This window comes from Trichomycterus rosablanca, chromosome 6 (genome assembly GCF_030014385.1).
Source record: "Trichomycterus rosablanca isolate fTriRos1 chromosome 6, fTriRos1.hap1, whole genome shotgun sequence".
Taxonomy (NCBI): domain Eukaryota; kingdom Metazoa; phylum Chordata; class Actinopteri; order Siluriformes; family Trichomycteridae; genus Trichomycterus; species Trichomycterus rosablanca.
Genome location: NC_085993.1, coordinates 23,371,760 through 23,439,477, shown reverse-complemented (window position 1 = coordinate 23,439,477; position 67,718 = coordinate 23,371,760). Strand labels below are relative to the sequence as shown.

The 67,718-nt window shown below is 39.0% G+C and overlaps 1 protein-coding gene across 1 annotated transcript; it reads right to left on the bottom strand.

Annotated features, from left to right (window-relative positions):
* Positions 1 to 10,882: 10,882 nt before the first annotated feature.
* LOC134316376 (ubiquinol-cytochrome-c reductase complex assembly factor 1) lies at positions 10,883 to 58,987 on the bottom strand. The gene is made up of 9 exons (XM_062996733.1): positions 58,817 to 58,987; positions 51,828 to 51,935; positions 41,215 to 41,322; positions 35,933 to 36,005; positions 35,416 to 35,473; positions 33,547 to 33,655; positions 26,240 to 26,317; positions 25,227 to 25,340; positions 10,883 to 11,453 (listed from the first exon to the last, which is right to left on the bottom strand). The coding sequence occupies exons 1-9, from the start codon at positions 58,892 to 58,894 to the stop codon at positions 11,319 to 11,321; spliced, it is 861 nt and encodes a 286-aa protein (XP_062852803.1). The 5' UTR covers positions 58,895 to 58,987; the 3' UTR covers positions 10,883 to 11,318.
* Positions 58,988 to 67,718: the final 8,731 nt, after the last annotated feature.

Genomic DNA, 67,718 nt, shown 5'->3' with positions numbered 1-67,718 from the left:
ATCAAAGGCTGATCTGCTGAACAAATCCAAACAATCAGCAACCACAGAAACTTGACCAAACATTATAAAAATGCATGACTTCAACTGCCATAATCGCATGCAAACATTGCTGTCCTCCTTATATCAACACATCCTCTTTGCCACGCTTCTTAGGTAAGGCATATTAAATATACAGTTCATGTAGAGCCAAATACAGAACAGACAGCCTTTCCACCTACATACTGTACATGTCCAATATGTTTGTGAAATTGGAGTGGAAATAATGACTGATTATTCCCTGTTTGTCATAATTTTGTTGGCAGTAATATTACCAGATTTAAATTGAATACATTTTCTCTGTTACTGGATAAACATTTAATTCAAACAATGTTTAGATTCACAATAACTATAAATCTTGATCAAATTATTTAAACTGTATTTAATAGATATATGATTTTTCTTAAAGATTTGTACATAAATTACCATTGAATTTTTTCCTTTTTTTTACTGTTACTCGCTCACTTTCTTAACCGCTTATCCAATTAGGGTCGGAGCCTATCCCAGCTTTTCAATGGGCACAAGGCACTCAGTAACACCCTGGACGGGGCGCCAGTCCATCGCAGGGAAGACACACATACACATATAAACACACTTATTCACCTATAGGGAAATTCAGTGTCTCCAATTAACCTGACTGCATGTTTTTGGACTGTGGAAGAAACCGGAGCTCCCAGAAGAAAACCCACGCAGACACGGGGAGAACATGCAAACTCTGCACAGACAGGACCCGGACCACCCTGCCTGGGGATCGAACCCAGGACCTTCTTGCTGTGAGGCGACAGTGCTACCCACCGAGCCACCCTGCCGCCCTGCCGCCCTGCCGCCCTGCCGCCCTTTTACTGGAAAAACATTAAAGCACCACTAAAAATTTATGTTTTATTTCTACTTTGACTACTTCTAGTAAATAATTTGAGATTTCACAGGTAAACAGAATTCATAATAAGTACAAAACTATAAAAAGTATTAATCTTCCTTAAACTATTTATTATTATTATTTATTTTCTTTTCTTGTTGTACCTCTGCTTTATTCTGGTCATTGTCCCAGTAGGCCAAATTTCCTCATAATCACTGGGCACAATGCAGTAACACACTTTGGACAGAACACCAATCCATTGTGGGTCTCCAACCCTTCCTCCACCCAAGACATAGCCATAATCATGTCATTTTACATTTACATTTTTGGCATTTAGCAGATGCGTTTTATCCAAAGCGACTTACAGTACTGTGACAGTACACTGTCTAAGCAATTGAAGGTTAAGGGCAACAGTTTGCAACCTAGCAGTGGAGGGGTGTGAACCGGCAACCTTTTTGATTTCTAGTCCAGTACCTTAACCGCTAGGCTACAACTGCCCTACAACTGTCCATATGTAGATGCCTGGAACCCAGTGATAGTGGGCTAGTGCAATTTACAGCTGTGCCAACCTTATAAGACTAGCTTTAATCAGGGTGCTTGGATAGCACAGCAGTATAACATGCCAGCGCACCACTCAGAGGCCAGAATTTCTTAACAGACATACTTGCTGGTGTTTGAGAGAAAGAACGCTGCAGTGTGAATCACCTTGTTGCTGATGTAGTGGCTCTGATCAAACTGATGTCACAAGTTATAATGGGTATAACACTCAATTTATGTTAAATCCCTCTGTATAAAGCAGTGGCTGTCAGTTTTACTCGTGTGAAAGGAAGTTAGTGCTAGGCTGTGTCTCTGCTTGGCCAGCAAGGGTGTAACTGCATAACCAGAGTACAAAGGGGAATTAAGTATATCCAAATTGACAATGCAAAACATTTCATGCAGCATATTAATAATTCACCTATGTTTTCCTATTAAATGTTTCATAATATTAAAAAATATAAATTACTGTATGTGTGAAGGCTGCCATTTATTCCTGGTGTGTGCTTGGAATTCCTCGGGTACTCGCAACTCCCAAAAACATGTCAGTTGGTGAACTTTAACTTGCAACAAACCAGCACTTAGCCCAAGGGCTTTCCCACATTGCACCCAGTGATTATGGAATAAGCTTTAATCCCAATATGATTTAACTAAATAACGCAGTTACTGAAGATGTTTGCATTATAGTCAAGAGATACAATCAAAAGGCTGTAGTTATTGTAATGTCTATTGCCAAGAAAAGAACAAACATAAGGGTTAAAGTACAGTGATAACAGTTATCTTTTATGTACCTTCCTATTTAGAACAGGGACAGTGTTTTACTTTTAGTACACGGAGTGCTCTTTGTCCAGTACATACTGTAAATTGTGCATTTGTTGTCATTAAAATACTTATTACACTTCTTAATCTATAAATCCCTTTGTCAGAATTTAATTAAAAATAAAACATTTGCTGCTCAGGTGGCACAGCGGTAAAAACACGATCTCGAATACATCGTATCGAATCTCAGCTCTGCCGGCCAGCCACATGAACAACGATTGGCCTGTTGTTCAGATATGGGCGGGATTAAGCCGGATGGGGTCTCTCTCTCATAACTAATTCAATTACACATTACTCTGCTGGCTGATTGATGGAGCCTGCACAGAGATGAGAAAAGAGTGCTTTCAGGGTGTGTCTCTCCATACACAGTGCTGATCCACATTGCACTGGTCAAAGTGTAGGTGATAAGATGCATACGGCATGCTGCCCATGTGTCGGAGAGGGCGTGGGTTAGCTTTGTTCTCCTTAATCAGAGCAGGGATCGGCATTGGTGGAGAGGAAGCGTGACGCAATCGGGCAATTAGACGAGCTAAAAAGGAGAAAAAGGGGAGAAAATGCATTAAAAAAATAAAAAAAAATAAAATATTTGACAAACTGTTATATTTTGTACATACAGTGCCTTGCAAAAGTATTCAGCCCCCTTGAACTTTTCAACCTTTTGCCACATTTCAGGCTTCAAACATAACGATATGAAATTGTAATTTTTTGTGAAGAATCAACAACAAGTGGGACACAATCGTGAAGTAGAACGAAATTTATTGGATATTTTAAACTTTTTTTAGAAATAAAAAACTAAAAAGTGGGGCGTGCAATATTATTCAGCCCCTTTACTTTCAGTGCAGCAAACTCACTCCAGAAGTTCAGTGAGGATCTCTGAATGATCCAATGTTGACCTAAATGACTGATGGTGATAAATAGAATCCACCTGTGTGTAATCAAGTCTCCGTATAAATGCACCTGCTCTGTGACAGTCTCAGAGTTCTGTTTAAAGCGCAGAGAGCATCATGAAGACCAAGGAACACACCAGGCAGGTCCGAGATACTGTTGTGGAGAAGTTTAAAGCCGGATTTGGATACAAAAAGATTTCCCAAGCTTTAAACATCTCAAGGAGCACTGTGCAAGCGATCATATTGAAATGGAAGGAGTATCAGACCACTGCAAATCTACCAAGACCCGGCCGTCCCTCTAAACTTTCAGCTCAAACAAGGAGAAGACTGATCAGAGATGCAGCCAAGAGGCCCATGATCACTCTGAATGAACTGCAGAGATCTACAGCTGAGGTGGGAGACTCTGTCCATAGGACACAATCAGTCGTACACTGCACAAATCTGGCCTTTATAGAAGAGTGGCAAGAAGAAAGCCATTTCTCAAAGATATCTATAAAAAGTCACCTGGGAGACACACCAAACATGTGGAAGAAGGTGCTCTGGTCAGATGAAACCAAAATCGAACTTTTTGGCCACAATGCAAAACGTTATGTTTGGCGTAAAAGCAACACAGCTCATCACCCTGAACACACCATCCCCACTGTCAAACATGGTGGTGGCAGCATCATGGTTTGGGCCTGCTTTTCTTCAGCAGGGACAGGGAAGATGGTTAAAATTGATGGGAAGATGGATGGAGCCAAATACAGGACCATTCTGGAAGAAAACCTGTTGCAGTCTGCAAAAGACCTGAGACTGGGACGGAGATTTATCTTCCAACAAGACAATGATCCAAAACATAAAGCAAAATCTACAATGGAATGGTTCACAAATAAACGTATCCAGGTGTTAGAATGGCCAAGTCAAAGTCCAGACCTGAATCCCATCGAGAATCTGTGGAAAGAGCTGAAAACTGCTGTTCACAAACGCTCTCCATCCAACCTCACTGAGCTCGAGCTGTTTTGCAAGGAAGAATGGGCAAAAATTTCTGTCTCTCGATGTGCAAAACTGATAGAGACATACCCCAAGCGACTTGCAGCTGTAATCGCAGCAAAAGGTGGCGCTACAAAGTATTAACGCAAGGGGGCTGAATAATATTGCACGCCCCACTTTTCAGTTTTTTATTTCTAAAAAAAGTTTAAAATATCCAATAAATTTCGTTCCACTTCACGATTGTGTCCCACTTGTTGTTGATTCTTCACAAAAAATTACAATTTCATATCGTTATGTTTGAAGCCTGAAATGTGGCAAAAGGTTGAAAAGTTCAAGGGGGCTGAATACTTTTGCAAGGCACTGTATTTGAATTTATAAAAATTTAATAGAAAAACGAAACTTTTTTTGACTAAATAATCAAAACATATATGTCTTTATATAAAAATACTTTCCTAAAAATATAAAAATATGTAAAAATCTATCAAAATCTACATTTATTAGCTTTTTGATTAGCAAAGATTCTGGCACAACTCCACTTCCAAAGAGTTTAACTTGATCCCAACACTTTTATTCAGCTAACACAATGTAGTAGTTGTAAATGTATGCTATTGTCTGCTCTGACCATGTTTACGATGCTTTCTTCCTGCTCTGGGGTGAACAGCCGTCTTCTTTCGTCAGCAAGAGTTCTGCAAAAATATGATGTCAATGGTTTTTCAGCATGAAAAGAAATGTCACTCTAAGTTACTGTAACTACTGGTATGGTACTATATTACAGTAGTACAGTGATATACACAATTCACTTCTGTGAACTCAGTAGCATGGTAAAGAGGATCTGCATACCTACTCTTATTTCAAAATGTCCGGACATTGCTTGCTACAGTGTAGCAGCTCAAATTAAAGGGCTTGACCCTTTGCCTATGAATGTGTTTGCCCTGTGATGGACTGGCGACCTGTCCAGGCTGTTTCATACCTTTCTGCAAGTGAACTGGACTCAGCACCGTGACCCTCAATAGAATAAAGTGGTGGTAAAACAGACAGTAAATAAATTAGTGATTTACTAAAGAAACACAGGGTTTTCATTTTTATGTCTAATGTAGAGAACTGTGTTTAGTGTTTTGCAGTGAAAGGCAAAGATTGCGCTTATGGTGTAGTGTACCAGGTCAACAGATAGGCTACATGAGTTAGTAGCAGGGCCGGCGCTAGGGGGGGGCTGAGGGGGGCATTGCCCCCCCAAATTGTGTCTTTGCCCCCCCAAGCACAATGCAAGCAACGGCTATTTTTAAAATTATCTCTGAACCAATCACAAAAATGCATTTTGTTTTACAGTGTGAAGATATTTCCTTGCTTATTCCTGATTGGCTCTTTGAGTCATATAAAAATCGGCAGACTGCCCCAAACAGTTCAGTTCGGCAGTATATGTTCTGTTAGTGTGAGCGAGAGGCAGGTATACTGGTAAACACTCTTCTGAGTTTAAACTGACTTCCACATGGTAATATTTGCTTAACTGTGGTTTTTCGTTGCTTTAATGTTACTTACCTCTTACATAGGTGTTGCTTAAATTATTTTATTAGCCGTTAGCGGTTAGGCTAATGAACTAATGGCAATTTAATTAAGGGGGCGTATTAAAATGAAATACAATTAGATAATCTTTTTTCTCCATTTACATAATCAACATGTATTTTTTAATCATTGGGTTTTAAGTTTAAGTTCGAAAACATGCATTTTTATTTCTTTACCTCATACATCACTTTAAGCCAGTATCAATAGCTTGGCTGTCATCATTCATGCACAAATCAAGCCTTGAATATATTTCTGGCTTCAAAAACATGACTATCAACATGCCCCCTCATTAGGTTTTACTGCCCCCCCAAGCAAAGCAGTCCAGAACCGGGGCTGGTTAGTAGTCTTCAAAATTTTACCAGTGTAGTGGGTCTTAGCGATTGAAAAAAACTCTGTAATCAAACCTACGTTTTGCATGTATTTAATTTATATGAGATCAGTGTACTTAACCCTTTGATGCACAACCTGGGTCAAAAGTGACCCGACTGAGTTTTTATTTTCTACATCTTTGCAATAAATTAATTTTGTCATTCAAGCTTCCATGAATTCCTCAATTAACTTGTTTTTGATCATCACAAATCCTTATTTCAGTTTTATATTTTTTAGTTTTTAATAAAAATCATTTTTGTATCACTACCCTTCTAATGCACAACATGGGTCAAAAATGACGCTTATGTATTTACTATGGAATTTGACAGGAACTACTGACATTTGTAAGTGTTTGTAGTCAAAAACATATTTACTGATCTTTTGAAAGACAACCAAAGATTAGGCTCTTGAATCTTGAATATGTCCAATACTATTTGCTTGCTAGCTGTTTACATATTCTAGTATAGATAGCTTTTATTAGCTAAGACAGCAAATACATGAATAACTGACTAATGTGCATATGAAAATATTCTTGAATGGATTTATATGGGTCATTTTCCACCCATGTTGTGCATTAGAAGGGGTTTGCTTAGCTTGTGCATCAAAAGCTCAAGCCCAAACTCCTAACACACACCAAATCATTCGTTGGAGCTGATTATTAGTTGGAGAACAGTGTGTGTCACCCCCTGGTGTTGGTAGAGAGCATGTGTGTGTTTTATTGATGAATACTGCAATGAGTGCTGCTGTTAGCCTAAAACTTTAGCCAGAATATCAATGCTGTGGCTGAGAGGAAGTGACACTGGGCTGTTCTTTCGACTCAATGCGGCTCTGTTCACTACAAAAGCATGTAAGCCTGCTTGTCCTGCAGTGCCTGGTAACTCAACACCTCATGTTTCTAGAGTAACCATTTCACCAAACACCGGCACTCACTGGACCTTACACTGACCTGCACTGTACAATGTTTCCTTTCATTCTTTTTGCTTTAAATAATCTGTGTCTTAAACCGTTAAATGAACCATAAATAAACCATCTTTAATTAAATAAACCATTTTAATCAAAGTTTATGGGTGGCCAAACAGAGCAGTGAAGTGTCCAGTGGGGGGGGGGGACTGGCAACCAGCTTGGCCCCCCCTACGGCTCCCCTAATGAGTGAGTCACCTCATTCTTGCAAACACACGGCGACAAAGCTGCACACAAAAGTAACCCACATTTTCCAGTCGGACCGTTTTAAGCGGTTTTTAGACTGAAAACTGCATAGATGAAATGTTGAATGGACGAACTGGTGTAAAACACACCAACGGAGGACTCTGGAGCAGCACAGACATGTTCTGTTGAGTGACAAAAACCATGCTTCTCTTCTTCGTCTGATGGATGAGTCCAGGTTTGGTGAATGCCAGGAGAGCGTTACTTGCCTGATTGAAAGTGACAACTGTAAAGTTTGCCTATGGATAGAATGTCATAAAAGCACCTGTAAGTGTAATGTGTAGGTGTCACAATTCTTTTATAAAATGCTTTTGATCAGACAGACAGATGATGTCCTGAGGTATCACTTTCCAGTTCTGGACAGTCTGTGGTGCTACTTGGCAGCAATGTTCAGAGGTTCATGGGGAATGTGAGAGCCAGTCAGTGGCATCAATGCCTTCATTATCTGGAAACTGCCTACACACTCTGGCCACATTAGGCCAGACATTGTTCTGCACCAGGACGAACCCAGGCCCACTGCACCAGGAGGAACCCAGTACCCCCAGCATATGGTCTGACAATGGCTCTAAGGATTACATCCTGATACCTAACAGCAGTCAGGATACCATTGTAGGTTTGCAGGACCTTCCAATTATATGCCTCTCCAGAACATCATTGGCCCACTAACAAACTGTTCATGGTGTTGCATGCAGCACAACATTCACCATGGCATCTCCAGACTCCTTCACGTCTGTCACATGTGCTCAGTATGAACCTGCTCTCATCAAAGGAATGGAAATACCAATTGAGATGCATTGTGCAGGGCTTTGAGCACAGGTCCTCAAGGTCACTTTGTAGGGCTCTGCTAGTGTTTCTCCTGTTACTCCTCGCACAAGGCATACTAGTTTTGTTGCTGGGATGATCCACTCCAGCTCGTCTTATGTAACCACCTGTGTCCTGGTATCTCCTTTATGCTATTAATTATGTGCTGGGAAACTGCAAACCTTCTTGCAACAACATGTACAGGTGTGCCATCCTGGAGGAGCTGGACTACCTGTGCAACTGGAATGGGTTGCAGGTACCGCCTCATGATACCTGTAGTGGCAGGAAGTATAAGGATAGAGTGACTGCCTGTGGCCATGACCTTCAAAACCACTCCCTTTCTAAGGGATTGTCCTGCAATGGCTTCTCCAGCTGCACCTGTTGTCACTTTTATTTGCACCAGAGCTGATGAAACTGATTTACAAACGCTTATGCTTTCTAACTGGGCAGATTGGTATTCCTAGAGTTTAACTGGCTGGTGTTATACTGTGATGATTAAGTGTTCCCTTAATATTTTAGTATATTTAGAGTTGAATAAGGAACAGAGCAAACTTTTAACTTTAAAGCAACTTTACAACTGCTGTCATACAAGTGTTGTGATTGTACTTGGGAGTTTCCTTCCACAAGCACATCTTTTTGTTCTGAGACAAATAAAGAAGGCTGCAAAGTCAGTGCACCCAAAGCTGCCATAAATGTTCAATGATGTTACCATAGATATTGTGTGTGGGAGATCATCATCATTATTTGATAAATTCATCCATAGGAAATATGGTGAAACTTGACCCATCAAATCATATTACCTTACATTTCTCAGGGTTAGAATAGGTTTCTGAATAGCAGCCCTGACAATTTTTTTTTGCTTTATAAAGATTGTTTGTTGTTTGTTTGTTTATTAGGATTTTAATGTCATGTTTTACACACTTTGGTTACATTCATGACAGGAACGGTAATTACTCGTTACACAAGATTCATCACTTCTCAAGGTTATATCGAACACAGTCATGGACAATTTAGTGTCTCCAATTCACATGACTTGCATGTCTTTGGACTGTGGGAGGAAACCGGAGCACCCGGATGAAACCCATGCGGACATGGGGAGAACATGCAAACTCCACACAGAAAGGCCCCAGACCACCCCACCTAGGGATAGAACCCAGGACCTTCTTGCTGTAAGGCGACAGTGCTACCCACTTAGCCACCGTGCCGCCCGCTTTATAAAGATCTCAAGGTACATTTTTGTGTTGGTTCATAGAGGTGCTTATTTAATTCTGTAATTTTTATATGGATGTACTGTACATTTATGCTTTAAAGTCAGTGAGCTTCGACGAACCATTTGTTTGTGGCTGTGGCACATCCTAAAGTAATCTTCATTATGCCCTTACTTCTCTGTAGAGTACAATGAAAAATCTACAGGGTTCTAAAGGTTAAATGACAATTACAGCTTCTTGGAAGACACTATAACGTCTTTACATCTAAAGGTTATAATAAGCATATTGGAATTTTTATCATATGAACTGCATTTATTAGAAAACCCATGGAACAATTTATTATTAACATTTAAACAAACCCCAACATAATAGTACTGGACCCTGAAATAAACTAATATTCCCTTTAAAATACTAAATGTGAGGCCCTATGAAGTAAACGTTTCTCATTACAGATTAGTGACTTAACAATGGATTGCTGTCCTCTACTGGTTGTACATTTCACATTGGACTACAGTGGTACCTTGTAACTCAACATCCCCTAAACTCGAAATCTTTGAGACGACTCGACTCTCGACTCCCCTTTGTTGATAAATTTTTTTCCCCCCTTAAACTTGTGTATGACTGCCATTTTGCTTTTTTTCCTGCCTGTTTTGTTCAGTGCTCGGCTTGAGTAAAACATCATCAAAGTCATCAAAGATTTTCCTCCTGTTTCACTTTTAAACTTGTGTTAAAGCTCAGGGTTCTGAGAAATTGTGAGAATCAGCTTTTCAGAGAAAGTCTAAAATGCTTATCATAAAAAAATGCTTAATATGACTCAATGTATTAAAAGAACAACAGAGGAACACTAAACTTCTCTTAATTATTACTGCTCATAAGTTCTCTTCATTATTGTAATTCCTTGCTTTAGTACAATAAGTCACGTTAAGCTTTGTGCACCGCCACGCTCCATAGGAAATAACGGCACAGCTGGCACAAAAGCTATTCCGCTTCTTATGTGAATGTGCCTTTACTGAACGGAATACAGTATTCCAACATCAAGCATCTCCACAATTAAGAAGCATAAAAAAAAGAAGTAAAGGTAAAGCACAGGTTTTATTGTATTTATTTGTTTTCAATTGTATTTCAGTATTTTTTTTATATTATATTTGTGTTGTATATTTGTGACTCAACGTCTTTTAAACGTCTTATAAAGCACTCTCAGAACCAAGTTTGGGACAGAGGCATACCACTGTTACTTTACCATTCTTATTAAATACATGTATTATTTGTTTAGGAACTGATGATCTAACTGCTGTAATTTTGCAAATGGAATTTGCTTGATACAAGACTTATCAGAAGCTGCTCAACAAGGTGTGGTCGTCATTGTCTGATTTATCACTTCATAATGTGTCAGACATTCTAATGGGAGACAGTTCTGGACATGCTGCTGTGGTGCATGTAGCATGAGGTCTGGCATGGTCTTGCTAAAATAACCTTGCACTTCCCAGGAATGATGGCAGCATATATGTCTCTAAAATCCTAATGCACATGTACACTCCTGGGCAAAAAATGGGCCAAACCCAAAGCTGTAAATACAGATCTGGTCAACATAATTGGAACCTTTAGTACTGTGGAACTGTTCAGTATAAAAAAACAATATCTTCAGAATACTGGGAAATATATATTTATTTTAGAACACTTAAAATAAGAGCCTGCATGATAAATACAGCGTAATGTCCCTAGCGAACAGGTAAACACATACACACCCACACACTCACCCTTTCATCTGACATAATAGGAGTAAAGAAACCATGACTGCTACAGTAGGTGCAAGGGAAAAATAGCACTGTAGCACTTCCTAGAAGAAGAAGTACCATACTTTCAATATGTGTTAGGTTTATAGGTAGTGTGTGTGTGTGTGTGTGTGCACAGTCCCATCACAGTATACTGGTTTATCAGGAGGTGACGAAGATACATAAATTACAGAAAGGAGAAACAGAAATTAACAAATCAGCAGCGGGTCTTACTGGCTGCTCTTGTTTTCGGAGCACTCAAACAATGACACTGGGTATTGTTCTCTAACAGGGTCAAATCATTCTAAAGGCCGGTATCATTGTAGGTTGGTGTGGCCGCCTTTAGGATGCTCTGTGCATTCTCCTCCACCAGAGGACGCCATTTGACCTCTCCAGTTAAAAGCAGATCATCCCCGTCCAGGGCATCAATATACTGCATCTGTGCGAGGAGGAAAAGAAAATACAAAGCAATGAATTGTCACACATTAATATTAAAGATATTAACATATTACAATTATAATACAATGTACTGCAATTAATTTAAACACCCTGCCTTTTAATTTCAAGAAATACAAACACCAGAAATGTTAGGACATGTTGTAAAGTGAAATAAACACAAGAGTCTTTTTACATTTTTTACAGTTTTTACATTTTCTTTCTATTTTCTTTATTAATTTTCTTCCTTTTTCTCCCAATTTAGCATAGTCAATTTGTCGTCTGCTGCTGTGGATCCCTGATCGCTTTCGAGGAGGGTATATTTGCTGCTCACATGCCCTCCAAACGGACCCCTTATGTACGCCCATGCTTCTGCACAGACGCCTCGGTCTGCTAATGCCAAGTTGACACTACACGACTTTCCAAGTCGTCGGGTCGCTATACAGTTCACACTACACAACTGGATCTCTTGTAATCGGGAGTCTTTCAAGGGTTAGTAGTGTATTTCACACTACACGACTGATCGGCGATAGGGGGTTTCACACCACACGATCTATCACCAACTGGAATCGCAGGCGAGCTTCTCTGGTCTCTCAAACTCTTTTGTCATGAAAACAAACGCAAGAAGTGACGAGGGGTTTAATGATACCACGTCCAAAAATGCACATCAACAAGTAGCGAGCGATCAAAGTTTATGCGCTGATGTGCAGCGTAAAATCAAGGAGAAAAAATAAATGCATCTGAGTGGATTTGGCAACGCGAACAGCAGGGATTGTTCTGTAGTGAGTTGGAGTTTTGTAGAGAACAATAAGGTCAGAAATACTGTGAAACTTGATTGTGTGCTGGTGTATTCTGATATAAACTATATTATGCCCCATCCCATCTTTTTACAACTCCTCCCCTGTGTTTCCACTTACACTGCATCTTGCGTTCTCATTGGCTGTTTGACATAACAATCATTGCCAGTCGGGCAACTTAGATTCAGATATCTGACATGCTAGAAATCTCACTTCGGGCAAACCGCTCGGATCGAGTAGTTACATAGCGATTGATAGCCGAGTTTCGATCGCTGAGCGAATGCCGAGTTGCTCCTGAGCCGGCAAATCTAGCGCCGACCAGTCGGTGAGCAAAAATCAGGGCAAAAGTCGTGTAGTGTGAACTAGGCATAACCAGGGTCCTTGCACAGCATTTGGTCTGGTCATGACCACCCACCTGGTCCGGTCATTTCCCCACCCAGCAGACTCGGCGGCCAATTTGTGTGTGATGCAGGCACTGCCAATTGTGCCTGCTAGATGGTGCCCTTGATTTAAACCGGGGTGTTCAGAATCTCAGCGCTGGTGTACTAGTGAAATATCTCGCTGCGCCACCTGGACGCTTTAAAAACTTCACATTTTTTATACACTGTTTAACAGAGGTGGAAAGAGTACTAAAATATTGTACTCAAGTAAAAGTACTATTACTTTAATGATTTTTTACTTAAGTACGAGTAAAATTACTAGTCTAAAAATCTACTCCAAGTAAAAAGTAACTAATTTAAAATGTACTCAGAGTAAACGTTACTTTGTTACTTTTTTAACAGAAGGAGGAATGTCATTTTCCAACAGAAGTTGATAGATGAATGATACAGCAGACTACACACAGCTCACCAGCCATGCAGTATATTAGCAGTTCATGTGTGGATTTAACCTCTACACACCTAACATACTGCAACTGCTGTTATCAATTCAAAACAGCATTATTTCTGTTTATCCTCAATAAAAGGGTTAGTCAGTTAGGGTTGCACCTATAAAAAATATAACGGGTCTTAAACTGTCATAGGAACATGATCAAAATCAAAAACAAACCAGCAGAATCTCACAATCACATTTATGCTGTCCGTTTTACTTAAATAAATACTCAAAAATAATGAACATAAAAAATCACAATATTTCATAATGCTTTGCTATCGTTGCAAAATGAAAGCCAACCGTAAACAGCAGAACCGCGACCCAGATCAGTCACACAGCAACAGAAAATCATAACCACTTATCTGCTTACCTGATCTATATCCATGTGTTGTTCCATTAGGGATATAATCCACTTTATATAAGACCATCTTGTATGTTTCCAGATTATATAAATCCATACCCAACTGTTTTATCCACCTAACTAACGAAAACTATATTTATTCTCTCGGCTTTCCCGGTAAAAAGCTTAAATTGGTGATTCGTTCACTAAACTGTCATTTATAGAACAACCAATGAAGAAAGAGATTGAAATTCCGCCCAGAATGTGAATTCTGAAGCTCTGATTGCTTTATACATCTGAATCTCTTCACCAAATGAACCGATTCATGGAGTTGTTTATGCACAACATCATAATGAAACAGAGTGAGTCGTTTCTGACTCGTTAATTCAGTGATTCAGTTCGCAAAACCTACTCTAAAGCACACAAATGCGTAAATGCTCAGCAGGCCGGATCAAACAGCCTAACGGGCCGGTTTAATGTCGAGTTTTTTTTTATTGTTTTTTTTTTTTTTTTACTCAGTAACGGATGTTATTTAAAATGTAGCGAATTACAATTCTTAATACAAAACATACTTAAGTAAAAGTAAAATTACAGGTTGTAAAATCTACTTTAAAAAGTACAAGTACACAAAGAAACTACTCAATTACAGTAACGCGAGTAAATGTAATTTGTTACTTTCCACCTCTGCTGTTTAATCACTTGGGAACTAGGCAAGAACCACGATGAGAAATGGGTTTGAAAAGTCACCAACTCATGAGATGAACTTGCTTTACATTTTACAATTATGGCTAATCTGCTCTGTTCTCCTCTCGATCAATCTTCTCCAGCTCTCTCTCCCTCCCTCGATTTTATATTCTAATCTTCTCTTCAATACTTGCTTCTTTTTTCACTCTCTCTCTCTCTCCTCTGAAAGCACCAGAGTGAACATGAAAGAAATATTAAAAGTAAACAACTGGTATTTCTTACCATCATATTTAAGAAGGGAGTGTTGACCATAAGTGATCTGACTCAGACTTATTATATCAAGCAACACTGACTCATCTCTTGTACTGCTGTATACTTTTATCTGACTAGTACTCATTTTCCTACTGCTTGCTCTTGCTGATAATGACTCAACGTGAATGAACACTGATTGTAAAACAAATAAAACTACTTGAACTTTAATCAAACACTAATACTGTTATTTATCATAAGCAAGTACATCTACACAGGATACTATACGAGTATGTAATAAGTGAAGGCTACTCTCATCCAATACGATACACATGCTACAATGATTGACCTTTTAAGACTTTATGTGGGTTTTCTAATTAGATACACCAATCAGCAATAACATTAATACCACCTACTTGTTTCTACACTTACTGTTACAATTTTACCAGCTCCACTTACCATATAGAAGCACTTTGTAGATCTACAATTACTGACTGTAGTCCATCTGTTTCTCTACATACTTTTTTAACCTCCCTTCACCCTGTTCTTCAGTGGTCAGGACCCCCACAGGACCACCACAGAGTAGGTATTATTTGGGTGATGGATCATTCTCAGCACTGCAGTGACACTGACATGGTGGTGGTGTGTTAGTGTGTGTTGTGCTGGTATGAGTGGATAAGACACAGCAGCATGGATGGAGTTTTTAAACACCTCACTGTCACTGCTGGACTGAGAATAGTCCACCAACCAAAAATATCCAGCCAACAGTGCCCTGTGGGCAGCGTCCTGTGACCACTGATGAAGGTCCGGAAGATGACCAACTCAAACAGCAGCAACAGATGAGCGATCGCCTCTGACTTTACATCTACAAGGTGGACTAACTAGGTAGGAGTGTCTTACAGAGTGGACAGTGAGTGGACACAGTATTTAAAAACTCCATCAACATTGCTGTGTCTGATCCACTCATACCAGCACAACACACTAACACACCACCACCATGTCAGTGTCACTGCAGTGCTGAGAATGATCCACCACCTAAATAATACCTGCTCTGTGGTGGTCCTGACCATTGAAGAACAGAGTAAAAGGAGGTTAAAAAAGTATGTAGAGCAACAGATGGACTACAGTCAGTAATTGTAGAACTACAAGGTGTTTCTATATGGTGGAGCTGATAAAATGGACAGTGAGTGTAGAAACAAGGAGGTGGTTTTAATGTTATGGCTGATCAGTGTAAATACATTAACGTTAGTTGAATGCGCCTGTGACTATTGTTGGTCACTGCATGAATGTGTTGTCAACTTTCTAGCTATGATAGCTAACATCAGGGATATTTCATTTATTTGCAGCAAATCCAACCTCTTATTTTCCTGCTAGTTTTGCATGAAAAATGCTACATAGTTAAAGACAACAATTACATAACAAAGCGCCTTGTTAGATGTTTTATGTGCTGCATCTATACCCTGAGTTTCTGCTTCTTTTGACTTTTACACTTTCCCTCTCACTTGCTTTTGAGCCTCTCCATGTTGCACTAATCAGACTTAGAAACTGAGGCTGTGCTTTGTGTTTATTTGTAAGATTATTTTTATTTTAAAAGGCCCCTCAGGAGTGTGTGCACTCACATACATAAGAACACTCACCTCATTTGTAATAAATTCCTGCCATCACTGGTAATGGCCAACACAGCTGCACAGAGTCAGTGGCTTTAACAGAGTGCAAGGGCATTCTCTTCCTTGCTTTTTTACTGTGTGTATTTAGTTGGCTTCCTGTTTCATACACTTGGTGCAGTGACTGGCACTCTAGAGAACTAGCCAGACTAGTATAATTATGTTAATAAATAGAACATTAGTTTGTTAAAAAATAATTTGTTTTTAAATGACCAGGAACTGATAGGTACAGGCCCACTTCAGATCAGTATTATTATTTTTTTTAACCTATTAGTCTGAGAGAAAATTAAATGTTAATTTACACTAAAAGTATTTATACATAATCAGAAATACTGCTACAGTGGAATGTTACTGGATGTGTACATGGTGTATTTGATAAGAAATGCGTCAATTGCATTTTATGTTTAGGCTTGTTTAGGCTTGTTTAGACCTGTTCCCATGCTCTAGCTAAGAAATCTCTGTTAACGGTGGAATCTTCCACTGTCCTACAAAGTCACCAACTAGAGTATATAAGGATGTTAATTTTTCCCAATGTTATCGCAGTCTCTGTGTGAGACTCTGTTGGTGTGAGACTCTGTCGGTGTGATCCTTTTCTGCAGACAAGATTAAAACTCTTTTCTCCAGAGAAATCCAGTCTCTGTGTTATTTCATTAAGGGTTTTTCCACCACAGTACTTAACAAACTAAATGAAATCAATGACCTTAAAATTATCTGACTGGATACCAACCTATCTTAACTCTGGATAAAAAAAAGTGTGATTTTTCTCACAATCATCCAACTGAACTAGCTTCAAATTCATCACCACTTTATCCTGGTCAGGGTCAGGTTGGATTTACTGTCACATGGAAACACCAGATGCAAGCCAAAAATACACCCAATCCATACAGGACGCCAATCCATTTCAGATCATCACACTGAATAAACATCATCTGCCAAATACTTAATTGTAAATGTAGTGTTTTTTATACAGTTTTTTAATGTTGACTAACAACACAGATCGATCATTTAATTAAACTTGCTCTAAATGTGTCAACCTACTTTAAAAACTGTATCGGATCAGTATCAAGTACTGAGTTGTTTTTACAATGGATTCAAATCAGAACAAATAATGTAAAATGCGATCAGAACAGCCATGAAGCTCTGAAATCTGCTGGTAGACAGCGGCATTGACTTTGGACTTAATAAAACACAGTGGACCAACATCTGCACATGACATGGCACCCCAAACCATCACAGACTGTGGAAACTTCACACTTGACCCCAGACACCCTTCCTCCAGACTCTTGGACCAAGATTTACAAATAAATTGCAAAAATGGACTTTGGACCACTGTGCAACAGTTCAGTTCTTTTTTCTTTTTAGCCCAGATAAGACGCTTCTGATGTTGTCTCTAGTCCATAATAAATATCTTGTACAGTCTGTGAATCTGATAAATGATTTTCCTGATGCCTCTCAAGCTACTGTTATTCGCTGCAGTAAACACAGTTAGTGGTGTTCATGCAGTATCATTTTACATAAGAGTTACATCTATTCTACATTTATTCATCATTTACTTGCACTAATTGCTTTATCATGGTCAAAATTAATTGCACGGCATCACATACTCATACTCACTTTTTACTCACTTATTTACATTTATTGTATTTAGCAGATTTAGCAACTAAATACAATTTAAGCCACTGAGAGTTAGGCCTGTCTAACATTGGTGAAGCTTGAGCCAGTGAGTTCTACCACTGCTACTGTCATCACCTATTTAGAACAGAACAGCTTTATTTGTTATATATACATATACATGTGTACAGTACAATAAAATTATTTCTTCTTACATCCCAGTTTGTTTTGGAAGCTGGGGTCAGAGCACAGGGCCAGCCATTGTATGGCGCTTCTAGAGCAGAGAAGGTTAAGGGCCTTGCTCAAGGGCCCAACAGTGGCTGCATGGCAGAGCTGGGATTCAAACTCTCAACCTTTCAGTTAATAGCCCAAAGCCCTACCCACTTGGCTATCACTGTTCCTGGGCAAATAATACAATAATAGTAAATATTCTCACTTACTTACTTAACCGCTTATCCAATAAGAGTCACAGGGAGGTGCTGAAGCCTATCCCAGCTTTTCAATGGGTGCAAGGCACACAGTAACACCCTGGATGGGGCGCCAATCCATCGCAGGGCACACACAACACAACACAACACAACACACACACACACACACATAGGGCAATTCAGTGTCCCCAATGAACCTGACTGCATGTTTTTGGACTGTGGGAGGAAACAGGAGCTCCTGAAGGAAACCCACGCAGACACGGGGAGAACATGCAAACTCCGCACAGAAAGGTCCAGGACTGCCCCACCTGGGGATCTAACCCAGGACCTCCTTGCTGTGAGGCAACAGTGCTACCCACTGAACCATCGTGCCGCCAATAGTAAATATTATGTAACAAAAAAATACACCACCAATCGTGTCTTTACACACATTATATAATACATCAACAATGTTCTGAACACAACAGTAAATCATTCCAAAGTAAGTCAACAGTGTCTAAGCAAATATAAGCCTATAATTAACACGTATAAGCTAGCATGGCTAAAAAAAATCCAAATAATAGGTATGTTAAAAGACAAGGATCTGTAAGTCGGACAGCAGTGCACTCAACACACTTCTGAGAGAACAGAACAGAATGATTGGACTACACTAATAGTAAAGATTTTGCTAGTTTACTTAGATTGAAATTGTTGTTTTGCTTGTGTTGTAGATTAAACTTATTTAGATAGCGACGGGTGAAATTGAGAAAACTGCTTTTTTTTTTGTCCATAATGCATTTTCAAGGACATTCGCCAGATTTCTTTTTCACTACATAATCATTATACACTTACACAAATCATTATACATTTCTTTCAATTTAAAACCAATTCACATGAATACAGTGCATAAAGTCCCTTTGAGAGAAACTCTAACAGGGTAAAGATGGGTTTTTCCATAATCAATTTTTAAGGACTTTCACCAGATGTTTTTTTTTTCACTACATAACCATGTATGACCCTGGAATGATTAGATTAGTAATGCTAAACTAAACCTTATTGGTTGTTTTTATTGATTTCACACAGTATTTCCTCTCAAGACTCCAATACAAATCATTACACACTTTTTTCAGTTTAAAACCAGTCCACATGAATAGTCCAGAATGTGTAAAATCTAAAATCTAGCAACTTGCTCTGGTGCACACAATAGAATGTGTAATATCTAATATCTGGGTCATTGACGTGACGCCTACATTTTTTGTCCGACTGCATTTTCTTCAGTTAAGAAAATGTTTAAATGCATAAAAAGATGCCATATGTATGTAGTATCTCTCCCATGTATGTAGTATCTCTCCCATATACAGTGTATCACAAAAGTGAGTACACCCCTCACATTTCTGCAAATATTTTATTATATCTTTTCATGGGACAACACTATAGACATGAAACTTGGATATAACTTAGAGTAGTCAGTGTACAGCTTGTATAGCAGTGTAGATTTACTGTCTTCTGAAAATAACTCAACACACAGCCATTAATGTCTAAATAGCTGGCAACATAAGTGAGTACACCCCACAGTGAACATGTCCAAATTGTGCCCAAAGTGTCAATATTTTGTGTGACCACCATTATTATCCAGCACTGCCTTAACCCTCCTGGGCATGGAATTCACCAGAGCTGCACAGGTTGCTACTGGAATCCTCTTCCACTCCTCCATGATGACATCACGGAGCTGGTGGATGTTAGACACCTTGAACTCCTCCACCTTCCACTTGAGGATGCGCCACAGGTGCTCAATTGAGTTTAGTCCATCACCTTTACCTTCAGCTTCCTCAGCAAGCCAGTTGTCATCTTGGAGGTTGTGTTTGGGGTCGTTATCCTGTTGGAAAACTGCCATGAGGCCCAGTTTTCGAAGGGAGGGAATCATGCTCTGTTTCAGAATGTCACAGTACATGTTGGAATTCATGTTTCCCTCAATGAACTGCAGCTCCCCAGTGCCAGCAACACTCATGCAGCCCAAGACCATGATGCTACCACCACCATGCTTGACTGTAGGCAAGATATAGTTGTCTTGGTACTTCTCACCAGGGCGCTGCCACACATGCTGGACACCATCTGAGCCAAACAAGTTTATCTTGGTCTCGTCAGACCACAGGGCATTCCAGTAATCCATGTTCTTGGACTGCTTGTCTTCAGCAAACTGTTTGCGGGCTTTCTTGTGCGTCAGCTTCCTTCTGGGATGACGACCATGCAGACTGAGTTGATGCAGTGTGCGGCGTATGGTCTGAGCACTGACAGGCTGACCTCCCACGTCTTCAACCTCTGCAGCAATGCTGGCAGCACTCATGTGTCTATTTTTTAAAGCCAACCTCTGGATATGACGCCGAACACGTGGACTCAACTTCTTTGGTCGACCCTGGTGAAGCCTGTTCCGAGTGGAACCTGTCCTGGAAAACCGCTGTATGACCTTGGCCACCATGCTGTAGCTCAGTTTCAGGGTGTTAGCAATCTTCTTATAGCCCAGGCCATCTTTGTGGAGAGCAACAATTCTATTTCTCACATCCTCAGAGAGTTCTTTGCCATGAGGTGCCATGTTGAATATCCAGTGGCCAGTATGAGAGAATTGTACCCAAAACACCAAATTTAACAGCCCTGCTCCCCATTTACACCTGGGACCTTGACACATGACCCCAGGGAGGGACAACGACACATTTGGGCACAATTTGGACATGTTCACTGTGGGGTGTACTCACTTATGTTGCCAGCTATTTAGACATTAATGGCTGTGTGTTGAGTTATTTTCAGAAGACAGTAAATCTACACTGCTATACAAGCTGTACACTGACTACTCTAAGTTATATCCAAGTTTCATGTCTATAGTGTTGTCCCATGAAAAGATATAATGAAATATTTGCAGAAATGTAAGGGGTGTACTCACTTTTGTGATACACTGTATGTACTCAATTTGACTTTTAACAAACATTAGTAAATTGTCATTTTTTGTTTTTTAAAGTGTCAAAATATCATATGGTGCGACCGTCCGGCCATGACTTCTGTTTAAAAAACTTCATTGAAATTCTCTACACCTATTCGTCTTCATTTTCTGTCTTATTCGGCATAATTTTCAAAGTGTTTTGCAGTACTGTACAAAAATGCAAAGTGTTTTTTATTTTAATTTCCATCATAATATACAAACAAACTTTGTCAGATGATGCCCATTTTATGAAATATCATGTGGTGCGACCATGAAGAAACGGCCACTTTGGGATTTTTATGTTGAAAACAAGTTAAAGACTAAAAGTTGTATAATACACCCATTTGTCAAGGGCCCTTGAAAGCAACAAGCAGGTTTGTAACTCACTCAATTTTCAAAAAAATAACCTTTTTAACAGCTGGTATGTACAGTAGTTGCCATTTTTAGATATCATGTGGTATGACCTCAAAAATATAATGAATATTAAGTTATTTCTACAAACATATATTTTGATTATAGATTTCAGATTTACATTATGTGGGAAGCTAGCTTATTTTGTTTAGGTGGCCAATTCTGTGCCTGTAAATTTGAACTAAACTTGAAAAAATCATGTGGTGCGACCAAATATCATGCAGTGCGACCATTGCAGAGTGATTTCCATGATGGATATATGTCCTAGATTGGCAGTATTTGTGCTTTTATATATATAACATGATTTATATACGTAAAGTACTTTATTATAGTATTTTTGGAATAGATTTTATTGCAATATGACTAATATTCTAATATTTCAGAAACAATGATTTATGTTTAAACTTTGAACAACTTGTGAAAAATGCTAAATTAAAATTAGTAAATGTAATTTCACTTTGGTAATTATGCATTTTTAGGCATTTATTCTTTTTTATTTATATATTTATATAAATATAAATGACTGGGTCAGAGCATCTCCAAAACTGCAGCTCTTGTGGGGTGTTCCCAGTCTGCAGTGGTCAGTATCTATCAAAAGTGGTTGAAGGAAGGAACAGTGGTAAACCGGCAACAGCATCATGGGCGGCCAAGGCTCATTGATGCACGTGGGAAGTGAAGGCTGGTCCGTGTGGTCCGATCCAACAGACGAGCTACTGTAGCTCAAACTGCTGAAGAAGTTCATGCTGGTTCTGATGGAAAGGTGTCAGAAAACACAGAGCAGCACAGTTTGTTGCACATGGGGCTACATAGCCGCAGACCAGTCAGGGTGCCCATGCTGACCCCTGTCCACCAACAATGGGCACACGAGCATTGGAACTAGTCCATGGAGCAATGGAAGAAGGTGGCCTTGTCTGAGGAAGCATGTTTTCTTTTACATCACGTAGATGGCCGGGTGCTGGTGCATGTGCATTGCTTACATGGGAAACACATGGCACCAGGATGCACTATGGGAAGTAGGCGAGCCGGCGGAGGCAGTGTGATGCTTTGGGCAACATTGTGCTGGGAAATCTTGGGTCCTCCCATCCATGTGGATGTTAATCTGACACATAGCTCCTACCTAAGCATTGTTACAGACCATGTTTCACCCTTTCATGGAAAGTTTGTGAAACATTTCTATTCATGTCAGTTCGATGAAATGTTAATAAAATCTGGTTTAAATCTATTGTTGTAGGGAATTTGTTTATTGATCTCTTCAAATAGATTTTTAACAATAGGAGGTCTTCGTGTCATTTGGGGCGACCACTTATCATGTGGTGCAACCAATAACAGACGTAACTGAATTAAATTATAAATAATAAATCTCACTTATGTTACTGAAATATTAATCACTGATGCAGTATGCCTAAGTTAATGGTAATTGTAAAACATTTTAATGTGTTTAATGTGATTTACAGAAAAAATAAGTCTGTTAAGTACATTTAAGGAAGTGAATTTGATGTTATACAACAAAAAATACAGTACATTATTTACAAAAACTCAAAGTAATAACATCATTTGTTTCTAAACACATTATATTATTAAGTACTTGCAAAAAAATGTTTAAGCATGTTGAGAAAATTAATTAATTTTAAAATAAATCACAGTCTCACCACATGACATTTTGTTAGGCCACAGCCAATAAAACTGAATGAAAAAACACTAAAATGACTTAATTTAAAATTTTAATAGGAATTTACATGTACACAACATTCTAAATGAGTGAACAATTGCAAGAAACACTCTTATTTGTAGTATTTTAAAATTGGCCTGTTGAAAATCCTTATACGTCATTGACCCATCTAACAACATTAAGTATCACCTAAAGCAGTAGAGAGATTGGTGGAACTGAACCTGTTACATGTAGGGTGTGTTCGAAAACCTAGTGAGCTGCCTTGCTGTCTACTGCCTACCTAGGTAGCTGCCTAAGTAGAGAGGATTGTAATAAGTCATCGTTATAAGGCAGGTTATTCAGACACACTACTTAGACAGTGATTACCGCAATTACGTCACCGCAGTTTTCGCTTACTAAGCTAACACAGTTAGCCTCAGGCCATTTAAACAAATGGGCTGAGGCGGCACAACCCGCTAGCTTTATATCTCCCTCTGTTACCAAAAACAGTTAAACTGTCACTGACAAGCCCAAATTCGGAAATAAATGACACTTGTGCACCTTTATACAAATTACAAATCAATGAAAATTTATTTATATTTGAAAAGAATCTCGTTCGTTGCTCTGCATTCGTCCATCATATTTGTCATTTTTTGTGAGAAAAGTTGTGCCGCACTGAATGCTGGGATTGCCTTTACTGGTAAAAAAAAAGCATTGGATGCTTCGTCGTTATTCAGGCAGTTTATCACTTTAAAATAAGGCACCTCATAACGCAGCATTTTAAGGTACCTAAGAATTTGAACAGCCTTCTTCTCTGTAGAAATCTCACAAAATTTTCGAACAGACCCGTAGTGTTGTCTGTCTGTATACAGTTATCCCTAATCTTACATTCTTATGGTTGCATTTACATGATGTGCAGCAATAAACTTTTATGCTGGCTGTGCCATTGTTCCTATAAATTGAGGTGGTGCTTCTTACCTTATCGCTGCGCTACCTTGACTTTCACGGTACATAATCTTTTTCTATTGAATTTTAACGGTCTTTGACCCTGTTTGACTGACCTTTTTAACGCACCCCCAGTGAGACAAATTGTTTATATGAAGTAGGCAGAAGCAAAGCACAGCCATGATGGAAAGAAACTGTTTCTCACCATTTGACAAAACCCTGAACTGTTGTATTTAACCTTAAATCTAGCATGACACACTAAGAAATACAGCACGGTGACCAGTGAGCTGTGAAATGTGAAAACCGGGTTTCCGTTTTCTATAGCACACTTTCTAATCCTTAAATTGCTTGTGGTGATCTCATAGCTCTTCAATATGATTTAATTCACTCTTAGATTAACCAAACAAAGTTTAATGAACCCACTTTATTCTTTTGCTGGGTTTTATCCTCTCACATCTCCAAATGATGACCACAATAAAATACATTTCAAAACTGGATGTAAATAAACCGCAATATTGTCAGTCAACATTGTCAATAGTGCTTATTATTTCAAGCCTTCTGCTCAATAGCACACCCAGTATAAAGCGAGTTTGCCATGGATCATGTGAAAGGCTTAAACCAAAGTGACAACAAGCACCCAGGCTTGCAGCAGATGAAGTACAAAACACTTATAATGTGACAGCGAGCTAAGGCCCCAGCCTAATACAAGGCTATCAAATCTTTTTTTCTGGTTTCAAGAATAGAGTGGGTTCATTATTGTTTGGTTAATCTAAGAGTGAATGAAATCATATTTTACGCATCAAAATTCCTTTAGATTTCTTTAATCATTTGATGATATTATGCACTGTAGAGGGAGGAATATGCAAAACCCTTCTAATCTTTCTTTGAGGAACCTTAAGTTTAAACAGTTCAATCATTTTCCCACGCATTTGTTGACAAACTAGAGATCCTAAACCCATCTTAGCTCCTCAGAGGCCTTTGGTGGCTACTGCTTTGTTATCAAATCATGATTAGTCACCTGTTGACATCAACTGATTGAAATTACATTATTATTATTATTATTATTATTATTATTTTTACCTTATTTCTAGCTCTAAATTTTCCCAGTTTCTACCTTTTTCAGAAATGTTTTTTTCTTTATAGCTCATTAAATTAAAATCAAAATTACTTCTTCACTCACCTGTTTGCGGACGTATTCAACCATAAGCTCAAGCTGTCTTGGGTCTTGACACTGCCTGTTGAAAAGATTCCTCCAGAGCGCAGCAGCAAGCACGCAGTCATCTGACAAGATACCCTACGGATAAAAAAAAACTCATTAAATAAAATTATTGATGACTATTGACAACTTCAACATGACATCCACTGTGCCAGCAATTTTTTAAAGCCTATCCAAGCAAAACTGAACACTTATTTAGCATTCGTTATTTATCCACAAAGTAGTCTGGCTTTAAAATCTAAAAAATATTGGTTTGATAAACACTAGGAGGAGGTCCCTTAAATTGCCTACCAATCATACCATCTACATTTAAATATTGGGTTCATGTTTTTTTCCAGAGTGACTAACAATTGACACTGGATACAATTCAAGCAACCCCTCAGTTAAAGATCTTGACCAGGAACACAACAGTAAATGCTCACTTCATTTATCCCTCAAAACATGACATTTTCTTTATTAAGAACAATCCAACATCCCTTTACAGACTACACAGCATGTGTACAGCATTCCAATAAGGATTTAGGTAGATATAGTGGCAAAAGACTTAGCTTATTAATATGAATATAGTTACATATTTCTGTTGTTAATCAGATGCTGATGTATACTGTGATCATTACAAGTGACTTTATAACATGTATTTGTAAATAGGTAACTACAACCTATTTAAGAATGAAGTATTGACTTTCAAACATACAGAGCCTTACCTCACCAGAAACAAACTACAATGCGAGATTAGCACTGCTACATGCACAAAATCCACCACATTAGATTCAGGGTTCATACACATTTTTACTAATACATTTCCATTACTTTTAATGACCATTCATTTTCTGAAATATCTGTGTAGACTTGAAAAATAACCCAAAATATCATAAAATTTATCCCACACACATACACACACATGTGCAATTTAGTATCTTCAGTTATCCAGACTGCATGTCTTTGGACTTTTGGTGTGTGGTGTACGAGAGACTTACCTCATCATATCCAAAAATAGCAGCATAAAATGTTTCTGTCATAGCCTTCATCCCTTGTTTCCTCTGAACAATGTCAATCTAGAAAAAAGATAAATCGTTTGAGAGTGGTACTGTACAAAGTATTACGTGGTTATTCACCAGGCACTTAGACTTTTTGGGCTACTTTTTTATGAGTTTGGCAAGTTATAAAAGTAATATTGATAACCTTCTCTACAATCAACTATAAAACTTTGGTTGCATGTTGAGAAGATGCTGTAGCCACACTCCTCTGAATCACTTTCAGCTTTAGTGATGCTTTATCCAAAAGACTAACCCATTTGGCTCCTAGTTGGCTGATTCTCATTACACCAGAGAAATTAAAAATACAAACAGGGGATGATTTTAAGGTGGACTATAGTAACAGGTCATGATAGGGCAAACATAAATCTTAGTACTTTGAGCAAGAAATGCGAACAATATCAATGACCAAAACTGCCATGAAGTCAGGACAGTAACATATGTTAAATACCACAAATCCATTAATAAATTCAGTGAATAAGTTTGCAATTACTTACTTAGTTTAAATCCTAGCTAGTTTTCAATAAGATTTAAATCTGATAAGGTCACTCTAGGATATTCCCAGACTGATTCCTTACCTAAGATTTGGTTGACTTGGAGATGAGCTTGGGATCATTGTCTTACTGGAAAGCCTAATTATTGCCAAGGTTTTATTTTACAGCAGAATTATTCATGACGACAGTAACATGGTCAAGCAGAAAAATCACCACATCACTGACCCATCTCCATGCTTGACCGTGAGGATAGTATTGTCCCGGCCATAAGCCTGGTCTTTCATGCAGCAGACAAGCCACTGATCCATACGGCCATCTCAGATTTGTATGCTTATCCAAACTCCTTCTGGCATACTCTAGACTACCCTTCCTGCGCTTCTTGGTAGAGAGTAGCGTGCGTTGTGGAGTCAGGCCATGAAGACCTGGGTTAAGTGGTCATCAATATGGTTGCCACTGAAACATTTGTCCCAGCCTTCAAAAGGTTATTTTGTAGGTCTTTTGCAGTAACACGGGGGTTTTTCTTCATTGTCCTGATGAGACTGCTATGGCCACTGGATAACATTTTGAGCATTCTTTGGCCATGGTTTGCTGCTACGTCACAAGTTTAAAACTTCCAGGCAATACTTCCAATGGTGTCTATGGGAGTGTTTAATGTATTGGAAATCTTTTATATGATTGCCCTTTTGGTGCAAAAAATCTCTCTCAGCTATTGTGACAGCTTTTTAGTTTCCACTATGGTTGCAACACATCTTGAAACACCGTAAGTTCTGAGTGGGGTTTATATAACACATCCTGGCTTAAGCAAATTCATTCATTCATTCATCTTTGAGTTCCTAATGGTTTAATCATGTAGTAACCCAACAGCAATATTATGTGGGAGCTAAATAGTTGTCACATGGCAGTACTAACAAAATATCCTGCTACTCTAAAATATAACATTTATTTATTAAAAGTTATAAATGCTTTTGGGGTTAAATATTTCTCTTTTAACTGTAACAACATATGTTAATACTTGATTTTTAATAAGATTGCGGCAAGTTACTGAAATGTGATACACATATGTACACTATGTAACCATAGCTTTGACTTTCAATGATGTTTCTCAAAGACACGGACAGATTAAGGTAGTTATCTAAAATTTTTAAAAGCAAGACATTATCAGTTTATTACTAAAGTCATATTGGTTTGAACACTATAGGTATTTAATATTTAATAATAATGTCCAGCAATATGCATTTTGGCAAATAGTAAACATGTTTTTGGCTTGAAACCAATGAAGCAGTCTGGTCACAGATACAAGCACCTGCAACCAGCAAGGGCTTACAGATGTTTAATCTCAGAAGCATTGTTTTGTCTTTAGGGCAGCATGTGGACTCGGTTGCCTCACAGCAAGAAGATCCTTGCTGTTGTAGCCTAGCGGTTAAGGTACTGGACTACTAATCAAAAGGTTGCTGGTTCAAGCCCCACCACTGCCAGGTTGCTGCTGTTGGGCCCTTCAGCAAGGCCCTTAACCCTCAATTGCTCAGACTGTAAACTGTAACTGTAATGTAAGTCACTTTGGATAAAGGCGTCTGCTAAATGCCGATAATGTAATGTAAATGTAATCCTGGGTTTGATTCCCAGGTGGAGCGATCTGGGTCCTTTCTGTGTGGAGTTTGCATGTTATCCCGGTGTCTGTGTGAGTTTCCTCTGGGTGCTCTGGTTTCTTCTCACACTCCAAAGACATGCAGTCAGGTTAACTGGAGGTACAAAATTGCCCTAGGTATGAGTGTGTTCGCATTGTGACTGGCAACCTGTCCAGAGTGTTTTCTACCTTCTGCCTGATTTGACCCACCGCGACGCTGAATAGGATAAAGCGGTGGTAAAACAGCCAATGAATTAATGCTTTTTATTTCATTTTTAGTCATGTGCAGTTCTTTATCCTAACCAAAGACTTAATTTCATAGCAGTTGCATAGCACTGACTGAAACACAGATTGTTTGTTAGGATTTTAATGTCATGTTTTACACTTTTGTTACATTAATGACTGAACACGTAGTATGTTTACCTATGATTCATCAATTTAAGTTCAATGTCAAACATTGTCACAAGCAATTTTGTACCTCCAGTTCACCTTACATCTGTTTTTGGACTGTGTAAGAAAACAGGAGCACCCGGAGGAAACCCACAAAGACACGGGGAGAACATGCAAACTGCTCCACCTGGGAATCAACCCCAGGACTTTCTTGCTGTAAAGCAACATGGCTACCCACCAAGCCATCATGCTGCCTAATTGCTTTAGTGTCCCAACACATTTGGATGGTGCACAATGGATGTATACTAACAAATGAAATGAAGCTGACCAGACAAAACACAAAATATCTTGGGTTGATGCTGTCTGCAATTAAATTAAACTAAATGTAAAAAAACACTGCATTTTATTATGATTATTACTGTCCCAACTTTTTCTGATTTAGGGTTGGTTGTAAATGATTTAAACTCTTGATTTGGACAGTTAAATTTTAACATATACAAGCCCTATGGCACTTGTGTCAGGATGTTATTTATACTAAGTGTATCTCATGGGCCTCCTATAGTGAAGTTCAGGAATGTGCATATGATTGGAGTGTGTGTACTAAATGTGAACAATACTGCTAAGCACCTGTACATGATTAGAGACCTTTCAATAATTACACACATCTGGTTGTGGTCTACCACCCTCACACACTTTTGCTCTCATCTGTATATCTTCATTTTCCTTTATAATCCTTTATTTCCTCATTTGTCTGTTCTCATTTCTCTTCTGTTTTGCTATTTTAGTTTTCCCCTCCTCTTTCTTTCTCATGCATCTTACCATGTTTTTATCTTTTTACTTTTTTCTCATGTTCGCATTTTACAAGGTCAGTATTTGACCTTAGATTGCCCCTTCAAATCAGTCTGACAGGTAAGAAAGTGCTGCTTATGCACAGTATTGCTTATTCACCAGTACATGAGTGTTCACTCTCAGTTTACTGTTATTCCTGCTGCTTAGAAAAACATACATGCACACACTCTTGAAAATGGCACGAAGACACCAGCCAGATGCTGGATCTGTATGTATGAGTGCTGGGACTGACGGAAAATTCAGCAGGGACTTGTGCTACATGGCACAAATGACAAGTGTTTTTCTTCTCTCAGCACAATTAGCGTGCGTAACCTAATCATGGCGAGGGTTCTAGCAAGAGGGGGTCGTTCACTTTCCACTGTTGTAACATTAGCCTGCTCCCACTGAGCTAGCCTGTTACAAACCTGTCAGAACCACTGATTACACACACTGCTTTTACAGTCCTTTTTCATGCTATCCCCCACCCCCTTTCCCAAAACCACACATACGCACACACACGCACACCTTGTGTAAATTTGGACGTAAATGGAAATTCCTCGGTTCCAGGCAGGAAACAGGCTTCCAGAAGGAATCAGGCTGTTCTGCACAAATGTAGTTTATGGTAACATTAGCTTTAAACCTGGATAACCCTCTCAAAGTACAGCTGCTACAGAGGATTATGTTGGAAATCGGAAGATAAGGACAGCATACTGTTGCCACTTTGACACTGTTGTTAGGGTTCAGAGGGGAAAAAGTGATTGGTTTGCTGGACCAAAATCCAACTTTCTACCTTGGCAGGTGCTTTAATCCACAGCAGCTTTTAGTTGGGTGCAGCAGTTAGGGGCTAAGGGCATAGTTAAGAAGCCCAATAGTGGCAGCTTAATGGAAAAGGGATTTGAAATCACAAGATTAGTTCAGAAATTTCTTATTTGAAATTTTTAAATAAAGCTATATAAGCATATCTTAGGATACATCTAGGATATGTTTTCTAATTAGGTTGCCAGTAGCCAGCCACCACAAGTCTTAACTAGGAATAAACTACTATTTCTATGTATGTTTCTGAAACCTATGCCACCCGCTCCCTCAAAGAATTATATTGGCTCACTTGACAAAAAATAAATAAAATAAAATAAAACAAAGGCGCATGAATGCCGCCAATGGTAAAACACAGTAGCCCACCACTAAGATGTCAAGCTCTTGAGTTCGAATCTCAACTCTGCTATCGGCTGGCACCTGCACCGACATCATTGATTATGACTGAGGGCATAATCAATCCCTGTGAGTCTAAGAGTTTTCTCACTGCCGCTGCAATTGCAGACTCTGCTGGCCGGTCAGTGGCACCTGCACAGAGATGGGGAAAATTGGAGATATTTATAGGCACCTTTGATCCCAGTGTGAACCCACCTTGGGCAGGTAAAAAGAAGCGGCAAACTACTACACGTGTCAGAGTGTTAAGTACGGCTCTTCAGGATCAGTGTAGGAGTCTGCTACAGTAAAGGAGCAACACAACTGGGTAACTGGATATGAAAATCTAAACTGCTATTTTTTTGTTAGAATTATAAAAAGGTAACCATGTTTGATTTTTTTGACAGAATAATCTCAGAGTAACCATGCATTAACCAATCAAAGTCTTTATCTGGCCGTTCCTGTTATAGACAGAGCCAATAGCGTCTGTTGAGCACATGACCAGACTGGTGGTATTGACAAGACTCAAACAAGACTGGTCTCAGCAGTGGTTGGCTAGTACATTAAGACTGTGTGCTACCTGAACAACCTGGCATTTTGCATATATGTTTATTAAAGGGTATCCCAAATTACCTATCCAGCTACTCTCTTAAACATTGATGTCATTGCATTTAGGTCTTGTGAGTTTTACTTATTTAAGCATGACCAATAACTGCAATACAAAGTATTACAAAATACAAAAGTATTAGGACATCTATTACTATGTTTTGTTGTGTTATGACGTGTTATAAAGAAGTCTGTCAGTTACCATTTAGCCAACACTAATATTCAATTTTGGTAAAAACAGAAACACAAACACAAAGTAAATAGGAGAGCGAAAATACAAAAATATATTCTAAACTCTTGTAACATTTTGTCAGAATTGGATGTTTCTGAAATAGAAACATCTGAAATAGGAAACAGTAGTCTGTCCTTTTTATTATTGAAATAAAAATCAAATGGTATTGTTTCTGTAACACAATGCCAATGCCCTTAACACTTAAACCCCAGCAACTACTGCCAATGTATAGACCCACTAAAATTATAACAAAATAATAACAACAGTAATAATGGCTGCAGAAAACATCACACCATTTGCCATACACAGCTTCATACAATCACCTGACAAGTATATTTTTTTCTAGGAGATATAGTATATATGTTGTCCAACTACAGCATCTAAAATAAAGCTCAGAGTACAGTAAGCCAACACTTAAATCTGAACTACCTTAAGAAAGTTTAAACAGGAACAAATAGTTCCAAGTCAATATTTGAGTTACTTTAATAAGTTGGAAACAGTACCCTCCGACATAATAAAACCCATAAAAACTCTATATTAAAAATGGTTAACTCCTGGGGGTGTAAAAGTGTGCATTAAATCTGACTGTTATTTCTTACAACCAAGTGGAAAATGGAGATTTTGATTTATGGGCCCATGGTGGGGTGGGGTGTAAAGCTGTGGCATTGAGCTGCAGAGTGGCTGATTTCATTAAATACACAAGCATGCCTGTGCATACACACATTTTACACACCTGAGTCTCACCACAACACAGATTTGATTTCTTACTCTTTCTTGTGCAGACATACATGAATACCTTATTACTTAAAATTAGCCTTAATGTGTAATGTAAAACCAATAAAAACTTTCTGCAATCTCCAAGTGAAGAGACTTTTGTTTAGATTACTTTAGTACTTAGAGCTGTTCAAGCAGTTTATTTCTTAGCTCTCAGACCTGATGATACATATTACACTTGTGAGTGTTTTTTTACAGACCAAACAGCTGACATTTTCTAGTTAGTTGCTTGGTCTAAAGCCATAGCTCTTTGTTTACCTTCATCATTAAAAGGTCAATATGTACAATTTCCAAACAATGCAATCATTTCCAAACACATTACATTCAGGGTTTTCTAATCCAAACACTTTTACTATTATCTTCAGCTATTGTCATGTACCAAGGCTACTTGTTCTGAAATAGTTTAACTAATTTTGTTTGTGTATATTTTATTTGTTTTTTATTTATTTATTTTTCTCTTTTTCTTTTTATTTATTTTTCTCTTTTTTTTTTTATTTATTCCCCCCCCCCCCCCCCCCCCCCAATTTTCTCCCCTAATCTGGTCGTATCCAATTACCCTGATTGCGTTACGCATCACAACCCTTCAGTGCTGACTGATGAGCTTTGCAACTGACACATGCCCCCTCTGACATGTGTGCAGTACCGACTGCCTCTTTTTACCTGTACGAGGAGAGTTCATATGCGGACCAGCCTTGTGCACGGAGAGCCACACCCTGATCAGCATTATTCCCCAAACTTTGCGCAGGCGCCATCAATCAGCCAGCAGAGGTCATAATTGCACCAGTTATGAGGAACCCTGGTCTGGCTCATCCCATCCCCTAACAACAGCCAATCGTTGTTCATGTAGCAGCCCAGCCCAGCCGGATGGCAGAGCTGAGATTCGATACGATGTAATTGAAATCCCAGCTCTAGTGTGCTAGCATATTTTACTGCTATGCCACCTGAGCGGCGTGTATATTTTATTTTGCATTTGCATGATGAAGTGGTGTTTTGCATGCCAGAGTTTTTTTTTTATTTCACATGACTTACTCTGGTTTTGTTTATGGCTATTTCCATGGGAAACACCAGTGAAAGTGGTGGAAGACTAAAAAAGGTTAGTGAGAAGGTTAAAACTTACTCCCATGATCTTGCTCCTCTGTTCCACATCCTCCCACATGGAATGGACAACGTAACGACAAATGAACTTTCCTTCTCTGCCCTCCTTTCTCATCCGCACCAAACACATCCTGCACAAAAGGACAAAGCTTAATTAAAATTATAACTGGACAGTGGTAGCCTAATGGGTGCTTATTACTTATTTCCTACACCATTTTCCCCTAGACAATCAGATAAGTCAGATGTTTTCAATCAAATGTCCATAGATTTTATCCTTTCTATTGAAGCACATGCTCAGACGACACTTAGGTGGAATTGTTCTGCTAATCAGAAGCTTGTTTAAATTGATATATTTGCATTCATTGTGTACTATTATAAATAGGCTAAAACTCATGCTAATTTTTCAGAGATTCAACTTTTTAATTAAATTATGATGCTGATTATATTACTAGTACAAAAAATGAAATATATTCAAGATGCAAAATAGAAGCCTTTTTACCAGTAGTCTCAAACTTTTGGACCCCAGTATATCAGTATCAGCAGGTACATACAAAAGAGAAAACGTAGCAATGACTTTGAATGTTTTGAGAATGTAACGGTCTGTAAATTGTATAATATCTGAACAGTTCAGAAAGCAGGTACTGCATTGAATTAGTGTGTGCCAACATTTTTATATATGTAGTGCTGTATATAAAACAGTATGACTTAGTACACACTGAGCTTTTCACTCAGTGTCACTCTGCACAGTATTAGTCATAGTTCTCTCTTACTCTTACACACACACATTTTTCAACAGTCTTATTTTAATGACATCACACATTTTGTAAGTTTCTGTTCATAAGCACTAGCTTTGCCAGTCACACATGCCCTAACACAAGACATGTAAACACCATCAGTGAAAAATGATTAAAGATTAAAAAGGGGGGGGAAAACTGCATGACGACAAAGAGCCATGACATCAGCTGGTTTGTCAACAGTAAGCATTTAAATTCTCACAGATCGAAAGTTTAAACACAGTACAGTAATTTTTCATCCCAAGGGCATAATAAGTTCCATGATGTTGAGAATATAGTCACAGATTTTAGATATAAACAAAAAATTTGTAGATTTGCGCACACACCTGAAGAAGAGGAAAGAATCAAGGAGCCATAATTAAACTGACAGTGCTTTTAAATAATTTTCTTGAAAATCACACATTAAGATTTACAAACCAACAATAGGTTCAATTGTTTTGTGAAGTTTGATTCATAATTCAACATATTAGAACAACAACCATAAAGAGCATAAATTTGAGCTAGTTGTTCTTTTTAATGAAAACATGGTAATTCTCAGAACTGTTTATAATTTGCCAGTATTTACTGTAGATTACAGAACTTTGAAAGGGCTTTTCAGATCACCGAAACTCTAAAATTGACAGCAATTCTAACAAACAGAGTGATGGACTTTTAACGAATCATTTTTAACAGATACTTTTTATCCAAAGCAACCTTGTTGTGACTAAATTACAATCCAAGCAATTGAGGGTTAAGGGCCTTGCTGTGGGGTCCAACAGTAACAAACTTGGCAGTGTTGGAAAGTTGAACCACCAGACCCACCTGGGGACCGAACCCAGGACATTCTTGAAGTGAGTGCTACCCACTTAGCCACTGTGCCGCCCCCCCAAAAAATTAAGTAAACTCAAAAAGCCTTTGCAGCTGATGGCCTGATTGAGTTTTTTATTGTCTGAAAATGAAAATTTTATGAGAATTTAATTGCAATTAAATCACATCAAAATGATAAATTAAGTCAACAGAAAATACAACTAGTTGCCATTTTAATATAAACATTTCATCACATGTAAGGTACGTATAGCAATGCCAACAAAAATAGGCACCAGTGCCCATTCACTTACCAGACATGCAGCTGTGCCACCAAAAACCAGGAGTTGAGTGTGTCAGGGAGGGAGCACTCTATATGAGAGAAAGAACGAATTAAGATATTAATGTCGAGGGAGGGTAGATGAAAAGTTTGAAATAGAACAAAGGAATTAAAGTCATAGAGTGTAAGTAAATGTGGGGAGGACATATATAGAGAATGTGTATATGAGAGAAAGAGAAAGAGAGAGAGAAAGAGAGAGAGAGAGAGAGAGAGAGAGAGAGAGAGAGAGAGATACAATAATTAAAACAAAGTAAACAGTTTCATAACCTTTACAGGTTTTTACACCTGCTTCGTTTCCTTTGGTAAAGAAAACAACACAGTGCAGCTAAGTGCCAGAATAAATCATTTAGATGGGGATAAAGAACTCCCTTTATACTTTTTGCAGTTGATTTGTTTTTGCTGCAAAAAACATTCTGTACTTCTTGGCCCGGAAAACGTCTGTCTTTCAGACAAAGTAAAATAATAATAATAATTTAATAAACTATACTTACTGTCAAAAAACTCATCATAATTGACTCTCTCAACGCAGCAAGTGTACATACGCAAAGCAGCTATCTTGATTTTCTGCAAGACAATTATTTATTATTTGCAATTAATAGATATTTGGCAAAATATATTAGACTAATCAGCCAGAATGGTGCAGTGACAGGCAGCATCGTGGCATAGCAGTTAGTGTGATAGCAGCTTAATTTTGGGGGCCAGGGGTCCTATTTTTTAGCCTTGTCTCAGTCACTCTTCGTGGGTTAGATATTTTGAATAGCATCTGGGTGAGAGTAAGTTAATAGCTGAGTGTGTAAAGCCCTGAAATGGACCAACACTGTGTCCAGAGTATATTCCTGTCTTAAATTTAATGTTTCAGAGTAAGCTTTGGACCCACCCCAAACCTGCTCAGGATAAACCTCATACTGAAATGAATAAACTGACAAGCATTAAATGACTGACATTGCTTACTTGATTCTGGTGAATGACTTTATGGCCAAAGGTATATGAACACAACACATTAGTTCAGGTGTTTCAGGCAGGCCTATTGCTAACAGGTATATAAAATCAATGATATAACAATTTGTTCACAAAAATTCTATTGACATTTTGCATCATGTATAATGGTAAAACAGTACTTATTACATTTTAATAATACACTAATGACTAATGAGTAAGTGCTTTTATATACTGGCTATGCCTTTAAATTTTAGTTACCATGTTTCTTTAGCACTGAACTTATTGCTACCAACTAGTTCTTCATTACTGCCACTGTCACTGCATTACTCATTTCTTTATTAAGTTCTGATAAGTTGCAGCTTTTCTCTGGTGTAGTCAGTTTAGCAACCCCTCGACTGGTTGTATTTACTGCTTCAGCAAAGGATTTGTCTTGTTTCTTGGCCGCAACATGGCTGATCTTCTTTGGTACATTTAATTCTTAGAATTTCCTTCTTCTATATTCATTTTAGGTGGGCATTGTCTGAGACTGTGTGTGGTCTACCACAATGCATGTCATGGCCCTCCTCTCCACAATTACAGCAGGCTGGGGTACTTCTGCACATAGCTGATCCATGCCCACACTTTATGCATTTATAGCATCTTGCTGGGTATGAACATATACAGGGGTTGGACAATGAAACTGAAACACCTGGTTTTAGACCACAATAATTTATTAGTATGGTGTAGGGCCTCCTTTTGCGGCCAATACAGCGTCAATTCGTCTTGGAAATGACATATACAAGTCCTGCACAGTGGTCAGAGGGATTTTAAGCCATTCTTCTTGCAGGATAGTGGCCAGGTCACTACGTGATGCTGGTGGAGGAAAACGTTTCCTGACTCGCTTCTCCAAAACACCCCAAAGTGGCTCAATAATATTTAGATCTGGTGACTGTGCAGGCCATGGGAGATGTTCAACTTCACTTTCATGTTCATTAAACCAATCTTTCACCAGTCTTGCTGTGTGTATTGGTGCATTGTCATCCTGATACACGGCACCGCCTTCAGGATACAATGTTTGAACCATTGGATGCACATGGTCCTCCAGAATGGTTCGGTAGTCCTTGGCAGTGACGCGCCCATCTAGCACAAGTATTGGGCCAAGGGAATGCCATGATATGGCAGCCCAAACCATCACTGATCCACCCCCATGCTTCACTCTGGGCATGCAACAGTCTGGGTGGTACGCTTCTTTGGGGCTTCTCCACACCGTAACTCTCCTGGATTAACAGTAAAGGTGGACTCATCAGAGAACAATACATGTTTCACATTGTCCACAGCCCAAGATTTGCGCTCCTTGCACCATTGAAACCGACGTTTGGCATTGGCACGAGTGACCAAAGGTTTGGCTATAGCAGCCCGGCCGTGAATATTGACCCTGTGGAGCTCCCGACGGACAGTTCTGGTGGAAACAGGAGAGTTGAGGTGCACATTTAATTCTGCCGTGATTTGGGCAGCCGTGGTTTTATGTTTTTTGGATACAATCCGGGTTAGCACCCAAACATCCCTTTCAGACAGCTTCCTCTTGCGTCCACAGTTAATCCTGTTGGATGTGGTTTGTCCTTCTTGGTGGTATGCTGACATTACCCTGGATACCGTGGCTCTTGATACATCACAAAGACTTGCTGTCTTGGTCACAGATGCGCCAGCAAGACGTGCACCAACAATTTGTCCTCTTTTGAACTCTGGTATGTCACCCATAATGTTGTGTGCATTGCAATATTTTGAGCAAAACTGTGCTCTTACCCTGCTAATTGAACCTTCACACTCTGCTCTTACTGGTGCAATGTGCAATTAATGAAGATAGGCCACCAGACTGGTCCAATTTAGCCATGAAACCTCCCACACTAAAATGACAGGTGTTTCAGTTTCATTGTCCAACCCCTGTAGATCTACAACCACTCTTGGATATCCAATCATAACTTTGCTGGGGAGAAGAGGTCTGCTCTGTTGAATGTTATATAGATATTGTTTTTATGGTTTTGTCTTGTCTCTTGATCATGATTCACTTTATATTGTTTACTTTTTGGAACATCCATTGCTTTGTTATTTCCTGTTTATCCATGCTTTCCACGTTACAGCAGCAAATGACTCCATACATCTGTTTAGAGTAGGGTAAAGGAAAGTCTTTGCTTTGATACAGTGGTACCATGTAACTCGACATTCCCTAAACTTGAAATCTTTAAAACACGACACCCTTTGTCAAAAAATGTGTACACCTAAATTCGACATGTGTGTGACTGCCACTTTGCTCAGCAAATCCACTCTGAAAGTGTCCACATACATTTATGTTTAGCTGGATTTTCCTCACTGTTTTACTTTTAAACCTGTGTTTAAACTCGCTAAGGAATACGGTATTTCAAGATAAAGAAACAATAAAGAAGTAAAGGTAAAGTGCAGGTTTTATTGTACTTTTTATTGATTTTAACTGTTTTCAATTGTATTTCAGTGTTTTAATATTATATTTGTGTTATTTTCAGTGTATAAGTGTCAAAAACAACCCCATTATTTTACATTAGCCAAAATATATGCAGTTCCATGGGACCATGAAACGCATTAACAGGTTTCCTATACATCCTTATGGAAAAATACCTTGAAACTCAACGCCTTTTAAACTTGACACCACTCCCAGAACCAAATGACGTCGAGTTTCAAGGTACCACTGTATCTGTGAAAGTTATTGAGCTCAGTAGGTTAACAGCTTGAACTTACATAAGGCATTCTATCAAGATTTGTCTCAAGCATACCTTTCTGGCATCTTTAATGATACCCACTATGCCCATAATGCCTTTCTAAATAGCAACGGGTGATAGTTTGGTTAGAACATGACAGCTTGCATGGATTCCATAATCACAAGTCTAGGCCAGCTTTAGAATAATCCAAAGGAGTTTGATTTGGTTTTGGGATCTGGGTCATTATAACAGTCCAGGAGTTTGCATTTGAAATTGTGTTGGGTGCAGTGTTAATTTCGTTGACGAATGATTTTCGTCATAGTTTTCGTTAACGAACCTTTTTTTCATGACGAAAACGAGACGATGACTAAATAAAAACTACATAAAAGGATAAAAACGAATAAAAACGAGACGAAAATGTTTGGCAGGGACGACATCCAATAACAATATAAAAAACAATCTAATAAAAATATCCAATCATAACTACTTTAGCGTATGTGGAGGGGCGGGACAAGCCGATTAGCCATCCAATCAATACTAATCTTTTGCAGTACCGCGGTAAGACCACACTCGCACAGATTTGATCTAAACCCGGGAAGACCAGACTAGCTTGTGAACTTTCTTTACTCATGGAACTAGGTTAACTCCACAATGTCAACAGGGAGAAAGAGGAGAGTCGATATATGGACACATTTCTCATTTGATGTCGTGAAAAACAAGACGATGTGTAAACCATGTGGGGCGACGATCTCGGGTAAAAACATCAAATCTGAAACATCTGGCACCACTGGCAGTATAATGGCAAAATAATGGCACTGCTGCTTTTACAGTACCCAGTTTTATAAAGAATGTAATATGCAATTTGTTATAAACAATGCATATATGTTTCAGGCAGAGCAGGCCTACTGGTCATTAATATTTTGTTATTGTTATGCTCAATAAGCAGGGTCAGGTAAATAAAGATGTTGTTTGAAATAAGTTAAATCTGGTTTTGTGTGTATTGCACATTCAAACAATAATAATATTCCATAACTGGTTAAAAATGTTTCATTTTGTGTAAGTGTATATAATGACTTAAATAATTTAAGGGAAGTGATAAAAAAGCATTTACATTTTACACCCTTTATATTTATTTTAGGGCGGCACGGTGGCTAAGTGGGTAGCACTGTCGCCTCACAGCAAGAATGTCCTGGGTTCGAACCCCAGGTGGGGCGGTCCGGGTCCTTTCTGTGTGGTTTGCATGTTCTCCTCGTGTCTGTGTGAGTTTCCTTCGGGTGCTCCGGTTTCCTCCCACAGTCCAAAGACGTGCAAGTGAGGTGAATTGAAGATACTAAATTTGTCCATGACTGTGTTCGATATAACCTTGTGAATCAAATAAACTTGTGTGAAGATAAACTACCGTTCGTCATGAATGTAACCAATGTGTAAAAACATGACGTTAAAATCCTAATAAACAAACAAACAAACATGTATTTTAGTCGACTGAATTGACTGTAGATTTAGTCAACTAAAGTCTTATGATAATTAGTCGACTAAAACTAGACTAAAACTAAAACAATTCAGATGACTAAATTACGACTAAAACTAAATTACATTTTAGTGAAAAGACTATGACTAAAACTAAATCAAAATTTGCTGTCAAAATTAACACTGGTTGGGTGTTCATATTTGTAAGGTTTCATCTTCATCATCTCTACTCCCCACCTTAAAAAGGAGCTCAACTAGAGGACAAACAGAGCCGCAGACCTCCAGTGCTTGCGTACCACGGCTGAAAGGATGATATACTCAGCACACCTTCTATGGATCTCATTGGAAATACAACCTACAGCACGTCCTGACCATACGATTAATTGGAGTGGGTCTCTCCAACTTTGTATCTATTCAAAGTTGTGCTGTTAAGGATATGAAAGTCACAGTCTCCACTCCCCTCAAACACCAGAATCCCTTTTTCTGTAGACACAGGTCACACCTCACGGCAAACAAGGCATCTCATTTTTATGAGCAGCATGAGGAAATTAAGGACCCATTCTAAGCTGGGGTCCTCATAGAAACGAAATATAATGTATCATCCTAACATGTCTGGATTAAACACTGCTTTGAATAAAAGTGTCTTAAATAAATCATACCCATTTGTTGTATTTGAGTGGCCCAGTAAATCCCATGGCTTCAATGAGTCTGGTAAAGGAGCCCACTTCCTCTTCTGTAGCCTGTGGTGTCTGTTTCACACTCCATGACTAAACACAAGGGTGAAAAATATATGCATGGCATCATATTTGTATTTACTTGTAATATGGCAAACAAGAAAAAAAGTAAGGCAAAGTACAATGTAAGGGCCATTCCGCCGAATTGGTGCCATTTCCATCCCCAGGACATTATATGTACAAATGCATATGAAAATGCATTGAGCAAACTATCCTGCACATGGACCTAATTGCAAATTTAGAATATATAATTTAAAACATTAATAAAAACTCCCTATGACACTGAAAAATTGTATTTTTTTTATGTCCCCACTCTCTAATACTACACTTTATAATGAAATGAGTAAAATTATTTGGAAATCCTTTGTTGACTCCATATACCATCAATGTTTTTAATATTTATTTTACATAATTCTACAAGTCACATTTTCAACAAAAAATTTACACCGATGAGGAATAACATTATAATATATAATAATACATAATATAACATCCTAATATTGTAACTCCACTAGACCCCTGAAGGTGTACTGTGGTATCTGGCACCAACATGTTAGAAGCAGATCCTTTAACTACTGTAAGTTGCGAGGTGGGGCCTCCATGGTTTGGACTTGTTTGTCCAGCACATCCCACAGATGCTCGATTGGATTGAGATCTGGGGAATTTGGAGGCCAAGTCAACACCTCAAACGCGTTGTTGTGCTCCTCAAACCATCCCCTAAACCATTTGTGGCAGAATGCTTTATCCTGCTGAAAAAGGCAACAGCCATCAGGGAATACCGTTTCCATGAAAGGATGTACATGGTCTGCAACAATGCTTAGGTAGGTGATACATGTCAAAGTAACATCCACATGGATGGCAGGACCCAAAGTTTCCCAGCAGAACATTGCCCAAAACATCACACTGCCTCCTTCTTCCCATAGTGCATCCTGGTGTTATGTGTTCCCCAGGTAAGCGACGCACACGCACCCGACCATACACGTGATGTAAAAGAAAACGTGATTCAGCAAACAAGGCCACCTTCTTCCATTGCTCCGTGGTCCAGTTCCGATGCTCACGTGCCCATTGTTGGTGCTTTCGGTGGTGGACAGGGGTCAGCATGGGCACCCTGACTGGTCTGCGGCTATGCAGCCCCATACGCAACAAACTGAAATGCACTGTGTATTCTGACACATTTCTATCAGAACCAGTATTAACTTCTTCAGCAATTTGAGCTACAGTAGCTCGTCTGTTGGATCGGACCACACAGGCCAGCATTCAATCCTCACGTGCATCAATGAGTCTTGGTCGCCCATGACCCTATCGCTGGTTTACCACTGTTTCTTCCTTGGACCAATTTTGATAGATACTGACCGCTACAGACTGGGAACTAGGGCTGGGTATCGCCACTAATTTCCTGGATCGATTCCGATTCACAAGGTCCTGATTCGATTCGATCTTTGATTAAATTTCGATTCAACACATTTAGGTATATTTTAGTTACATTAACAGGTTTTGTTTAAATATGTACAGATGTTCAGAGAACGAATGTACGGAGCCCCTTAGGGGTCACTAAGGAAAAAAAATATATGAACAGCAAAATCCGTACCCTCGGTTTAGTAAACCGTACCCTCAGTTAAGTAATCCGTACCCTCGGTTTAGTAAACCGTACGCACGGTTTAGTAATCCGTACCCTCGGTTTAGTAAACCGTACCCTCGGTTTAGTAAACCGTACCCTCGGTTTAGTAATCCGTACGCATGGTTTAGTAATCCGTACCCTCGGTTTAGTAAACCGTACCCTCGGTTTAGTAATCCGTACCCTCGGTTTAGTAAACCGTACCCTCGGTTTAGTAAACCGTACCCTCGGTTTAGTAAACCGTACCCTCGGTTTAGTAATCCGTACGCACGGTTTAGTAATCCGTACCCTCGGTTTAGTAAACCGTACCCTCGGTTTAGTAATCCGTACCCTCGGTTTAGTAATCCGTACCCTCGGTTTAGTAATCCGTACCCTCGGTTTAGTAAACCGTACCCTCGGTTTAGTAAACCGTACCCTCGGTTTAGTAAACCGTACCCTCGGTTTAGTAATCCGTACGCACGGTTTAGTAAACCGTACCCTCGGTTTAGTAAACCGTACCCTCGGTTTAGTAATCCGTACCCTCGGTTTAGTAAACCGTACCCTCGGTTTAGTAATCCGTACCCTCGGTTTAGTAATCCGTACCCTCGGTTTAGTAAACCGTACCCTCGGTTTAGTAATCCGTACCCTCGGTTTAGTAATCCGTACCCTCGGTTTAGTAAACCGTACGCACGGATTGTCTGCGCTACAAGTTTTACTGTGCGCCCACACCCCGTTTTACGGTTATACAGTTGCGAAGCATTGAAGAGAATAAAGCATCTTTTTACAGCTGGGGTGATGGGATAGCAAACTTATTAACAAGTCAAATCAAAATCTTATCAAATGCCACCCCACAATCATAAATAACACGAGTACTCAGCTTGTGATTTGAGAGTATTTTACCTTAGGAATTTAGAATAATAGGATTGCAAACCAACGTAAAGTAAAATGCAAATCAAATTATTATCAAATCACCCCATCAGACTCTTAAAGAATACTTCTACTTACTGACTTTATGAGTCTCAGACATTTATACATTTCACTTTACGTTGGTTTGCAATCCTATTATTCTAAATTCCTAAGGTAAAATACTCTCAAATCACAAGCTGAGTACTCGTGTTATTTATGATTGTGGGGTGGCATTTGATAAGATTTTGATTTGACTTTTTAATAAGTTTGCTATCCCATCACCCCAGCTGTAAAAAGATGCTTTATTCTCTTCAATGCTTCGCAACTGTATAACCGTAAAACGGGGTGTGGGCGCACAGTAAAACTTGTAGCGCAGACAATCCGTGCGTACGGTTTACTAAACCGAGGGTACGGATTACTAAACCGAGGGTACGGATTACTAAACCGAGGGTACGGATTACTAAACCGAGGGTACGGTTTACTAAACCGAGGGTACGGTTTACTAAACCGAGGGTACGGATTACTAAACCGAGGGTACGGTTTACTAAACCGAGGGTACGGATTACTAAACCGAGGGTACGGTTTACTAAACCGAGGGTACGGTTTACTAAACCGAGGGTACGGATTTTGCTGTTCATATATTTTTTTTCCTTAGTGACCCCTAAGGGGCTCCGTACGAATGTGATAATTGTACAAAGAACACTCATTATTAAAAATATTTGTGTATTTTGTTTACATAAATAATTAATCCAAAACAGTAACATTCATTTTTTATTATTATTTTATATGTCTGACACGCTACAACATTGTAAATGTAATGTAAACATACACCTGGCTGTTGAACAGCTTATGCCAAGTTTACACTACACGACACTGATTAACACCTGGTCGCTGTAATGTTCACACTACACGACTGATCATCGATGGGGGGTTTTACACTACACCATCTATCACCAGGGGGAATCACAGGCGAGCTTCTCTGGTCTCCAAAACTACATTTTGTCACGAAAACACACGTGAGAAGTGATGAAAGGTTTAATGATACCACGTCCAAACATGCACATCAACAAGTAGCGAGTAGGGCTGGGTATCGCCACTAATTTCCTGGATCGATTTGATTCCGATTCACAAGGTCCCGATTCGATTCGATCTTCGATTCGATCAACACATTTAGGCATATTTGAGTTACATTAACAGGTTTTGTTTAAATATGTACAGATGTACAGAGAATGAATGTGATAATTGTACAAAGAACACTCATTATTAAAAATATTTGTTTTTACATAAATAAGTAATCCACAACAAAAAACAGTAACATTAATTTTTTTTTTTTATTATTATTTTCTATGTCTGACACGCTACAACAGTGTACATGTAATGTAAACATACACCTGGCTGTTGCACAGCTTATGCCAAGTTCACACTACACAACTTTCTGATTTGCCGGGTCGCTGTACAGTTCACACTGCACGACTGATGGGTGATGGGGGGGTTTCACATCTACACCATCTATCACCAGGAGGAATCTCAGATGAGTCTGTCTGGTCTCCCAAACTACGTTTTGTCACAAAAACACACGTGAGAAGTGACGAGGGGTTTAATGAAACCACGTCCTAAAATACACTCCAACAAGTAGCGAGCGATCAAAGTTTGTGCGCTGATGAGCAGCGTAATATCAAAGAGAAAAAAATAAAGGAATCTGAGTCGATTTGGCAACACGACCAACAGGGATTGTTCTGAAGTTGGAGGTTAATAAATATTTTGTTTTGTAGAGAACAATAACTATATTACGCCCCTGCTCCACTTGTTTACAACCTCTCCCGTGTGTTTCCCCTCGCTGTTTCCAATCGCTGTTTCACATTGATTACTGGAGCTTCTGCCATGCTGAACTGATGTGCAGGTCAGATCTCGAAAAAACACTGGCTGGTCACGCGAGATTAAAGGGGGTAACAGATTTCCGTGTACACCGTAAAAAGGGGCGTATTTAAAAGATCGATCTCGCGTTTATATGAATCGATATCGGATCATTCAAATAAAGATCGATTCGAATCGAAAAATCGATTTTATAAACCCACCCCTACCGGGAACACCCCACAAGAGCAGTTTTGGAGATGCTCTGACCCAGTCGTCTAGCCATCACAATTTGGCTCTTGTCAAACTTGCTCATTTTTCCTGCTAACACATCAAGTTTGAGGATAAAATGTTCAGTTGCTGCCTAATATATCCCACCCACTAACAGGTGCCGTGATGAAGAGATAATCAGTGTTATTCACTTCACCTGTCAGTGGTCATAATCACTGATGGTCTGTAACGCGTTACTTAGTAACGCACTACTCTAATCTGACAAAATTTTTCAGTAACGAGTAATCTAACGCGTTACTATTTCCAATCCAGTAATCAGATTAAAGTTACTTATCCAAGTTACTGTGCGTTACTATTTATGTCATTTTCCTTAGTGAAAATATATTTTTGCTTTTTTCTTGGCAGGGCGGAGCCAGGGGGTGGCCAGTGGTTGCCATGGCCACAATAAAGTAATCTTCGGCCACCCCTCTGGCCCCCCCACCACCGCTTTGCTGGCAATTTTTTTTGCGGAAGCATTTCTGCACGCAGGAGCAGCGCACCTCAGATGAGTAGTTCTTCACCAAAACAGTGCAGTAATACACTCAACATAAATGTCGACCACCAACACAATTACAGAAGTAGTACTATTTAGTAGTATTCGTGGAGCGATACGAGTAAAGCGCCAGCTGGCTCTGCGCATTCCAGTGTTGCCAGATTGGGCGATTATCCGCCAAATTGGGCGGATTTTGTTGGAAAACAATTTAATAGCAGGTAAATAACACTTCTATTTAAAAGAAAATCTTCCGTTTTAAGAAGCTCCAGCATTGTAGAAGGCTATTAAAAGTAAAGTCAATTTTCAATGCTGATTTACCGTAATAGTGTTGGTCAGTCTGTATCATATTATTGAAAGAAAATTAAAATTTGTTTTCCATGCATTCACACTAGCATGTTCTGGGATTCAATTGAGTCTCATCAGTACACACAAGTTGGCAGCCAAATGATAAAGCATTGCAAAGGAATATCTTTGAAATATTCCGCATTATATAACTAATAAAGTACCTTGTAATCTAACTTAGTTACTTTTAAAATCAAGTAACCCATAAAGTAACTAAGTTACTTTTTAAAGGAGTAATCAGTAATCAGATTACTTTTTCAAGGTAACTATGCCATCACTGGTCATAATGTTATGACTAGTTGGTGTACATTATTTGTATCTACTGAAGGCCACAAGAAGACCAAATGTAAGTTCTCCCTTCCCCCCGTATGTTTAATAACATTGTAACTCTGACAGAAGATTAATCTCAGTCACTAATTGTACATTCCTGTTACCTAAAGTTGTTATTTGCTTATTGTAAAAATAATTTTTTTTGATAAGTCACTAGACTGTGCTTATGTTTTAGTATGAACTACATACTGTCCTGTTACTTATATACAACCATCTTCCACTTAGAAATAGGGATGTCCCGATCACTTTTATCGTTCCCGACCATTAATTTTGATCCCGATCCGATACCGAGTCTCAAACCGATACTTGTATTTTCTAGATATTGTCTAGATAAGAACTAGATAATACTGTTCACACAGTGCACACTTCAAGTACATTACAGTTATTCAGATTAATCCAATGTATATGTTTAACAACTGAATAGCTCTGCAGTGCTGTAGGAAAAAAACTGCCTGCATCCAAAGCTATTGCCTTATGTTCTTATATTTTTACAAAATAAAAGTAAACAAACTTAGTGCAGCATTGTAGTAGTAAAACTAGAACACTCAAAATGAAGTGAAGGTTCTTTTTAAGGAAAATCAGCATCTCTGCCGTGTTAGCGGACAGCCGGTTCCTCTTCTCATCATATAATAATAAACTCACTGTATTTAATTAGGTGCCGTATCCAATTGGTAGTAATTGTAGATCGTTTGGTTAAATGATATCTGGTTTGTTTCTTATGAGCCACCGTACCTGTATGTGTGTTGTAACTGTAACAAACTTTTCTGTGGTTGTATTGTGACAATGGTTTGATAGACGTTTCTACGCAAAGTGAGTGTGTTTTGACCATTTGGGGCTTCCATAGTGCATGGAATAGTGTGTTTGGCTAACGCGATGACTCTAGCTGTCCGCTATTCGGTAACGTAACAGAAGAAGTTAATAAAGTGTTCTGCTCCCGACAATTTGTGAATATACCGTGTATTTATTTCTTTATTAAGCAAGTGCATCACTACGACGCTCGGTTACATAACTAAGCCAATCAGAGTGCTTGATACTGAGATGTCGTTCAGTCTTGTAACACGTAAACTCGTAAAAGCTGTATGTTATGGTCCTGAAGTTTTCATACTCGGATTAAAAGTTATTGTTTCGTAAACCGGTGTGATCCTTGACTCACACACCATATAAATAATAAAATTCTACAGTAATGAACGCAGCTCTGCTCCTACCGACTCATGAAACGCTCGCATTGCAGACATTACACTTCACTGTTGGACTTGTTTCACTTTCCAATTTAAAGTATTTCCACACAGCGGACATTCTGACGTAAAACAAAGGATCGGGCTTTAGGATCGGCCTTAGTAAAGCCAATACCGATCAGTTAAAAAATGCCTTGATCGGCCCCGATTCTGATCTTTGAAATCGGATCGGGACATCCATACTTAGAAACCTAGTAAAAATTAAACAAGTTGCCTGAGATTGACCAATACACATTCTGAGTAGTTAAGTATGTGTGTTACTACAACCCCTGGTAAAAATTATGGAATCACCACTCTTGGAAGATGTTCTTTCAATTGTTTAATTTTGTAGAAAAAAAAGAAATCACAGACATGCCACAAAACTATCATTTCTCAAACTGTCAACCCTCTGGCATTAAGAAACAATAAAAAAAAGAAACAAATATAATAGTTGTGGTCAGTCACAATTGCTTTTTTTTAGATCAAGTAGAGGAAAAAAATATGGAATCACTCAAATCTGAGGAAAAAATTATGGAATCATTAGAAAACACTGCACCATTATTACTTTGTTGCACCACCTCTGGCTTTTATAATGGTTTAAACTCTATGAGGCATGGAGTTAACTAATGACAAACAGTATTCTTCATCAATCTGCCTTCAACTGTCTCTTGCTGTTGCCAGATCAGCTTTGCAGGTTGGAACCTTGTCATTGACCATTTTCTTCAATTTCCACCAGAGATTTTCAAATGGATTGAGATCCGGACTATTTGCAGGCCATGCCATTGACATTATATGTTTTCTTGAAGGAAAGTTTTCACGTCCTTTGCCCTATGGCAAGATGCATTATCATCTTGAAAAATGAAGTCATCATCACCAAACATCCTTTCAACTGATGGAATAAGAAAAGCGTCCAAAATTTAAATGTGGACTTTGGCATTTATTGAAGACCATCTCCCCTGTGCCTTTACCCGACATGCAGGCCCATATCATCAACAACTGTGGAAATTAACATGTTTTCTTTAGGCAGTTATCTTCATACATTTCATTGGACAGACACCAAACAAAAGTTCCAGCATCATCACCTCGCCCAATGCAGATTCGCGATTCATCACTGAAGATCACTTTTATCCAGTCACCCACAGTCCACGATTGCTTTTCTTTAGCCTACTTTAACCTTGTTCTTTTCTTTTTAGGTGTTAATGATGGCTTTCGTTTGGCTTTTCTGTATGTAAATCCCATTTCTTTTAGGTGATTTCTTACAGTTCAGTCACAGACGTTGACTCCACTTTCCGGCCACTTGTTTCTCATTTGTTTTGTTGTACATTTTCTGTTTTCAAGACATATTGCTTTGTTTTCTATCTTGATGCTTTGATGTCTTACTTGGTCTACCAGTATGCTTCCCTTTTACAACCTTCCCATTTTGTTTGTACTTGGTCCAGATTTTAAACACAGCTTACTGGGAACAACCAACATCTTTTGCGACATTCCACAATGATTTATCTTCTTGAAGGAGTTTTATAATCCTCTCATTTGTTTCAACTGACATATCTTGTGTTGGAACCATGATTCATGACAATCTGCTTTGTGCAACAGCTCTCCGAGGTGTGAGCACTCTTTTTAAACTGAAGAATAATTAGCAAATCTAATCTGCTGCAGATGTTTTGTTTTTAAACTGCAAATTACAGAGTGATTCCATAATTTTTTCCTCAGATTTGAGTGATTGCATATTTTTTTTCCTCTACTTGATCTAAAAAAAGCAATTGTGACTGACCACAACTATTATATTTGTATCTTTTTTTTATTGTTTCTTAATGCCAGAAGGTTGACATTTTGAAAAATGATAGTTTTGTGGCATGTCTGTGATTTATTTTTTTTCTACAAAATTAAACAATTGACAGAACATCTTCCAAGAGTGGTGATTCCATAATTTTTGCCAGGGGTTATAGATTCAGTGTTGAACAAAGATGATAAATAAAGTTTAATTTCATCGAGTTACTACACACAAATTGCACCCATTCAGTTGAATGGCCCTTACCATACACATTGTAAAGGAGGTAAAAAGCAGTGTCAAACTTTTCCAATGCTATTTGCAACAAGCTGAATCTACAGTCATTTAAATGTTCAGATCAAAATTGTTCAGAAAATCATGCATGTTGCTGTTGGCATTACAGGCTGTAAAATATTAAACAGGCACTACATTTACTTTCAGTTTGAAAAAGTTCAATAATTGGCATGTCCCTACAATATGACATAATGTCTTGGCATGTAAAAATGCTCTTACTATATGTTAAAAAGTTTGGCATGGTTTTAATATATGACTACATTTATTATGCATGCCAGATTGATAGCAATAAAAAATAAATTAACAGATTTATTAAAATCATGCCATTTAATCTAAAACCATGTTTGCTAATAGCTCTTAAAGTAATTTTATTATGGAGAAAAAGTGAAAATGGAAAACATAACCCTTTTTTAATAAATGAAAAAATAAATGAATCTGAGTGGATTTGGCTACCCGAACAGCATGGATTGTTCTGTAGTGAGTTGGAGGTTAATAAATATTTTTGCAATGCAACGATGGTGTTATGTTTTGTAGAGAACAATAAGGTCAGAAATACTGTAAAACTTGTGTGTGCTGTTTGACATAGCACTGATTGCTAGTTGGGCAACTCATCTCCAGATATTTGACATGCTACATATATAGCTTCAGTCGCCGAGCACTCGGATCGAGTTGTTGAGTAGTTCACACAGCGATTGAGAGCTGAGTTTGATCGCCGAGTGAAAATCAGGGCAAAAATTGTGTAGTGTGAACTAGGCATAAGCATTGCTTTCATGTTTCTGCTGTGTCCCATAATTGCGAGTAGAAACTCCTGAAAATCATAGGAGGACTGTACAGGATTAAATTTCATTTATTTAATTTACTCTCATCACCCATTCTAGTTGCTTCCAATTGAAACTTTGTTCCCGCTGCTGGCACCCCTCACCTCATACCTGAGGACTGTCATGTGCTCTCTCAAAAACATGTGCTGCCACTGACCGCTGCTTTTTATCTGCTAGAAGCTGAAGTATTGCCATGGCGCACTGTCATTCAAAATCAATCAACCCTTTGTGCACCGCAACAGGCCAGCAAAGGCCATAATTGCAGCTGAGATTTGTCAAACAATTTACCTGAACAAATACAACGAGATAATAATAATGACAATTATAATAACAATTCTAAACAAAGACAATAAGAGAATTAACAATCAGCATATATAAGAATATTTCCTCATGTTAGAGTAAATTAGGATCATAATATAGCATTTAAAAGTAAAAAGTAAAACTGGCTGTTTATTCATTCTCATTCTGTTCAACGGCAGGATCTACAGTGTCAGTGTTTTCAATTCTACATTGTATGGTATGCTGACGCCTGTCCCCGTCCCTGCTAATGCAGCCTCTGCTGGCTGGTCCACAAATTACCCACAAAAGAGCAGAAAGTGACAGAACGTGACATAAAATAAGAGATACAGCCCTGTCAGTGTTAAATGATGATACATACCTTCGGTGTGGTGTGAAAAGCTCTGTATTGTGTCTGAGTGCGCAATTCTGCTCCTGCACAACCACATGACACTAAAGGTTTGGCTAGAAAAGCATCCTCCACAATGGCCTGATAGAGAAAAATACACAAACATCTCTAAGATTTCAGCGTATAGAATAAATAAGACTTTTGTTAAAAAAGGTGAATTGATAAAAGGAAAAGATGTCATGAATGAAAGGACCTACCAGAGGCTCAATATACAAGGAGTCTATCAATCACTGACTCATTTATAATGATAATATAATATAATATTTTTTAAAAATGTTGTGCAAGGCTGAAAACCACTGTTAAATGTGTGACCTACAAAGCCCCTACATTGAATAAAAAAATTTTTTTTGATAGTACTCTTAATAAATATATATATAATATAATAAATACGTAATATATATATATATACAGTGTATCACAAAAGTGAGTACACCCCTCACATTTCTGCAAATATTTTATTATATCTTTTCATGGGACAACACTATAGAACTAAAACTTGGATATAACTTAGAATAGTCAGTGTACAACTTGTATAGCAGTGTAGATTTACTGTCTTCTGAAAATAACTCAACACACAGCCATTAATGTCTAAATGGCTGGCAACATAAGTGAGTACACCCCACAGTGAACATGTCCAAATTGTGCCCAAAGTGTCAATATTTTGTGTGACCACCATTATTATCCAGCACTGCCTTAACCCTCCTGGGCATGGAATTCACCAGAGCTGCACAGGTTGCTACTGGAATCCTCTTCCACTCCTCCATGATGACATCACGGAGCTGGTGGATGTTAGACACCTTGAACTCCTCCACCTTCCACTTGAGGATGCGCCACAGGTGCTCAATTGGGTTTAGTCCATCACCTTTACCTTCAGCTTCCTTAGCAAGGCAGTTGTCATCTTGGAGGTTGTGTTTGGGGTCGTTATCCTGTTGGAAAACTGCCATGAGGCCCAGTTTTCGAAGGAAGGGGATCATGCTCTGTTTCAGAATGTCACAGTACATGTTGGAATTCATGTTTCCCTCAATGAACTGCAGCTCCCCAGTGCCAGCAACACTCATGCAGCCCAAGACCATGATGCTACCACCACCATGCTTGACTGTAGGCAAGATGCAGTTGTCTTGGTACTTCTCACCAGGGCGCCGCCACACATGCTGGACACCATCTGAGCCAAACAAGTTTATCTTGGTCTCGTCAGACCACAGGGCATTCCAGTAATCCATGTTCTTGGACTGCTTGTCTTCAGCAAACTGTTTGCTGGCTTTCTTGTGCGTCAGCTTCCTTCTGGGATGACGACCATGCAGACCGAGTTGATGCAGTGTGCGGCGTATGGTCTGAGCACTGACAGGCTGACCTCCCACGTCTTCAACCTCTGCAGCAATGCTGGCAGCACTCATGTGTCTATTTTTTAAAGCCAACCTCTGGATATGACGCCGAACACGTGGACTCAACTTCTTTGGTCGACCCTGGCGAAGCCTGTTCCGAGTGGAACCTGTCCTGGAAAACCGCTGTATGACCTTGGCCACCATGCTGTAGCTCAGTTTCAGGGTGTTAGCAATCTTCTTATAGCCCAGGCCATCTTTGTGGAGAGCAACAATTCTATTTCTCACATCCTCAGAGAGTTCTTTGCCATGAGGTGCCATGTTGAATATCCAGTGGTCAGTATGAGAGAATTGTACCCAAAACACCAAATTTAACAGCCCTGCTCCCCATTTACACCTGGGACCTTGACACATGACACCAGGGAGGGACAACGACACATTTGGGCACAATTTGGACATGTTCACTGTGGGGTGTACTCACTTATGTTGCCAGCTATTTAGACATTAATGGCTGTGTGTTGAGTTATTTTCAGAAGACAGTAAATTTACACTGCTATACAAGCTGTACACTGACTACTCTAAGTTATATCCAAGTTTCATGTCTATAGTGTTGTCCCATGAAAAGATATAATGAAATATTTGCAGAAATGTGAGGGGTGTACTCACTTTTGTGATACACTGTATATATATATAGCCACGAAGGCTCAGAAATACTTCAGAAAACCATTGCAACTTCAAGAAATACAACCTTAAATGCACAGAAAAATGTATTTATTATTTATTAATTAGGATTTTAATGTCATGTTTTACGCACTTTGGTTACATTCATGACAGAACAGGTAGTTACTGGGTACACAGGATTCACAAGGTTACAAAAGTTTACTGTCAAACACAGTCATAGACAATTTTGTATCTCCAATTCACCTTACTTGCATGTCTTTGAACTGGGGGAGGAAACCGGAGCTCCCGGAGAAAACCCACACAGACACGGGGAGAACATGCAAACACCACACAGAAAGGACCTGGACCGCTCCACCTGGGAATTGAACCCAAGACCTTGCTGTGAGGCGACAGTGCTACCCACCAAGCCACCGTGCCGAGAAATAGTCACCAAGGCCCGGGCTCCTCTAAGAAGGACCCAAAGACAGTGGATACACATGCTGTGGTCAGATAAGTCCACATTTTGCTTGTTTTTGGGAAAAGAAAAAAAATCATCCAGACTGAAAGGTGCAAAGGCAAAAATTTGTCATGGAATGAGTATGCATCATTGTGAAAACACCATTGATGCAGAGGCATATATTAAGATTCTGGAGAGTCTTTGGGTCCTTATAAGGACCCAAAGGAGAGTCGTATGGTACCATCCAGGTGGAGTAATTTCACTATGGTTATTTCAGCAAGCTGATGCTAGGCCTTATTCTGCATGTTACAACAGTGGGGTTTCATAGACATGGAGTGCATGTGCTTGACTGGCCTGCCTGCAGCCAAAATCAGTCTCATAACTGAAGTGACCTTCTACAACCAAGAAATGTAAATTATAATATACATTACAGGAAATATTCTAATAATGCATTATGAAAATAAGGACCCTATTTCTATAGCCTTGTAAAAATAGCGTTGGAGTTTTATGCACTTAGGTGTGTGTTGAAATGGTAATAAAGGGTTGGGTTTATAGAAATACATTGTGTTTGTAGGTGTGGTAAGGTGTGTGGCTGTTATGTCAAATCGGATTAGCTTCTCTTGTTTATGCACCGCTACACACAGAACTATTTTACTAATTAAAAATCTTTACATTGTACTCGTATTTACCAAGAGATTTAACAACATTTCATTAAAATAAATACAATTGACAGAACTTTTAACAAAGTAGTTTTTTGTCTTCTCTTTAAACTAATTAAACATTTTTATTTTCTGGTAGGGTCACACACAACTACAATTTGATAAACTGGGATAAAATTAAAAGCACTTTTTTTAGATAAAGAATTTTTTATTACACATGCCAACAAGCCAAAGCTGGCACAAGAGAATACAAGCATGCCAGAACATAACAATCCTGAACAGCTACAAGCTAAAATCATAAAATGTTTGATTATAATGTTAGATATAGATCATTGTGTACAGAAAGTTTACATAAACTGGTAAGGGGCTAAATGGTTATACAGTATTATGAGCTATACTGACCATATTTATGCACTTTGTGGTTATACAGTTACTAACTGTAGCTCACCTCTAGCAGCTCTGTATATTCTCTTTAACCCATCAATCAGCAAACAGGCAGCTCAATAGGACCATAACTGACCAGGTGCAATTTAAGTGATGGACATTCATTCAATCAATTTGACAAATGTGTTTTCAATGTATAATTACTTAATAATTAACAAAGAACATATATACATCTAATCCAACTTAGTTCTAGACACATATCAAGAATAATTAACGCAAACACGAAGCACCTGACCACAATTTGAAGAGATACATTAAAGGGTCTAATTACTTTTGTGATTTAAGTCTAAGTTTTCACTTTCTCATAAATTATAGATTTGTGGTTAAAATGGCAATTATAATTAACCTAAATCAAAGTCACAACACAACAATGTGCAAAAAAAGTCAAGAGGTCTGAGCACAATCTGAACAAATGCTATACAAGAGAATCGTGCTTCCAACTTTGTGTCAAAAGTGTAGGAAGTCCCTTTCCTGTTCCAGCATGAATGTGTCACTGAGTACAAATAAGGCCCATTAAAGAGTGTGTAAGAACTGCAGTGATCTACACGGAGCCCTGAACTCAACTCAGTATTTACTTGAGACATGTTTAATACAACACATAACACCCCCACCCAACACCGTGAAAGAAAAGCTGACTAGCACTCTTTGACACATTTGAAGCCATGCTAAGGAAATTCTTCACGAGATTTTTAAACACCTAATGTTGATGCTGGTGAAAGATTTATGCTGCTTTAACCAGACACATAAAGCCAGCAGCACCGTGTAATGAGAGCTGGTCTACTGATTCAAGGATAAAAGATCATTAACAAAGTTATTAGTGATCAAATGAAGTTTGCTTTACATTTACAGATGTGTGGTACATACAGCTGACAAAACAAAGCAGCAGATTACAACAGACAGCACTTATTTACCTACAAAGTGCATCTATGAGGGATCTTCAAAAAGTTTCCACACTTTTATATTTTGGTTGGAAACGGTGAGGGTGGGAGGAGTAGTAATTGCTCGTGTCTGAGAGACTAAAAGAGAGCTTATAATCCAGAATTGGGCCGTTTAAAGAAGCTTTAAGGGGAAGAAGATTTTAATGTGATGATGATGTGAAAGCAGTGGTGCATCAGTGGCTACGCGCTCAACCAACACATTTTTGCTGATGGCATTAAAAAGTTAAACACTGAGCCGCTCAGGTGGCGCAGCGGTAAAAAGACACGCTGCAACCAGGGCTGGATTCTGAGTACGTAGTATTAAATCCAGCTCTGCTTCACTGGTTCGAGGCTGAGTGGCTGTATGAGCAACGATTGGCCGGTTGCTCAGTTGGGGGTGGGACAAAGAACCGGATGTGGGTCTCTCTCTGTCAGAATGTGATTACGACCTCTGCCGGCTGATTAGAGGCGCCTGCACAAGAGATGAGGAAGAGTGCCCTTAGGGTGTGTCTCTCCGCATGCAACGCTAGGTGGCGCCAAACTCATAGAAATGTGTGGGTGGCAAAAATGCATCCGGCTGCTGCTCATGTTTCGGAGGAGATATGCGTTAGCTTTGATCTCCCCGGTCAGGGCAGGGTTCGGCATAGACAGAGAGGAAGCACGATGCAAATTGAACAATTGGATGCGCTAAAGGGGGAGAAAAAGTGGAAAAATAAGATTTTTTTTAAAGTGTGGAAACTTTTTTAAGAACACTCGTATATAGTACGTGTAGCTCATAGAATGGACTATTATTGTTGGTATAAAATATGTAGTCAATATGTTTGTTTTTTAAGCATTTATTTCTCATTTTAACTCACATCTAAATTAACCTTTACCGTGTAATTTTTGGATAAACATTTGTTCTTTTATTTGAATGGAGCATTTCTCAACTTCTGCCACTTCTGTTTACCACTCTTGGCTTAACTCAGGTGTTCAAAAGTGCTCCTCTGGTCCGTCCACAGTTGTTACATTTTAAGTTTGGTTTTAAGTTTGGAATCTATCGTTCACTGTCTATCATTTATTATTAAAGTTAAACAAAATAAGGTCATCCAAAAAAGAATCTCAGTCAATGTCAGGCAAGACTGAAAACCACTGTTAAATATGTGTGACCTACAAAGCCCCCACATTGGATGAAAAAACACTTTAATACTACTCTTAATAAATACAGCCAAAAGGCTTACAAATAATTCAAAAAACCATTGTGACTTCAAGAAATGCAACCTGAAACACAGAAAAATAGTCACTGAGTTCTCTGGGCCCAAGCTCCTCTCAGATGGACCAAAAGACAGTAAACACACATATGGATAAATAAGTCCACATTTTGCTTGCTTTTGGGAAAACAAACATCAATCAAGTTCTCTGTGCCAAAGAAGAACAAGATCATCCAGACTGTTATTAGAGGCTCATTTTAACTCACATCTAAATTAACTTTTACTATCTAATTTTTGGATAAGCATTTGTTCTTTTACTTGAATGAGGCGTACTCAGCTTCGTCCACTTCGTGGCTCAGTGGGTAGCACTGTCGCCTCACAGCAAGAAGGTCCTGGGTTCGATCCCCAGGTGGGGCGGTCTGGGTCCTTTCTGTGCGGAGTTCTCCCCGTGTCTGCGTGGGTTTACTCCGGGTGCTCCGGTTTCCTCCCACAGTCCAAAAACATGCCACCAGGCTTATTGGAAACACTGAATTGTCCTATAGATACCTAGCCTCTTGATGCATTGTAGCGCCGGGATAAAATAGGGAGGGTTGTGTCAGGAAGGGCATCCGGCGTAAAATTGTGCAAGATCAATGCGGATCATGATCCGCCGAGAGCCGACCCCGCAACCAAACGGGGCAGAGGAAGAAGTAGAAGAAGACTGTTGCTTCACAGCAAGAAGGTCCTGGGTTTGATCCCCAGGTGGGGCAGTCTGGGTCCTTTCTGTGTGGAGTTTTCAGGTTCTCCCCGTGTCTGCGTGGGTTTCCTCCCACAGTCCAAAGACAAGCAAGTGAGGTGAATTGGAGACAGTAATTGTCCATGACTGTGTTTGATATAACCTTGTGAACTGATGAACCTTGTGTGTAATGAGTAACTACCGTTCCTGTCATGAATGTAACCAAAGTGTAAAAACATGACGTAAAAATCCTAATAAACAAACTCTTAGCTTAACTCAGGTGTTCAAAAGTGTGTGTCTCAGGTAAAAATACGTATAACAAACTTGTGTATAATTTAGGACTATAGTTATGTAGGTTACAGCTGATGTAGTAAAATTGAAGCTTAAGTTCACGCCCTCCCTTGTAGGCTTAAGCTTTTCTCGGTTTAGGCTTACACTCACAGTTTTATAAGGCTGGATATGGCGTTTAAACTGATGAGTTAAGAAAATTGAAACGTTATATGACAGTCTTAATGTTATAATCCTTAAATGTTACACAGTGTTATCAGTTACAAACATGAATAAACTCTGTTAAACTGTAACTAACGCGGTGTTTAAATACCTTAGTGAGGAAGGTCCTGCTGCATGCAGAAGCGCTAAATAAATGTCTGAAAGCGGACTGCAGTAAGTGACGATGCATAATTCCGCCTGAAATAACTATATTAAATATTAATATTATAACTGTAGAGCAGAACTGAGAAGCTTCTCTATGCACGTTGCATAACTGCTGTTCTCCCCCTTCTCCTACAATGTCAATCTGCTCTACCTTCTAACACGCTCGGCTTCAACAACAGCCCGAATTCAACGTTCTGTCGTTTCATAACTGACGTTTCGCCGCTACATAAGCTAGCAGGTCTTTTACATTTATTATGTAATGAAAAATCGCAAATTGTTCAAATTATGTAATGTGTTCTGGCATTTTTGAAGAAGTGTTGTTTTGCATAAGAGGGTTAACTCATACAGAAGGTATAATAAATAACCACATACTTACTTGCCAGTTTTTTAACAACACCTGTAAACCTTATTTAGTTTAAAACAATGAAGTGCAACTTCTGTTACCATTGCAGATATTAGTACTGGCATAGCCATACACCGACTACACTCACTGTCCATTTTATCAGCTCCATATACCATATAGAAGCACTTTGTAGTTCTACAATTATTGACTAGTCCATCTGTTTCTCTGCATGCTTTGTTACCCCCCTTTCATGCTGTTTTTCAATGGTCAGTACTCTCCCAGGACCACTACAGAGTAGGTATTATTTGGGTGTTGGATCATTCTCAGCACTGCAGTGACACTGACATGGTGGTGGTGTATTAGTGTGTGTTGTGCTGGTATGAGTGGATCAGACACAGCAATGCTGCTGGAGTTTTTAAACACCTCACTGTCACTGAGAATAGTCCACCAACCAAAAATATCCAGCCAACAGCACCCCGTGGGTCCTGTGACCACTGATATAGGTCTAGATGATGACCAACTCAAACAGCAGCAATAGATGAGCGATCGTCTCTGACTTTACATCTAAAAGGTGGACCAAATAGGTACGAGTGTCTAACAGAGTGCACAATGAGTATTTAAACCGGACACGGTATTTAAAAACTCCAGCAGTGCTGCTGTGTCTGAGCCACTCATACCAGCACAACACACACTAACACACCACCATCATGTCATTGTCACTGCAGTCCTGAGAATGATCCACCACCTAAATAATACCCGCTCTGTGGGGTACTGACCATTGAAGAACAGGGTGAAAGCAGGTTTAAAAAAGTATGTAGAGAAACAGAAAAACTGCAGTCAGTAATTGTAGAACTACAAAGTGCTTCTATATGGTAAGTGGAGCTGATAAAATGGACAGTGAGTGTAGAAACAAGGAGGTGGTTTTCATGTTATGGCTGATCAGTGTATACACAGACTGCAACTTTATTTTTTGACCAGCATGCCTAAATATTCCTGGTAATTGAATGTTTGCTGCTGACTTTTATTAAAATCTATGTCTTGTCTATGTTCATGATAGTATCCTACATTACTGCCATGCTTGATTTGTAAGGCTTATCATTAACAGCCAAGACCTGTTTACATGAAACTGTGTGATGTGTTGCATAATTTAATGCGACGCTATAATCTTGTCGGTTAAATGTTAAATTAAATTGGTAAAATTTGCATCCCTCATCCAAAATTGCTTAAAATTGACCAAATCAATTCCAAGTTGGATAAGGTTTACCATTATTATTGTTTAGTAAAGCTGAACATATGTTGGATAATGCTAAAGTGAAGTCAAATTTATTTGTATAGCGCTCTTTACAATGGACATTGTCTCAAAGCAACTTTACAGAATCCAGGACCAACAGACCAAAAACCCCTGTTGAGCAAGTCGAGGGTGACAGTGGCAAGTAAAATCTCCCATAAAAATACAGGAAGAAACCTTGAGAGGAACCAGACTCAGCAGGGACCCCCATCCTGCTTGGGAGGCCGGGAGAATAATTTGAACAAATAGGATTTACACAAATCATACATACACAGAATTAAATGTTAAAACTAAATGTTATAACTAGCAAAAAATAATAATGTAAAGAAATAATTCTTCATTATTCAGTCCAGTCTGTGATAAAGTCCTTAGTGGTTTCTTGACATTTTTGATGTTTGAAATTATCTTTAAACATTCCCTTCTATGATAGATGCTGGATTTCAAACTTTATGTTTAAACTACAGTTAATCAGATCAGTACATAGTAGGCTTGTTTGTAGGCTTGTTTTGAGAAAAGTGTCATTATTGAAGAACTACATTCAGTCCATTTAAACCCTAGCTCGACTGAGCAACACTTTGACATCATGGTAAATATGCAAGATTTTTTTTTACAAATATTTAAGATAGAGGTTTAAATAAATGTAGATGTTTAAATAGATAGGTAAACCTTTGAACTATTATTATTCTTATTATTTTGAATTCATTCAATACATTGAATATTTACACTGCCTGGCCAAAAAAAAGGTCACACACTCTAATATTTTGTTGGACCGCCTTTAGCTTTGATTACGGCACGCATTCGCTGTGGCATCATTTCCACAAGCTTCTGCAATGTCACAACGTTTATTTCTGTCCAGAGTTGCATAAATTTTTCCCCAAGATCTTGTATTGATGATGGGAGATTTGGACCACTGCACAAAGTCTTCTCCAGCACATCCCAAAGATTCTCAATGGGGTTCAGGTCTGGACTCTGTGGTGGCCAATCCATGTGTGAAAATGATGTCTCATGCTCCCTGAACCACTCTTTCACAATTTGAGCCCGATAAATCCTGGCATTGTCATCTTGGAATATGCCCGTGCCATCAGGGAAGAAAAAATCCATTGATGAAATAACCTGGTGGTTCAGTATATTCAGGTATATTCAGGCTGACCTCATTCTTTGGGCACATAATGTTGCTGAACCTAGACCTGACCAACTGCAGCAACCCCAGATCATAGCACTGCCCCCACAGGCTTGTACGGTAGGCACTAGGCATGATGGGTGCATCACTTCAGCCGCCTCTCTTCTTACCCTGATGCGCCCATCACTTTGGAACAGGGTAAATCTGGACTCATCATACCACATGACCTTCTTCCATTGCTCCAGAGTCCAATCTTTATGCTCCTAAGCACTTCTTCCATTGCTCCAGAGTCCAATCTTTATGCTCCTAAGCACTTCTTCCATTGCTTCAGAGTCCAATCTTTATGCTCCCAAGCATTTACAAGCACTGTTGCCTCTGAGCCTTGTTGCACTCTGACATCAGTCCTCTCCCAGCATTTTGTTCGTGATTGTTGTTTTGATGGAAGGTGTATTAATCAACTTATAGTAAGAAGCTTGTTGAGGGCTACCAAAAATTTTTGACCCAAATTAAACAATTTAAAGCCAATGCTACCAAATACTAACTATGTGTGTGTAAACTTCTGAGCTACTGGGAAAGTGAAGAAAGAAATAAGAGCTGAAATAAATCACAGTGGAATATTCTGACGTGAATAATGTGTTGTAGAATTATACACACATATACTGTATACATGTACTGTACATACAAACAAATTAAAGCTACATTTAAAAAATCAGGCCTGTAATAAAATCCTGCTTTGCTGTGTGCTACTGTAATGACTAATTTACAAGCACTGTTGCCTCTGAGCCTTGTTGCACTCTGACATCAGTCCTAAATGCACTTTATTGCCCCAAACACTGTGTGTACACAGCATGTTGAGAAAAATAACTCTATGGAATTTCCAGGTGTTTCAAAGAATGTGGAATTCATTTTCATGTGGTTGATCATTTGATATCCTTGTAATGTTGTATCCTGAATATAATTACTTCACATGGTGATTATAATTATGAATGAAAATTTTGGACAGCAGTAAACTGATGGGCACCCTGTCAATTGTGTATTCCCATCTTGTTCGTACTGTTCTCAAGACTGCAGACTCACCACAACCTTGATCAGGATTAAGTGTTTTTTAGGGTAGGGTATGATATATGTATATACAGTATATATACAGTATATCAGCCATAACATTAAAACCACCTCCTTGTTTCTACACTAACTGTCTATTTTATCAGCTCCACTTACCATATGGAAGCACTTTGTAGTTCTACAATTACTGACTGTAGTCCATCTGTTTCTCTACATACATTTTTAGCCTGCCTTCACCCTGTTCTTAAATGGTCCCCCCACAGGACCACCACTGAGCAGGTATTATTTAGGTGGTGGATCATTCTCAGCCCTGCAGTGACACCGACATGGTGGTGCTGTGCTAGTGTGTGTTGTGCTGGTATGAGTGGATCAGACACAGCAGCACTGCTGGAGTTTTTAAATACCGTGTCCACTCACTGTTCATTTTATTAGACACTCCTACCTAGTTGGTCCACCTTGTAGATGCAAAGTCAGAGACCATTGCTCATCTATTGAGTTGGTCATCCTCTACACCTTCATCAATGGTCACAGGACGCTGCACATGGGGCGCTGTTGGCTGGATATTTTTGGTTGGTGGACTATTCTCAGTCCAGCAGTGACAGTGAGGTGTTTATAAACTCCAGCCGCGCTGCTGTGTCATATCCACTCATACCAGCACAACACACACTAACACACCACCACCATGTCAGTGCTGAGAATGACCCACCACCCAAATAATACCTACTCTGTAGTGGTCCTGGGAGAGTCCTGACCAAAGCATGCAGAGAAACAGATTGACTACAGTCAGTAATTGTAGAACTACAAAGTGCTTCTATATAGTAAGTGGAGCTGATAAAATGGACAGTTAGTGTAGAAACAAGGAGGTGGTTTTAATGTTATGGCTGATTGGTGTATATATTCTGTATCCCACTATGAAACTTACATATTTAACTGCTTGCACACCTCAGGAGAATTGCAAATAAGGCTTAAATAATTATGTATAAAATTACATAATGTCCCCACAGGAATTCTTTTATAGCTTCCCTGCTTGATTGTTATGTTCATTGTGCTACATTAGAACTACATTAGTGTTACACTTGAGAGCTGCTCACTGCCACTCTAAAGAGTCAGATGGGACACTCAATGAAAACCAGGCAGCAGTAATAAAAAGTGACTAAACAAGGAGCCACTGAATGGTACATGCCTCCTACAGTGATTCTAAGATGCCAGCTATAGCCAAAACAGCCATGTCAATAAAGTATATTAAAGTGCTTACACAGTAAAAGAATATTGTTTTTCTTATGTCCTGCAGTAAGCAGTGGCAACTGGCATGTTTTTTTATTAACTACATCAGTATAAAACACAAAACAAGGCCCACTTTATACGTCACTGTGTATTTAGATTTAAGATTATCCTTAGGATCAGTATGTTTCTGAGAACTCAACTAATAAGTGAAAGAATTGTTTTGTTTTTATAATTATGCTTAATGTTTTATACATTTTATTAAACAATTAAGGTACTCAGGTGGCACAACAGTAAATTACTCTAGCCCACTACTGCTGGGATCCACAGTTCATATCCTCAGCAGTGCTATTGGTTGGTTGGGCATGTATTACATTATATACATGATTGGCTTTGTCTTCGGGGGGCTTTACAATTAATACTAGGCCAGGCATTCAAAGCAGCATTCAGCATGTACCAGGTGATTACTGTGTAAAAAAAAGACCTGATATGATATCAGCACTATGCAATAGCCTATGAAGTTGTTAAGCTGCCAAGCAAATTGTGCCACCACATTTAACCAATTTAGAAACAGTGCACATTTTTTTAGCATTTAACCTCTAAACTGATTCTCTAAAGAGTAATTGAGCAACATCCTACATTAAATGACAATTTACTGTGGTGGAATATTTTGACAAGGTATTGCTCTATTTGAAAAAGAAAACACAAAGTGCTGACAAAGTACACTATTATCTTTATTTGTGTTGCACTTTGCACAACATTAAAACAGCATTCAAAAGGACAAAAAATAATGCCAATAATTATTATGTATAAGATCTTTTATATAAGTTGCATTACATAACAAAGAGTTTATCTTTGTCTCTTTACCATGCATTACAGTGCCTATAGAAAAGAGTAACCAATGTCAAATCATATCGATACATTTAACAAATAAGCAGCAGGAACATCTGCTCTGTTTTGCTCTCCTTTCGACCTATCTTCTCTTTTCCAGCCTTTTTTTCTCCTGTTCTCTGGCCATATACACTGCCTGGCCAAAAAAAGGTCACACACTCTAATATTTTGTTGGACCGCCTTTAGCTTTGCTTACGGCACACATTCGCTGTGGCATCGTTTCCACAAGCTTCTGCAATGTCACAACATTTATTTCTGTCCAGAGTTGCATTAATTTTTCCCCAAGATCTTGTATTGATGATGGGAGATTTGGACCACTGTGCATCTTCTCCAGCGCATCCCAAAGATTCTCAATGGGGTTCAGGTCTGGACTGTGAAAATGATGTCTCATGCTCCTGAACCACTCTTTCACAATTTGAGCCCGATGAATCCTGGCACTGTCATCTTGGAATATGCCCGTGCTATCAGGGAAGAAAAAATCCATTGATGGAATAACCTGATTGTTCGGTATATTCTGGTAGTCAGCTGACCTCATTCTTTGGGCATATAACATTGCTGAACCTAGACCTGACCAACTGCAGCAACCCCAGATCATAGCACTGCCCCCACAGGCTTCTACGGTAGGCACTAGGCATGATGGGTGCATCACTTCAGCCGCCTCTCTTCTTACCCTGATGCACCTATCACTCTGGAACAGGGTAAATCTGGACTCATCAGACCACATGACCTTCTTCCATTGCTCCAGAGTCCAATCTTTATGCTCCCTAGCAAATTGAAGCTGTTTTTGCTGGTTAGCCTCACTGACAAGTGGTTTTCTTAAGGCTACACAGCTGTTTAGTCCTAATCCCTTGAGTTCCCTTCGCATTGTGCATGTGGAAATGCTCTTACTTTTGCTATTAAACATATCCCTGAGTTCTACTGTAGTTTTTCTATTATTTGATTTCACCAAACATATATATATATATATATATATATATATATATATATATATATATATATATATATATATATATATACAGTGTATCACAAAAGTGAGTACACCCCTTACATTTCTGCAAATATTTTATTATATCTTTTCATGGGACAACACTATAGAACTAAAACTTGGATATAACTTAGAGTAGTCAGTGTACAACTTGTATAGCAGTGTAGATTTACTGTCTTCTGAAAATAACTCAACACACAGCCATTAATGTCTAAATGGCTGGCAACATAAGTGAGTACACCCCACAGTGAACATGTCCAAATTGTGCCCAAAGTGTCAATATTTTGTGTGACCACCATTATTATCCAGCACTGCCTTAACCCTCCTGGGCATGGAATTCACCAGAGCTGCACAGGTTGCTACTGGAATCCTCTTCCACTCCTCCATGATGACATCACGGAGCTGGTGGATGTTAGACACCTTGAACTCCTCCACCTTCCACTTGAGGATGCGCCACAGGTGCTCAATTGGGTTTAGTCCATCCCCTTTACCTTCTGCCATGAGGCCCAGTTTTCGAAGGGAGGGGATCATGCTCTGTTTCAGAATGTCACAATACATGTTGGAATTCATGTTTCCCTCAATGAACCGCAGCTCCCCAGTGCCAGCAACACTCATGCAGCCCAAGACCATGATGCTACCACCACCATGCTTGACTGTAGGCAAGATACAGTTGTCTTGGTGCTTCTCACCAGGGCGCCGCCACACATGCTGGACACCATCTGAGCCAAACAAGTTTATGTTGGTCTCGTCAGACCACAGGGCATTCCAGTAATTTATGTTCTTGGACTGCTTGTCTTCAGCAAACTGTTTGCGGGCTTTCTTGTGCGTCAGCTTCCTTCTGGGATGACGACCATGCAGACCGAGTTGATGCAGTGTGCGGCGTATGGTCTGAGCACTTACAGGCTGACCTCCCACGTCTTCAACCTCTGCAGCAATGCTGGCAGCACTCATGTGTCTATTTTTTAAAGCCAACCTCTGGATATGACGCCGAACACGTGGACTCAACTTCTTTGGTCGACCCTGGCGAAGCCTGTTCCGAGTGGAACCTGTCCTGGAAAACCGCTGTATGACCTTGGCCACCATGCTGTAGCTCAGTTTCAGGGTGTTGGCAATCTTCTTATAGCCCAGGCCATCTTTGTGGACAGCAACAATTCTATTTCTCACATCCTCAGAGAGTTCTTTGCCATGAGGTGCCATGTTGAATATCCAGTGGCCAGTATGAGAGAATTGTACCCAAAACACCAAATTTAACAGCCCTGCTCCCCATTTACACCTGGGACCTTGACACATGACACCAGGGAGGGACAACGACACATTTGGGCACAATTTGGACATGTTCACTGTGGGGTGTACTCACTTATGTTGCCAGCTATTTAGACATTAATGGCTGTGTGTTGAGTTATTTTCAGAAGACAGTAAATCTACACTGCTATACAAGCTGTACACTGACTACTCTAAATTATATCCAAGTGTCATGTCTATAGTGTTGTCCCATGAAAAGATATAATGAAATATTTGCAGAAATGTGAGGGGTGTACTCACTTTTGTGATACACTGTATATATATATATATATATATATATATATATATATAAACAATTTAACAGACTTAAAGTTCACTTAGTAAATTTAAAATGAGTTACTTTTTACTTGAGTAGATTTTTAGACTAGTAATTTTACTCGTACTTAAGTAAAAATTCATCAAAGTAATTGTAGTTGTACAATATTTTAGTACTCTTTCCATCTCTAGTGTTCAAGAACAAAAGAGAAAACCACACACAAAACATGACAAGCTGGACACAAAAGCTGGAGAACCAGGATGATACTGTGAACTATTAAGCAAAGGAAAATCTGATATTTCTTGGACACTATAATTAATAGACAACAACAAAGGAAACTCTTAGATTACAATACAATGGATAACCAAATAATTCTTAAGA

Coding starts and splice junctions, on each gene's coding strand:
- LOC134316376 (XM_062996733.1), bottom strand. CDS start 58,894: ATGCATCGTCACTTACTGCAGTCCGCTTTCAGACATTTATTTAGCGCT. Junction 36,006..41,214: donor CACTCAAATACAACAAATGG/GTATGATTTATT, acceptor ATTGTCTTGCAG/AAAATCAAGATAGCTGCTTT. Junction 11,454..25,226: donor TTGAATACGTCCGCAAACAG/GTGAGTGAAGAA, acceptor CTCCTCGCACAG/ATGCAGTATATTGATGCCCT.